Source organism: Pezoporus flaviventris, unplaced genomic scaffold (assembly GCF_033815535.1).
Source record: "Pezoporus flaviventris isolate CSIRO_AGI_PZ_B2104156 unplaced genomic scaffold, CSIRO_AGI_Pfla_v1 ptg000040l, whole genome shotgun sequence".
Classification (NCBI taxonomy): domain Eukaryota; kingdom Metazoa; phylum Chordata; class Aves; order Psittaciformes; family Psittacidae; genus Pezoporus; species Pezoporus flaviventris.
This window is the reverse complement of record NW_026892588.1, coordinates 6,518,211-6,590,299: the sequence shown is the minus strand read 5'-3', so window position 1 is coordinate 6,590,299 and position 72,089 is coordinate 6,518,211. Positions and strand designations below refer to the sequence as shown.

The 72,089-nt window shown below is 38.0% G+C and overlaps 1 long non-coding RNA gene across 2 annotated transcripts; it reads right to left on the bottom strand.

Annotated features, from left to right (window-relative positions):
- Positions 1-33,664: 33,664 nt before the first annotated feature.
- Positions 33,665-63,602, bottom strand: LOC133275413 (uncharacterized). 2 transcript variants are annotated; one of them, XR_009745504.1, is made up of 5 exons: positions 62,225-63,602; positions 60,389-60,634; positions 59,940-60,135; positions 56,834-57,846; positions 33,665-33,755 (listed from the first exon to the last, which is right to left on the bottom strand). It is a non-coding gene; the product is annotated as an uncharacterized LOC133275413 (long non-coding RNA). The 2 variants fall into 2 exon arrangements; XR_009745503.1 differs by having other exon boundaries at positions 56,834-57,000.
- Between the last annotated feature and the right edge of the window lie 8,487 nt (positions 63,603-72,089).

Below are 72,089 nucleotides of genomic sequence, written 5' to 3'. Positions count from 1 at the left end.
TTTTTTTTTTTCTACAGAGAGCTCCAATGCTCACTAATGTCAGGTTTTCTTCAACAGTGATTTCTAACTTACATGTTCTAGAAAAAATATTACAATTATCTGAAGGAAAAACTCATTCCTCTATAGGTAAAACTATAATTTGACAAAAAGTTGCTAGGGAGTTCTTAAACTACAGGTGTCAAGTGAGGAGCTGAGTGATAGAAATACCAGTTTGTTTCAGGCAAGGACACAGAGTTGGGTTCAAGCCTGTTACACTGGAATAAAGGAGTTTCAAGGCCATTAAGTTATATTGGCTTGAGTGTTATAGGAAAGAATTAGTGCCCTCCAGACTCATTTTTTCAGACTGCTAAGCCACTATGGAGATTTTTTTAAATGGCTTGTGGGGTCTCCTTGTTCTTCAGGACCTGGTCTCAAATCCGTCTTTCAGGATGTAGCCCATTAAGTGACAGGACTAAGAGCTCTACACTGTCACATGCTGAACATCTGCTGTCCTTAAATTCCTTCAATATTAGTCACCTCTATAGGGGCTGTCAGAAGCTGAGAAGCTCAGGCTGCTGTTGTCCTGTGCTATTTAGCCCTACATCTCCCTGTTCCTGTCCAGAGCCCCCATGTAAGAGCATCATGGTTTTCTTCAAGCCAGGCCCTGGATCATAGGCTTGGCATTCAGAAACACAGGCTTAGGCAAAGGTGGGAACCCCATGCTGATAAAACCTGTGTTTTGGTTAAACGAGTGGCTAGTTACAGAGTGGCAACCTGCTTAAGAAGTGGAGTAGAATGCAATGACATTGATATATGACATCATTATGTATTTTCAGGATGTTACAACAACATAAACTTGCTTTAAATATGACATCATCCTTTTACCTCTTATTGTGCCATGCCTTTTACCTCTTATTTTATGACATGAGATGGGGTCTTGGTGATAACAGTCCTCTGCTCTATTGCAGAAACCTAGTCAGCCTCCAGAACAGTGTCCTGCCTGGTCACTGAGTGAGGAAAAGCTGTGGGGGGAGTTCATGTTGTTGCTAGCAGCATCCAAATACATAAGCTCAAAAGAAGTATAATTAAATTGTGTGGATAAACTTCTCTTACTACTTTGTGCTGGAAGTTTTATTTGTAGGGTTCCTTTTTTCATTCAGAACATGCTTTTGTGATACAATTGCATGTTAAGAATCTTCCTAGCGTCACTCAGATAAATGCTACTGCAAGTTCATGAATTCCATTTAGGAATGATTTAGTTCTGTTTAGTATTTTGATATATGTTTTCTTTTCAGATGAAGTGTTGCCTGTTTTGCATTGCTTACTTAAAATCTACCATTGGGATTAATCTGGTTAGTTACTCTAAATAATGGAAATAAGTCAAAGGGGAAATGTTTTTCACACTGAGCAGGCACCATGCTCTTCTGGTATGAGTGTTCTTTTCCTTTGTTTTTGAAACAAACTTTTGATTTCTTGGGCTTTCTTTTCATGACATTTAGGAGAAAAGGAAGCTGCTGTTGAATACGGGATGCCTGGGATTTCTGTTTTATATTATAGTTTTAAAATATTTAAACTCTGTTTCAGGATGGAGCAAATTAGAGCTGAAATTACAGGGTGGGTAAGGAGTCTTAAGGTTTCCTTATTTGATATTTTCCAAGGTCTATATTTACCCTTCTCCTTTTTATATCGTGAAGTGCCCTTTCAGCTCACTCCAAACTTTTTTTTTTTACTGGTAGCAGGCTTCTAACTTGTGCAGCAGCTGTCAGTCTTCTTCATTACAATCTTTTTATATCTTTATATCTTGATTTCATCTTTAAAAAAAAAAAAACCCAAACTCTTGAAACAAGAGTTTTTCCGATCCTTAGGTAAGGAGCAGGTGAATTAAATGTCTGTGTGTTGTAATTTTGTTCAGTGGGACACATGCATTGGTGGCACTAGAAGCTGGTTCCTTCCCTGTGTCCCAGCTAGGCTCCACTGAGAAACAAGTTGATATACTTGTGACAAGGTGATTTATAATCTTCTTGTTGTTGTGCTGGGCATATTTGCTGTATGCTAGAAACCTGAGAAAGATTCACTTCTTCAATAGAAGAGCAAGTGAGAGGAAACTCATTTCCTATTATTTTATCTATGGCAGCAGTTTGGTTGTTCTTGTATACAGTAAACAATAAAATTAGTTAAAAGATCATTAACTCCTATGAAGTTATATCAATGCAATAAAAATATCTAACCAATACAGAACACCTTGCATCATGGAGTCCTTTTATCAGTCTTTTCCTTGGGTGCATTCAGACTAGTCACTATAAATCTACCAGCTATCTAGCACCACGTTTCCTCTTTTGCTTTGACTTCTTGGGCCACCATGGACTGAGAGCTAAAATCTCGCAATACTCACTATGGTGTGCCAAGCAGCTGTTCAAAGCTAGGGAAATGCTTTGAACAAGGCAGAGAGAAGTTCTGATTTTAAACTTCCATATTAAAGTGGTAATGAACTGTATTTTTGTATATAGCTTTGAAAATTCCCACTGTGGAATCATGCTCTATCAAGGGTCATTTTAATAACATTGATTGTAAAAGACACAGCTCCTAGTGTAAAACCAGAACTCATTAGGATTCAGGATAAAGCTGATTATAGACGAAAGTGTAAAATCGAATATTAAGAAGATTAAAAAGAGCTGGGTATCATTGCTATATTCCAAAGGGAAATCCATCATGTGCATACTGTCCCAATCAGTGGTACCCAAAGGCAATGTGTACCTCTGTGAGTGTACCCTACTGGAGAGGGAACTCGGAGTTTGGCTAAGGGTAACTATAAATATTAAAACCTTTATTATCAATGTTTGATAGAAACATAAAAAATTTATTGTTGTGTACAAATTTTCTTTACCAGAGGAGACTCATGAGATTTTATGATGCCATTCTTAAGTCACTGTTACTTATTTTCTTCTTTCAGACATAATCTAATTATTTCTGCCCAAATGTATTTAATTTTTTTTTTCCTTTCACAGAAGTAACATATTCTGAAAGAAGTAAAGTAGAATGAATAGTCAAAGCTTTCTATATAGTTAAATAGTAGATTCTGTATCAAGGTCATTCAGATAGGCTGCTGTGCTATGTTTTCTTTCTTTTTTTTCTTAATTTCCAACCCCCTAGCCTCTCTACCTCATTTTGCTATTCAGTAAGTGTTTGTCACAGACTCTCTCTTACTTAGAAACAAATGCATTCAGATATCTTTGATACTTACAAAAGCAGTCTCAAATTGCAACAATCATTAACATAACAGTAACACACAGGAGTTATCCAGCATAGTGAAAAAAACTGTGAATATTTCAATGCACTCTGTAACTGTGTGAGACAGAAATGAAAGGTGAATATCTACATAAATGTGAATTTCCACATCCCATAACATGCAAATGGAATTACTTTCCACATTGTTCAGAAGGTTGATTAAATGGATGTCGAATTTTAACAATGAGAACTACCTTGTTTTGTAGTGGGAAGCTATATAAGATCTGGCAACATTTATGTATTTAAAATTATTATCAAAATGGAAATGTAGAATCCTGCACTATTTATGATAATGGAACAATGGATACAAGCCTCCTGAAAAATACAAGGTGCCGAGAAACTAGCTTAGAAGAGGATACAGTCATTAACTGCATCTGTATCATTGCAGAAGTTTGTTTTAGACTTCTGTTGTGAAGTACACAAAATCAGATAGGTCATGTCATCTTCACACTTTCTACTGTTTTCTGCCTTCTCAGTTGTTGAGTATTCAGTGGAAAATGAGACAGTACTCACCAGGACCCTTTCTCCTAGGCAGCATCAACCTTAGTGAGGCCCCCAACTCTGCTGTGTCTCTGTGGTACTCTGCAACAAATAATTTCTTCAGTTTCTCTTATGCCCTGTGCAAGTCTATTAATGTTGTTGCAGAAGCACTTGAGAGAGACTGAGGGGGAAGAAAAAAAGAAACCAGACATTTAAAGTATGCTCCTAGGCTTCTTGTCCTACCATGTAATGTGTACTGCTGTGCTGCCATGGCCCCACTGATGTTAGTGGGCCTGCAGAAAATATGAATTCTTTTGGCTTTCAAGCAAGTGTGGCCAGCACCATGTATACAACTGTGTGGATTTTCCTACATTTTCAGCAAAATGCACTGCCCCTGCCTCCCCCCCCCCCCCCCCCCCAATTTAGCAGTAGCACTACATTTATGGTGGCACTGCTATAGCACTTGTTTTTTTAATACAATAACTGAAGTTATAATGTTCAGTTTAGTTATACCGCTTTAAGTTTGTTTAATTTAGATTAACAAAAGCCATCATAATATTAAGATAACCAAAACTGTATGAATAGCTGAAGTTTTGTTTGTAAAAATCTTTTTTGAACAGATAAAGACTATAATACACTTTGCTGTGTGGACAAAGTACTGTGCATTGTAAAGTAAAAGTCCGTGGACCTTCTCAGCTGTAAATGAATGTTTTTGAATAACACCAGTAATCTGAAGGTAATTAAAGTAGTTTATGCAAGGTGCAATAAAGAACCATTGTTGTGTCTACAGAACATTACTTTATGCTACTGTGAAGATGATGTCTTTTTAGCCTCCTGGCTGTTTCAGAAATAAAAAAATTCTGAGGCCACTTGTCTGAAAGAAACAAGGACAAGATAATAGCTAGAGACGCAATTAATCCCTGTGCTTTGGAATAGTACAAATTGTTACAACAATCACAGAGAAAGCTGTACAGAGGTTATAGTAAGGCAACTTAATGCAATGCTTAAAAGGAATAAGAAGAAACAAAGTGTTAGAAAGACCTAAATTACAAGAGCAAAGAAATGAAAACAGAACTTAATAAGAAACAAATGTTGCATGCTGTGTATTAACAGTGGAATGCTTGCAGAAAATATGGAAAAGTCTTTGTTTACTCAACCCTGACTCATGGGCAAAGGTTTACATAAACCGGGCTTCTTTCCTGATCACAAGTATGTGGGAAGTCCTATGGGGATGGGTAGTCAATAGGGCTTCTCAGTCACTTGAAATCAGGCACATATTTGGGTACAGTCATTCAGGGTGAAAACCTGGTCCTGTAATTGTCATAAGCTTCTATTTTGTCACTGGGGCCAGTATCCCAATAATGAACTAGGCTCCAGCTCTGTTGCCAGCACTGGCTTCAATAAGAGCAACGCAGAGTGCTGGCAGTCAGGATCAGTCACTCTATCTCAACCCTCTTTCCTGTAGCTCAGCACACATTGCCATGTGTCTTACCAAACTGCTTCTGGTGCTCACTTTCACTTATTGGCAGGAATGAGCTTTTGTCTTATGTGCAAAGAGGGAAACAGTAGCAATAAAAGTCCTTCTTAATGGACATACAGAGCAGATCCTGCTTTCAGTCATGCCCTGCAACTCCACTGAGCTCAAGGCTAGCTTGTCCTTTTTTGCCAGGACTCTCTCAAGCCCGTCTTGCCTGTAGAAATCCAGACAGCCTTTGGGAGGCTAAGCTCCAGGACCAAGGAAGTGGAGGTTTATGTAGTGAGACATCAGAATGGGAAGGGAAAATGCACCTAGAAAGGAACGCAGCCTGTGATGTAAACCCTTATTTTAGTCTATAGTAATTAAATGAAAGCAAGTCAGAATAAATAAATACCTAACTCAGAACCAAGACGAAGCTTACCTAGCCTGAATGGGAACTAAATTGCAGTTGACTTTTTGCATCACTAAATTATCAAATGGAAGGGACGCAAGTTACATAACTTTTTCTGTTTTACAAAAAGTTTTAATAAATCAAGAAAATGTCTAATGTTGGTAAATATGCATGGTTAAGTACTTGATGGATTGAATTCATTCCCCTCTTTGTGTGCTGACATCCTACTCGCTGCATAGGGAGATTTTACAGATGTACAGAAATGCTGCACAGGATGGGAGTTTCTTTATGGCATTTCCGTGTGCCTTAAATCTCTTCAGATTTCTGTGTATGTGTGTTTTATATTGAGTCATTAAGTACAAAAAACAAACTTATTCACAAACCAGCCTTGATCTAGGTTTCCTGTGATTTATCTCTGCTGTCTATAGCATGCACTGAAATCCTACCTGATTGTTATTAGCTCCCTAAATATTTATATCACTCCAGATAATCAATGCTTATCACAGTCAATACAGGCGTTACAAGTTCCTCAAAGAAAGGCACTGTCAGCATAATAGCATTTTAATTATTGCAGCATATGTTTTCAAATGAGGCTTTTGTTTACAGTATCAGTTAAGCAGAGTAACCATATATATCTAACTAATAGCTGGTGTTAAAAACATTATACGTGTAAATTACAACTTCTCCCACTAAATATATGAAGCAATAATGCAATGTCTTGTAGGTATTAATGTTCACTTAATTTAAATCGTGTTGCTAGGGCTGTTTTCTGTTTTCATTCCCTTGTGCTTGCACTCTCTACAGGATGTTTTTCATCCAAGTGCTGTGTAAAACAAATTTGCTTGTGGGGGTTTGGTGATATAAAATATCTGACTGGCACCACTACATTTGTTATTCTACACATAACTGAAAACATAATGTAATATTTGGAGAAGTAGTAGAGATAGCAACATCTACTGGTTAGAAAGATGCAGACGACAGGCTTTTTGTTATCAAGTATGCTGTAAGTTCATGGGAGAGTTCAGTGGAGAACATGATGAGCCCTCTTGTCCCTTAGCTTCCCGACTTTGTCTATGTTCTTACTCCCTGCACCATTTTTGAGTTTTCAAAAAGTGGAATGTTTCTTTCTTAGAAAAAGAAAAAAATCAGGAAAGTGCTGTATTATCTGCTTTGTAAGAAAGACTTAACATTCATTGATCTCTGAACAGAACTTAGTGTAGGACAATCACAAGAATATTTCTGTAGGCAGCACAGTCATGTTTTGTCTCTCTTTTTTTTTTAATGTACTTGGTCATGCAGGGTATCAGGTAGCCAGTTCTGAATGAGAATATCGCATCTTTCTTCTGAATAGACACAAAGCAGAACACAGATATAATACTAATCAGAGCGAGGATTTTTCATGCTTTAACTACATAAATTTAAACTATTTACTTACAAAAGAAGTTTTAGGCAAGTGGTACATTTTGTAAAGTTTTTTCTTTCCTAGCACCTGAAAGAAACCTTCTCTCAATCGAAAAATATCTTTGGGAAAACCTAAAACACTTACTGAGAAAATAATAAGCACAGCTCGCTTTTCAGGGATTAATTCCTTCTCTATTTTTCGTATCCTTTTTATCAGGCACTTGATAGCCTGGGGGTTTGAAACACAAACACAGAGAAGACAAGCTTTAGTGTATAAGAAGCATTTCTCAGTTACAAAGAAAAGTGACTATAAAAATAGTTTAAAACCATGAGACAGTTAAACTAGTAAAGGTTCTTACTATAAGATTCTTGAAGAGCTCTGGATATTGCCCCCTTTATACATTTTTGAATCTTTGTATTGACAGGAATACAAGAATTGACATATTTACTTATTTCAGTAGTCTGACCTTCAGTAGTGACCTCATCTTGAGTTTTAATACAAGTCTTGTGTACCATACGTGTCTTATTTACTCACTATGGCTAATGTCCTGGAGCACTGGATTCTGATGCCAGACATTTTTAGCTTAACCTATGAAATCTACCAAAAAAAAAAAGTGCTTAAAGCGTATGTGTATGTGTTAAATGTTTATTTCTTCGTCTTTGGATTCACTTTTCACTATATTAAAATTGAAAATATTTTTAAATGGTTGAACATATTGCTTTTATTACTTATCTATGAATCTACAATCTTTTGGCTCTGATGTGCACAGATATACACAGAAGCAGATATATCTATGTCTGCTGAAATTCTTGGTACTTCCAGCTTGCAATGTTTACAATAATCCAAGTTTTCTTGACAACCTTTGCTCCTGGGGTCACTTGATTAGTTCAAAACTTCAGCTTCTGTTCAAAACACAGGCTTCCTGGAACCCCAAACCACCTAGTAGATCTGAATCTTGCAGTCTAGATTCAAAAAGTATGTAACATTAATAAGTTATTTGTGTTTAGAGGAGAGAATAATTTGAATAAACTCTTGAAAGTTTTTAATCCAGCTGGATGCTGGGTGAGTTGTCTTCTGCTATATTTTGCAGCATTACAGGCTAGGCATTTTATAAGTAGTGCTGTGTAATCATTGTATCTCCAAAGGCTGTTTCTGTTTTTCATTGTTGCCTACTTAGAATCATAGAATTATTTAGGTTGTGGTTTTTTTTTTGTTGTGGGTTTTTGTTTTTGTTTGTTTGGTTTTTTTTGTCTCAAGCTCACTTAGATGGTGTCATGTGATCATTGACCATCATCACATGACTATTTAAAGATGCAAACTAAAATGTAGGCTAAGGTTGAATTGACTTAATTCAGGATCAAATGTCAAATCTTGTTCCTAGAAAATGCTTTCACTGATGTAGACATTTTTTGGTGCAGTGGGTAAAATCTATATAATTTTGCCATTCATTTGATTGCTTTTCGTACAATTGCTGAAGGACTCTGTCAGGTGTGATAATCATGCTCTGTGAAACATATCAAGTCCCATCCATGTACAAAGTATACCAATTCAGGTTAATGCTCAGTGTAATGCCTTCATATTAACTGTCCAGATGCATGAGTTTGAATAAAGCACAAGCTGTTGACCTGGAAATGTAAATACGAAAGTAAATTGGGGAAAAAAGGACCATGCTGGTAATGCAAATTCCGTTTTAAAGTTAAGGAAATACTCACAGGAAATAGTTGTAGTTAAGCATACTTTTCTCTTTAGGTTTTGATTTGATACACACCCTAATTGTCTCCTTTACACCATTAAAATATAGAGAAAGGGTTTTAAAGCAGATAGCTAGATTCATGGTAACAACCCTTATTCTAATGTGCAGAGGTGTACTTGTGAGCTGTATCCTCAGTGAGCAGGTCAGTTGCATTGATCTCTGAGGACATGAACATTAGGAGATCCAATCCTGCTGAACTAGCATGCACTGGAAAGGCAGTAGATTAAAAGCTGATCCACTGTTTTTCTTCAGCATAGATTCAAATAAAGTTTCAGGTCACTTCTGGGGCATCATCACAGGTAAATGAGCACTGTTTTTATTAGCCTCTGTGTTAGATAAGAAAGTTTCTGTTTTAGTGAATGCAAGATCAAATATTTGACAAAAAGTGAAAAGCAAAGACTGGAGGTACATATCCTAAAGTGAAAAAGGGAGGAGAATAATGAGTTTGAAAAGAGTAAAACACATTGTTTAGTGGGAAAGAATGCTACAAAGGTCTCTGTGAATCTTCTGCTCCAGGAGTTTCTGCCAATTTCTTTTATTACTATTTCAAGTAACCAGGTACATATGGCATGTTTGTAAGTAAAGCAGTCAATGAAGTTAGTTACACCTCTGCATTTATGACCTTACCCCTGAGTATTATTAACTTTTACATTCCCCATAAAATATAATTTATCACTTAAATAATTTGCTTTGTGTCAGGGTTCAGTGTGCTCCAGTGCTTTCCTGCTCATTAAATGAGATATTTTTACTTAATGAGCCCAGAATGTCCTTTGCATTTAACATAAGAATTGATTTCAAACACTTCATTTTCTATCATATTTGCGTGTAATTTCAGAATGTGGACTTCATCCCACAATCTTACACTGAAGAAAAAAAGAGCTACAAAGAATAATGATCCATGAATTCTAGAGAGGGACCCAGTTAATATGGATGAATAGCTTTTTAAAGAAAAACCCAAACTGTTTTCTACCTGCACTTTGCGTTCTTTCATCTAGTTTGAAAGTTTGACTTCCTATTTAAGCCTGATGCTGCAGTTACTATAAACATAATGCTCCATTAGGAAAGTGCCTTTTGAAGGGACAGCAAGATATTGATTTCCATGAAATTGACAAAATAAAAATATAATCATGTTCCTAGATGCATGCATGTGATATGCTGTTTCACGTAACAGGTAACTTTTCAAAGGTATGCAATTCACATATAGAATATATATCTAGAGGATAAATTAATATTGTGGAACTCTAGCAATGTGCACCTTATGGGGATCTAGTTCATCTCTTTGCAATTGTGAATAATCACTTTGCAGTTAATTAATAAAATCTGAGCATAGAAACCCTCTGTTGTGCAGTAAATACTTTGCTCATAATGGTGACTGGAATGAAAAAAGCAGCCCAAATGCCGGAGCTACTTCAGCAATTCTGGAATAAACACTGTACCACTGTGCTTTACATGGAATTTGGTCAACAGCTGCATCTCGGAGAGTTAGTATATTATGGATTCATGACTGAGTATAAATTTGATTCTGTTATAACAAATACAACAATCTGTGCATCAGCTGTATACCATGCAGGGTACTAGTCTGATCAGTCAGGTGCTCATGATCCATTGCAATGAATGTGGCAAGGAACAATCAATAAAGGAAATTTAATCTCATAAGAAATGCTAATATTGTAATATAGGTATTTTCTGTTTCTGAAAACAGAAAGCAAAAATAAATCATTCATATATTTAACTGAAAAGTTTAATGCTTAGGCTCTTTTAGCCATCCTTAAACCTCACGTATATTTTTCCACGGTTGCAATGTCTTGCCTGATTAACAGCTTGGGCCTCTCTTTGTTCCTCTGGACCAGGTTTCTCCAGGTCTCCTTTTGTGCAGTCATCTGAGTGCTAGGAGTCTACTGAATGTGGTGGAGGTGTGTAGTATGGAATGTGCCATGCTTACCATAGCATAGAGTAAGCAGAAGAGCTCAAGAATGAGGGAGTATAGGTGCCCTAACTCCTACCTGCAGGTAGGCAGTCTGTGCCTAAGGGTTGCAGTTCAGTAGCCTTCCTCAACACATTGTCATGTTTCCAAGGGACATCTCCAAATTTGTAGTAGACTGGCAGTACTATATTACTTGAAAAAAGTTCTTAAAATAAGGAAGTAATACAACACGAAACTGTATCGTGCCTTACAGATCAAGGAGAAAAGGAACGTTTCTCTAGTTGTGATGAGTAACATAGTAGTGTAATTAGCTATACAAGCAAGCTAAATGTGAAGTCTTTATCTCTGTTATGTATGGAGAGAAAAACAAAAATACAATTTATATAGAATCAACTGTCAATTGCAATTTAGTGAAGGGTGAGCACACCCAGGTTACTTATTAACACTGTCTTATAATTAAACAGGCTATTAATAACACAGCTCTGATATGGATTGGGGAAACAATGTCATCAGATGTGTAAAGTGTAAGGGAACCTGCACTCTTCTTTTTGTGCTACCATCAGGGAGTGCATCATATCCCCCAGGAAATTAGTTCATTTTGCTTTTCTTACTGTTCTTCATATTTTTCCCTTTAAGCTACAGATAGTCAAGGCTGGTACATTCAAGCAATCTGAATTAAGAATTCACAATATTTTATTTTTCAAATTTTTTCACTGTAAAATGAAAAGAAAGAGGTGAGTGTGTTTTGGTTGTTTTTTTTTTTTTTTCTTTCATAAATTAATACTACAGCTTGCTCCAGAGAAATACTGAAATATCACTTGAGATACTTATTCAAGTCTGTAACATTGTAGTGTGTTCATATAGACTAATGAGACCTAAAAGGATAAGAGGTTTGTTTTTTTTTTTTTTCTGATTGTGTACTAAAAATAAAGTGCCCTTCATTTCATTACATTATTAAGAAGTGATACAAGATTTTAAATTGAGTTCCTTATCAGTAGATATAATTGGCTCTGGTCTTTCAAACTCTAATGTAAAGGAATTTATTTTTTAAATGAAAAGTAAGTGCTTTTAGTAAAACATCTAACAAAAATCCATTAAAAAAATAGTTAACCTCTTGCACTTTGGGTGGACAGTAATTTGGTTGCTCTGGGAGGGTAGTAGTTTGGTTCCCAGAGAATAGAAGTTCTGGGGATGACTTCATGCATGCAGAAGGGAAAATGTGGTGACTGCACCTACTTGAGAAATTACTATGGTTGGTCATCAAGACACTTGGGGGGGGGGGGGTCTGGGTATGTTGCTGAGTGAGAATCAAGACTGGACCTATAGCTGCTGTACAACAGGAGCTTTTCTCCCCTTTAGCCTGTACTAGTCTTACAGGTTAATACACATTTTAAGAAAGTGCAGGGTATTGTTAATGGTCACCCCATCTATTTCTATGACTGATAGTTTCCATTTTATTACTATATATACAGTTGATCCTGATACAGGCATTAAGATACAAATTTCCCTACCAGAGAACTACCAAGGCTGAATTTTGGTTGCTGCTGCTGTTTCAGTTGATTGTGTGAGCTTAAGACTGGGAAAAGTACAGTGGGGGAAGGTCTCTGGCAGACTAGGCAAAAGCTGCAGCAAACCACTTACACATGAGGTGTTGCAGAGCTGTCGTTGCCACTAATAACTGCCCTGCAGCCTAATTGGAGGATCTTCATAAGGGGCGTCTTGCCCAAATGAGTAGCACAGCAACTTTAAGTAGTAGTAAATTGCTCCACTGGGCTTGTATCAAAGACTTCAGTTTATGCATCTATAGGCAACAGATTTCACGGGGATTTATATTTGGTTTGTAAATCAACCATTTGTAGTTGAGAAATAATCTATGCGGTTTCAGGAGAGGACGAGATAAAGGTGCTTATCAGATTCCTTTTGGGGATAGCAGTAAGTAGTTTATAGCCAGTTTCAGTTAACATAAGCTTTCCATAAATAAGATACATAATTTTTTATACATGTAGACTAAGGCCAAAGGCTCCCTTCACTCTTTTAGAGCACTGACATTAAATTTTTTATTAGTACCCATGATGAATAATGCACTTCAGTTTTGACTGTGCTATTGAGAGAATCTACTACGTATTTTCTGGAGATGTCCATAAATAGCCAACTTTAATGCTGAAGAAAAGTTTATTTTCTTTTAAATTAGTTACTTCTGCTGAATTTAAGATGTTTACCTCCTGCTGTGTGCGGGTTTTCTTGCAGCACTGGTATCCCTCGTGCTGCCATTGAATGTTTTGTGTTGTCATGGCTGGCTTTCAGGCTATCATTTCTCGATGTCCCAGGGCTACATGGTATACTTTTACAAAGGAGTCCCAAGTCTAATATTGCCACTGCTATTTGCTTTTCCAATGCTGTGTATGCTTGCAGAGAATTGTGAATTGCTGTTCTTAAATCTTCTAAACATTAGGGATTGTTTTCATTCATGCTATCTGCTGCTGCACATGGATTCATCTGGAGGTATTTGTGCAGTCCTCTGCTTTTACAGCTCGGATTGTTCACGCTTTTCTATTTGAGTCTTGTAGTGCTTTGACTTTTCTGTTATGTTTGGGATGCTCCTATATTGGTTTCAATTTGGCTGGAATAGCTTCCCTTGCTTGCAATATTCCAGGCTTCATTTTAGGTCTTCCATACACTGAGTGCTTTATATCAAATCCCAAACATCTGGCTTTTTACCAGGAAGCTAACCCTTCCTTCCAGAGTGTGAGATCAGTTGTAGTTCAGACTGAGATCAATTAAAGACACCTCTCTGTTTTTTCTCTCTTTGTAGTGCTTGCTTGAAACTGAACTTCTTAGATCTTTTTGCGTTGGGAGCATACTGCATATAAACTGATTCAAATCTCTTTCTAACCACTGCAAGTCTTACATGAACTTTCAAGTAGATATTTGCTGAAAGTTGTGAGTGATACAGGGCAGAATTTTTTAGCATCCTGTGTTCTTGGGAAGTTGAACTGCAGGGAGAAATGCTAAGCAGCCTAGAACTCTGACCTGAATTTTCTGAACTGTGATGTGAAAATTGTAATTTAATAAAAGAAAATAAGACTTAGTAAAAGTAGCTGTTTCTGATGTTCATGAATCTTAAAACTTTGCCAGTCTGCAACAATTTCCTTCTTTTACATGTTCAGTGTACAATGCCTCCATGAGGAAATGGGCTTGATTTTCATTAGATGTTGTACTATATTAAAGGCACTGGTTCACTCATATTTTATTCATTAAATAATATTTGACAATGTGTTTTTCTATTTTAAGCCCTTACTGTAAAAGAGAGCATTATCACCTCAAAGCATTTGGTTCCTAGAGTGACTGCCAATACTATTCAGTCACGCCATATTCTCCTAATTATGCTGAGGGTTTCTTTCCTAACAGCATTTATTTTAGGGTGTCAACAATACTTCAGTTAAATGTAGTGTAAAGTGCACTTATTTAGCAAACTTGTCCTTCAGAAAAAGGGTTTTTTGTCTTTAAAACACCCACTAGATTGTTTCTTTCTGTCAGTGCATGATACAGTAGAAATCTTTAATCAATAACACTTTTTATTCCTATGCAATTGATGCATAACATCCTTCTTCACACAGAGGTTTAATGTGTTGTAAATTAATTACCTGGAATGAGTACAGGGTCAATGGACCTTGGTAAGACTGGGATGTAATGTTAAAGTGTTCCATTTCCTACCAGCTCTCCTCAGCTCTCTTGCTGACTTTTACATGTGTCAGTTATGCCATCTTCTGCAGTTTGTTCCCTTAAGTGTTGTTAGTGCCCCTCTAGGGCTTGGTCAATAGGAAAAATTTGCTTTACCATAAATTTGTCCAACAATTTTCTTCTGAAGACGGAATATCTTGATTAACTGTAGTTGTATAATGTTTCTTAGTAAAGTATACTTACTCTTACCAAAGCTTAAAATAATAGCCTTATTTTAAATCACAATGAAATTACAAAGATTCTATGTAAGCAGATACAGACCTAATTTTTTTGCTTTCAGGTGCCTAAAAATGAATCAGCTATGCTTGAAGATTCTGACAGAAGAAGTTTTGCTTTACTGTATCTACAAAGCAAACCACATAGATGAATAAAAACGTTATTAGCTGTGAAAAAATGCTGAGGGAGAGATCCTTGACCATGAGCAGTGCAATTAAAACAGGCATTCACTGGGCTTAGAGTAGCAATTTCCTTTAAAAAATCAGAGAAGCCACCTCTATTACTTTTTTTGAAGCCAGCTTGGCAATTAGTTGCTAGGGTAACAAGAGCCAAGATAGTGAATAAGTCTTGTCTAGGCAGCACAGTGTTATGGGGGTCTAAGATAAGAAAGAAATGCTGTCAGGAACATTAAATTCTAGGTTGTTTACCTTTTTACTGCAAGAAGGATGGTCAAAATATGTATACGTTAATAACTATAAAAAGGTGCTGATACCACAGAATTTTAGTTGTTTTCTCTCAGTAACAGATGACACTACTTAAGCAGCAAACACTTCAAATATCTCTGAAAAAAAGAAAAAAAAAAGATGCTACTTAAAGCTCATGACATCTTGGTGGGATCAATTTAATGTACTGTGCTGTGTCAATGTCACTTTCATAAACTTTTGCTGAAGTGCTTTTCCTACTGTATGTTGAATGATGTTGTCAGGACTGTGAGTCGGGGGTACGGTGGATTTGAGTCTACTTTACTTCCCTTGATGAAAAGGTCACTGCCACTTGTAAATCTGTTTTACTCCCTGCACAGCTGTTAGTGTCAAAGTCTGTCAGCTATGTGGGATGTTAAAATTATACAACTGTGGTAGGAACGGGGATCACAAATTCCCAAGTGGTACATCCCAAGAAAAAGTCTCTGATCTTTGTGTAAAAGTTCTGTAGAAAGTTTTTCCTTCAGGATTTTCAGCTCACTTTGGCTTGATTGCAGAAGTAAACAAAAATTCTATTTCATGTCTCCCATCTGGTGGGCTTTCCCCAGTGATAGCTCATCGCATGGCCACTTATTATGTCTGTAGCCCACAGTTGCAAGTGAAACAATCCCCTCTGCCTTATTTTTTTAAGGCTGCAAGGGCTCCAATTAGAGCACAATTAAAACTTAGCCTGTGTTGTGTTATGTGATTATGTTTTGACAAATCATCACAATAGATCAGCCTCACAAGGCCTCACAATTATTCATAAATTGTTTGGAAAATACAAGAAATAAACAAGAAATAGAACCACTGACCAATGGTGGGGGAAGAGAACAAACTGCCAAACCAACCATTCAAGCACTGAAAGTAATTCAGATGATAAAACCCACAAAAAATAAAAGCTCTTTTATTCCCTTACTCATAGCATCATCTGAACTGTTTTGTGTACATGCAAAGACAGTTTTTCATTCAGCAGTTTTCCCATATAAGTCATCATACTTCACTAGTTACCTGCAGCAAAAGCAATGAGAGCGAAACCAGCTGGAGTGTGGATGTGTGTCCTGCTGAGTTTGATTGATTACTACATAGTTTTTGAAGTTTTATGCTCTGACTGTACAGGGGATGGACACAAAGTTTTTTGTGTGTGAAGTATGGTCAAAGATTTTAGGTGGTCAATTGCCTGCTTAATCCAAAGGCCTCCGTTAAGACAGAGTCAAGATTTTCATGCTGTGAGGTATTTCCATATGACCTTGCAACTAAATTGATTTTTGATCTGAGTGGAGTAGTTTGCTGCTGAGGAGACAGAACAGGACCTGAAGGGGGCAAACACTGAATCTTTTTGGCTTGACTTTCAGTCAAGGTAACTCACTGGGGTCCTGAAGGTGATGCAAGTAAACATCTGCCAAGTGAATCTTTGTGTCAAGGCAGCCATTGTGGGCGAACTAGGGTAGGCAGCTGTGGATGCACGTATATCAGTGTGCCAAGTTACCATCAGTATGAGAGGAGGGGGAGGAGGACAAGATCCTTGTTTCATTTTGCCTTATTTCTGACTGGAAAATGCTCTTCATGTGCGCCTGGATATGACCTAGAAGCATCTCAGTTGTATCATTTCAATGATATGAATGCAGAATCTTTAATATGAAATTTTTCTTACTGTCTGTAAATTATTTGAATTAGAGATAAGCAAACAAAATGAACAAAATCAAACTGAACTGTTAATAATTCTGAGGGAAAGTTCACTGCCATCTCTATTAATTGCTACCTTGCTTTTATAGATATCTTTCCAAATGTTAATCAATTCACCTTGAAGATCACAAACACTTCTGGGTAATTCTCATTCCCTGTCTTCTGAGACAATTACAATATAAAAATTCACCTTTTCCTATCAGATCCATTTGTACTGTTTGAAATTGCTAAAATCCAAATTGTGGGTATTTGCACTTACGTAATCGGAAAGCTGCATAGATGCCTGTCATATCAGTGCTTGTTTGCTGAAGACTCACAATGTTAGGCAGAGGGCATGTCTGAGGAATGTGAATGAACATCCACCTTATCAGGACTTTTACCACTGAGAAATAGAAAAGAACACTTTTCCCTACTCTCTTCTCTTCATTATTCCTCCAGTTCTCTACATTTTGCTCAATCTTTATGCGTTTTCCAATTTCCAGCTTTTTCTAGGCCCAGATAAATGAAGAACAACTGAGGACTGTGGGAATGATTCACCTAAGCAGGAAGAGTGGTTCTGTGCATTCAGGTCTGTATATGTCCACATGACGGGTACCTGGTACATTTTTCAACTCTGAAACATAATTAAGGAATGTGTATATGCTAATGTGTCTACATACATATTGGGGACATTTTAATCATTTATAAACCCAGATTTTCATAAAACAAATATTATGTTACCTATTTTAGATAATAGATAAATCTTAAATTTAATTTTGGCTAATCATCTACGTATGTTTCTAGGCAAAAAGAAAAGAGAGTTTAAGGCAAAGACTCTGCCAGTATTTAGAGAGCGTTGGAAAAGTTACTTATTGGTCAAACCTCTTGACTAAATACTTGATATGACTCATGACAAAATGTGTAGGGTATTTTGTGGGACTTGCCTGGGTGTACAAATACCCATTAAAAATTACTTTACCTTTCCCTTAATCAGTTTGAAATACTGAATTTTAAACTTACTGTACAGCAGTGTGGTCCTTGTGATAAATGAGAAAATACTTTAGTATTCCTTGTCTTTGAGTCTCACTTAGCCATTATGATCTTCATAAAGATAATCAAACTGCCTTGTCAGACACCTGCACAGTAGTATCTCCCAGGTATTGCTGATGGTTGTTGCTTACATTTAGCCCTTGCCTTTCTTCAATTTTTCAGTCATATCCTTATGTTTCCTTTCATGGCAGACATAATTACACTCCTTTGGACTTTCTAAATGTCTTTTTTCTATATGTCAGCCTACAGAGCTCTGGCTATTTTCTCAGAGCCAGAGGTTATTATTGTGCATCCCCTCTGCTGTATTTTTGATAAAGCTTTCAGCTTTTCTTTTTTAAATGCACTAAAACATTTTTTCACGTTTATCATGGTTTTCCAGCTCTCTTGTCTGCCTGCAGTCTGTGCTGTCCAAGTTGCAGCATCTTCTCTTTTTTTTTACTCCATGAAGGCATGGGCTCTTTTTAATTTCTGTCCTTTCCTTTTTGTCTTGGCTTACATGGTCAATAGTCAGATGCACTAGCAAACATGAGAATTTTATTCCGTAGATACAGTGACATGCTGGCAGGCCACGGAGTAGCACTATTAGGTACTGCTGTTGTCCCAGCTCTGTGTAGGTGGAGGGACTCTCAAGTTACTTCCTTGTTATCCTGGGGAGAGATGTAAATTTTTGCCTGCTTGTTATGGTCTAGTCCCCAGAATGCATGCTGTTTTGGCAGAGTGAAATCATTCCTAATTTCTCCTCAGCTAATGTATATTTTTGTGTTGAGAATCAAGTCATTTGATACACATGAGGTGAACCAGACCAGGTATGAAGTTCCTTGGTGTGTCCAACCCTACCCTGTAAACCTACTTACCAGCCTTAGCACATGAATTTGTATGGATTCCCTTGTGTGAATTCTTACTGTGGCAGCTCCAAAACCCCTTTATGTGCATATCCAAGACTAAAAGACTTGATAGAGACATTAAAATTTGTAGTAAAGGTTTGAAATATATGGTATGAAGCATCAGCGTGTTGATGTTGCTAGGCTAGGCGCTGCATTTTTGAAAGGGATGTGTGAAATCTGCACGTTACCAGTGGTTATGGAGAACTGGGTGGGTAATGTTTTCTGAAAAAGCTTAATTGCAAAAATGTGTCTTGGAGGCTGAAACCAAGGCCTTTGCTCAGCTGAGATGGGAAGTTATATTGGGAAAGGAGTGAATAAATACTCACTCATGCCAAATCCTCAGCTGCTCTAATTCATAATGTAAAGTCCTTCATAAGTGATCATTTCTAAACAGTGGATCTCAGTGGCAAGAGTAATTCAGGTTGGGAGTGAGAAGAGCGATGTTGATCAAACTATGCTAAAAAGGAGAAAGTTTATAAATGTCTCAATTTGTGACAAAATTTTTACTCTGAAAAACAGAATTTATACTAATACTTATATTTGCAGGAGCATAATGTCCTTAAAAAATAAGTTGCAAAACCCTATACACTTAAACCAGACTCACTGAATCACTTTTCTGCAGATATTTTGAAGGAAAAACAATTAAGAGCAGACAGTGCATGCATACATGCTAAGTATTTGAAACATTCTCAACCACCGCCATATGACACTGATCCTGTCCCTCAGGTCAGGCTGTTCACTGTTCATTTCAATGTAAGGAATCTCCAGGCTAGTGAACCTGCTGGGGAAAAGCTGGTTTCCCTTCATTCCAGGATATACTGTGCTTCTATATGTGTTCAGTCAAAATTATGTGCAACAAACTTGGCACATGAATGTCGTATTAAGAAACAGAGCAGAATATATTTTTGATCTGCTTCTTTTGGAATCATACTTCTAATCACTTCAAGCAATCTTTCTAGTGTTTCAACTGTAAGCTTCATGTATGGCCCCACGTGTGCAGTGGCATTCTGCATTATTTATACCTAGCATTTTGAGGTATCATTTTAAATGAAAAGAATCAGTGTCACATGTGGGCTCATTTATATAGTTGAAACAAAGAAAAAAAAAAAGAAAACAACCCTACATCATTTCCATACATTTATCCTACGTGTACAGTTATGATCTAGGTTGTCACTATTGTTGCTTAATGTATGAATAACAGCATGCGTTTGCAACCTGCAATCAGGTTTTACTGCAGGAATAAGGCAAGGTCAAAGCAATATTTATGTTTAGACAGGATGCTAATAGTCTCCCCATCAGCAGACTATTATTAAATAATAGTAACGAATTAGCATTAAAATCTCTCCACAACAAGATGTGCTAAAATCATACTGGGTGGTCAGTGACCTGTGCAAAGAAAAGAAAATGTAATGCACTGCTTTGTAGTGCTCCCAGCCCCAGCTGCTACGGTGTCAATTATGTCACTGCAGCTTTTCAGAGGTGGAACCAGCATAACTAAAGAAAATAGCAAAACAAGAAAAAGAGAAGGGGAAAAAAAAACCACCCAAAACAAACCCACCTCTGGATGCAAGAAGTATGAGCGTTGCGAGAAGAGAATATTTTGCTCCAGCATTAAGTTTGAAGGGCTGTTCTCTTTAGCACAAGGGGAGCCAGCTTCCCTGCTGTGTTCTCTGAAGTGGCTCATTGCAGAGCAGTAATATTATATCTTAATAAGCATAACACTGTGAACTGAAGCATATTTTTAAGTCAGACACATGGGAGGGAAACATATCAGAGCCGAGCTGTGTTATTTTTAATGGAGCATGTGTTTGTCTTGTAAGTGTGTCAGAAGAAAAGGAACAGGTCTCAGGTTTCTTCTCACCATGTCTAATGTAGGATGGGCACTCCAACTGCCTCTCTAAGTGACATTAGTGGTCTTTGATATTACAAATTACATAGGATGGTCTGGACTACACTTGCACCTCACATTCTTTTCTTCTATTTGTGTACATCAGTGCTCATTTGAAGCTATTCTTAAGATGAAGCTCTTTAAAATCCACAAAGATTAAGGTAGTTTTCCGTAGGAAAACAAGATTACAATGAGAGTCTCTGCCTTCTTCCCAGATTTAGACTAATATATGGTACAGATGATGGGGGTAGGGCTCTGCAGGAAAGCGTATTTCTTTTTACATTCAACTGGGATCTTGCAATGTGGAATTGATAGCTGCCATGTGTACCATACTGCAGCCCAGGCCACTCACCTCTCATTCATAAGATCAAAACGAATATTAGAGTAAAAATGCTTGCAATGAAATTCCAAAGGATATTTTAAATTTCAATTAGTATCAATAATGGGTTTTTTAATAAGTTGTGGGTCAAGATGTATCGTAAAACTGTTTTGCACAGTGCAAACATAATATATTCTTGTTCTGCCTTTGAGATATGACTGGATCTAGTCTTACATCCAGCAGCCAGCTGAGGCTGCTTGTCTATTATAGTCTCTTCCACCATTCCTAACAAATGAACAAATAACTAGATGCCCTGTGAAACATTTTAAATAGAACTGTCTCCTGGAAAAGCTGTTACTGACAGAGACAGGTTTGATCCAGATCAGGGGAACCTGCTTTAGGATAGAGAGGATCAATACAGGTCACTGTTTTTTTTTATTTCTGATTTTTTTTTTAATTTTATTTTTTTAACTAAACAGAGGTAAGGATTATGGTGAATAAAGTAAAGCAAGAAACAAGCCATTTGTGAACTGAAGTGCATCCTTCTTATTAAACCTTATTGTGCTCTTAAAGCAGTAGCAGAAGCTGTTGCTATGAACTCTATCATGCAAGAAGCTTTCAAAAAAGCATTTAAAAGTATATATTAGTTAGAAACCACTTTCTCAACAAATTCTGAAAGAGCTGAAAGTAGCTTTTGAAAAGGAACCAATACATTTCATAGCAGAGTAAATTAGCTGCTATTTTTTACTTTTGAAGTGTTTGATCAAAATCCAGTGCTGAGCACAAGTGTCTTAAATTAATTCTATTTAGAGTGCTTTTCTGTTGGTTACAACCTGGATCCTATAGTAGTAACTGCCCCCCTTTCCTGTTGTGTTCTTTGGCGTATGCCTGAGAATTGCGTGTCTCCAACACCAGCTGGAGGCACTGAGGCCACATTCTTATGTTTGGAAACAATGCATGAGCTTGTGTGAGCTGGACAGATCAAAACTAAGATTATTTTTATTTGTTCTGTTTAAATAGTGTCATCTACTCAGATTTTACTAAATAATGAAAATGCCAATTAGAAAGAATAGCCACTAAGACTGATCATCCCAGTGATGGAAAACTATAAAACAGCATTCGACAGGTCTTAGGAAGCAATGCTAGCATTATAACGACAGTATTCTTCTTAGCCTTTGGCTACAAAGTCCAGGAATTCAGCCTACTATATAATCAATCCTCTACAATCCACAAGCATTAAATTCATCATTAAAATGTTATTCTCCCTTTCCCAAACCTTCCATGTAACAAGCATCTCACTAAGATGAAAGGCATTTGTTATGGAGAACAGCCTTAAGGAAAGCAAAAAGAGCAAATCTGGAAAACATATTCCTATTTTTCTGGAAATGGGTAGTATTCATAAAACATTTAGCGAGTTCAAGGTCAACTTGTTCTCCTGTATATTACTCATAACAGGCCTTTGACAACTCACTGACAGTCAATCTAGCAGCTGAACTGAATATGTTGGGCCATCCAGTTTAAATAAAAGATAAATCTTCATTGTGGAAAGACCACTACTAAAACAAGAACAGCAAAAGGCTTTTCTGTTTCTGAAATTTCAATTAAAAATCAAGAAATACATTAACAAAAGAGAGGAAATAGATCTAATTTTGGAAAAAGGGGGTTACTTGAGCAGGTGTATACATAAATGGTGAGAGATTGTAGTCCTTCACCGTGGGTTTTGTCTGCTCGTTTAAGTGAAACTTTGTAATCCTGAGCATTCCAGAGATTGCCACCCTCCCCTACCCCCAGCACACCATGTCTGATAAAACGATTGATGACCAATAAGACATTCAAATTTTTCAGTTACAATTAATCTGGACTTACCTTGTCTTTTCACTCCCTATGCAAGACCACCCTGAAGCTTTTTCCCTATATTGACTGTTTCTCAGTATGCTATGTCATTGAGTAATAGGTATTCCCTAGTTGCTCTTGTCTACTGAAAAATGAGATTACACTTATTGGATTGGAATAATGAAATTTTCATCTGATTTCAAAGCTGGTGAAAATAGCAGCTCAGGGAGACAGACATATATGTTTTGGAAATCCAAAATACCAAATTTTGTATCCATGCAAATTCTGAAGTTAGGTCCATTTGTAATTCAAGTACTTTTTCTTGTTGTAGTTACTGTCACCATGAATCTTGAAGAAGTTGTCTGTCCATGCATGTCCTAAGTGATATGGATATACATGTCATATACCCACCTTTTATAAAAGACGTCCTCCTAACTGCATAAAAAACAGTCTTATATGGTGTATGTTGAAGACAGATGGTCCTAAAGAACCAGCTCATGCCTTCCCTCCACCACTTCCAAATTGCACAGCTATTTCTAACATAGTGAAAGTACATTGCATCACCAATAGCCTTCTCTGTTTCAGCAAGATATAAATTGAGTAACAACAAGCAATTGTTTTGTGGGTCGGTTCACGGATTAAAGATCAACTATAAATTGAGAGGAGTATCAAGTTCACAGTATACTTTGTTCCCTTTTGGAAACCACTACCCGATTTTGTTTTTAAAGCTGCCACAAGTTTTCAACAGGATTCTTACTCTACGACCTCCATATCTTTCATCAGGTAGCACCCACTGAATGACTACTGTAGATGTCAGTGTCAAATTCTTCTGCAGATATCCAGCTGGACTCTCTACAGGGATTTAGCTGGAAGGATTTGCTGGAGGAATGATATTACTAACAGTTCCACCTCTCCCACTCTGTAACTTTGAAATATCACCTATAAATATTTTGAATATGCTCATTATTTAAAATTTAAGATCTCTTTTCCAACTTTGTAATGTATTATAGAAATGGCTTTCTGCCTATAGTTATAATGTATGTCAGTAGTCCCGGAAGACAGCTGACGAGCACAGTGAATCGGTCTATATTTGGAAACATCTGCTGGTTTATTTCCATGATGCACAGTGACGTGCTATTCTAAGAGGAAGAACAAGTCTGGCACAGGAGACATTAGCTTCTGGTTATTATAGTATGATACTGAAGTTGGGATTCCTCTACTCTAATTTCTCTTAATCAGCCTCTGGTGGTACTTCTCCATTGACTAAAGGATACCAAAATTGTTGCTTAATGGTCCTCTGACTGTCAGACTGTTTGCTGAGCAAATAACTCCCACCACTAGAGAGGCAGCGTTTCAGGTATCAACAATCAGCTTCCTGCATATCATTTTGTCATTCCTGAAAGAGAAGCATATAGAAAATGCAATTGTGACATGGAGGTGAAATTGAAATTGACTTGGGAGTGGCTTTGGTTTGAGGTGTCTCTAGATTCAAGATGAGGCAGTAAAGATCTAGGAGAAGATTTGCTTTACCATTCATTCTATAAAGCAGTCACACAAAAACCTCCGTAGTATCATCAAACTTATAAAAACCCAGATGCGTATTCAGGAGAATACCCATTGGTGAGTCAGGAAAATATTGCAAAATATTGTTCATGATAGTGCAGGGGAAATAGTGCTTTTAATTATCTGTAAAATAATTGGAGAAGAAAAAAGATGTGTGAATAATCTTAGCAATGTTGTATGGGTGGGGTAAGGCAAATTACTGTCTTTGGTGCTAGGGGTGGTTTGGACTCTGATTTTCAACTGCCCAAATTTTAAAGGCGTTTTCGTAAGTATTTCCATGGTGGTCAACTGTCTATCACTTTTGAATAGACATGGACATTGAGCTAGCTCCCTCTGTGGTCTTACCCATCACCATTATGCCTATGGACTTTTGTTCCAGTGAAAAGGCAGGAGTTAAACCTTGCATAGGTTCAGAATCAGACCATGGCTTTTGTTTTTCTCAATGATTATCAATGGTAAATTTAAATTAGAGCTAGAAGAGAGCATGGGGGCTTAGGAGACCTGAGACAGCACATTTACAAAGTGTTGTTAATATGGTATTGTTTGAGGTTTGGATGTTTTCCGACTGTGTCTGTCTTCAATCACACTGCTAAGTGTACTGACAGAAATTTTGGAGAATGTTGAAGAATTGTTATTTTGAGGAGCATTCGCACAAAACCGTATTTAAAATTCCCTTGAGCAGTCAGTATGTAGAAACTTCACAATATATATATTGCTTCTAGAGCAACATAATTCTGCTGGCCAGTGATTCTTAGCTTTAGGAGGCTGCCCCAATTTAGACATCAATGGAGTTTTTGTTCAGCAAAGCTTAGGAGGAGTACATTCTGATCTGTCGGATTCAATTTGATTTGTCAAAATTCTGAAACTCTGCTCTCAAAACTGCAAAAAGTAAACTATCCATCAGCTAACCTGAAAGTAAGACAATAGTCTAATATAGCTCCAATATTTTGTCCTAAATGTTATGTCAAGGCTGTCTATCATTAATTCAGCTCTTATATAAAATATTCTTGTAAATAAAATACTGTACTTCATGGACAGATGAGCCACACAGTTATATTTTCACAATTATGTTTTCAAAGAATAGCAATCTCACTGTTTACACCAGTAAAGAGTGAAAGAAACCCGAGGGTGAAAAATAAAACAGTACAAAGTTTTGTGAAATATGTGGGCTTAGAATGAAAACTCATGAACACTTGGAACAGTTGGACTTTTAGCATGGAATACATCTTAATAATTTTAATGCTTTTTTCTAATGTATTAAATCAACTTTCAACAGATAAAAAGTGCCAAAAGAATCTTAATGCCAAAATACTTTAAAGTTTGTAAGAAATGTAAAATAAGTGCAGCGTGTAATGATGAAATGGGCTGTTCCAAAGGAATGCACTCCAAACCCAAGAGCTAGGGATGAAAAAAATAAAAAGAATTATTACTTAAATCTCATTTAAGAGATACAAAAGAATCAATACCTTGAAAAAACAAAATCTATGAATTTGCCCTGAGGTGAAATGCTATGGTGATATGAAAAGCTTTTATTATGAGTCTGCAAAATCCTTGCATATCATAAAAGAATGTTTCATGATCTTTTTTCTTTATAGGTTGTTTCATGCTTGCTTATGTTATTCAGAAACATTTTACATCTTTACCTTCTAAATAGGCTGAAACAGCATTGTTCAGCTAGCCATAAAAGAAAGGAGTGACTGATTATACCAGTGATTTTTAAGAGGTGTTTTTGGTTTTGGAGTTATAAAAGTTATGTCCCAACACTTGCGATGTTGCCATCCCACACATGAATAAAATATGATTTAAGCATCTAGAAATCATGAGATTGGCTTCAAAGCCATGAGTTTGAAGTGAGTACATTTGGCATGTCTGGCCTTCCGGGTCTTGTGGTTTTAGAAGTCAATTCCTAATTTTTCCCCACAATCATGAATAGAGGTTTTTAATTTTTTTTTTTTTAAATGAGCACTGGATGATTTTACACAGCCATGTGACTCTAGAAGCTGATGCTTAAGTATGACAGAAGGAATTCAGATGCCACAATAACTAGTGGCCAGTGTATTGTTTGCTAATGCAGATTTTAAATGCCACCCTGAGAGAAGGTTAAAAAGACCCAAAGTCTTTCTGCCAAGGCTGCTTTTGTTTCTTACAGAGATCAGCTGTATCAGATTGAAATCTTCCCCCAGGCTCTTTTTCTCTTGTTTTTCACAGCCAGATCCCTGTAACCATCAGCTCTGGCAGTTAAATTTCTTTTTCACATCTGTACGAGGAGCAGTGAAGCTGAAACCTCCTGGAGAACCTAGCAAAGCTGTGCTGTCAGCTTGCAGAGTCATTCTGGTGGGGTTCTGCTGCTGGTCCTTCCACAGCTGGGGAAACGGAAATTGATCCTGGTTCCTGGACACCACTGCTGATACTGTCTTTTTATCGAGACTCACTTGTTTCTCTAGATAAAATTGGCTCTATTGAGAGATTACAGTCTCCAAGGGCCTCATCAAACCTTCCCGATGAACAGGATTGGTCTGGATTCAAGGGCAGCTGTCTTGCTTCCTCTCATTCAGATTACCCTGTGGCTCCCGTGTGTCTTGCAGCCAGTAGAGTCGTAGCATCTGAGGTAGGCTTCAAGCTACATGTGGTTGCATATCTGAAAGTGATGTACATGCCTATGATCACAAAATATACAGTATTTCTTCAGGGAACTGCACACTAATATTTGAGTGTATTCTAACCTGGCAATACAATCTTATGGTTAGAATAGGTCTATGACATCTATTGGATTATCAAGTTTGATTTGATAGTTAGTAAAGCCCTGTAAAAAACCTATAATGATGTGATGCTAGTGGGAGCTATGAAAGCTGTATCAACTATATTAACCCAGTTGCCTCATGAGCCACAGTGCAAATAATCCCAGCACAGGATTGTTCCTCTGAAAGGAAATAATCAGTGTATCAATGAAAATACGTGGGCCAAATGTACCATTGTGTTCCAATCCCCCCTCCCCCTTCTTATTCCAAATAAGAGCAGTATATTTTCTGATTTATGGTGTTGCTAGTTTTCTTCTCATGATCCATCACTTTACTCTTACCCTCTCCTACCCTTTCAGGGTGGCAGACAATATAACTTTGTAAGATGTATTGGTGTGGGTATGATGCTGAGATGGGATTTTTGTTTTTTCATTCTTTTGGTAAGGGAAGCTGAACGGACTCATGTAGATAGATGAGTGAAGTGAAGTAGAATATTACTGAATAATCTTCAACCTTGAATAAGGAAAATGAAATACGGGATGCCTAATGTTTCATTGATATCCATGAAAATAGACATGAAAATATCTAAACCTCTCTTGGGAAGAAAATTACGGGGACCACATGCTAACCCATGGGTCCTGTGAGAAGAATGGCCTTGACAGCCAGTGGAACAACAGGGATCCCATGCACCTCTCCTTGTGTGACCCTAGGGAAGAGGCTGTGTGTAGCGTATGAAGGAGAATCAAAGCGTGTTTGGTGACTTCTCAATGCAATGCCTTCCTCTTATTTCTGTGCAGAAGCTAATACTGACTTAAAAGAAAACTCAAGTTTTGTGTAAAATGAGTAAAATACAACTGCATGTTTCTTAATTTCTGTAGTAATTTCATGATTATGTTTCTAAAAGAAAGGATGCATTTTTGTTTTCATAATTAACAGGAAATACATGTTATACATTAAATGTGACACAAGAGAGATGAATTATGCAGTAAACTCTGTGTGCTGATCAGCACAAAGCCCAAGGCACATTCAGCAGAGTTTCTATGAAGATCTGTAATGAGTTTCAAGTACATAATTTCCTGATGGAGGATAAGAAAACATCCATCAATGCTAATTTTCCCACAGTTTTTAGCTTTTTATGAATACTTTACAGCTTGCAAAAAAGATGAATTTCTAAAGTGCAACTTGAGGAAACTCTTAGTAATTAGAGTATTCCTAGCCAAAACTAATGAGATCTGAACCTTAAACATGGGGATGGTTCAAAGTCAACAGCCCCAGCCTCTAATTTCTTCCAAAAATGTTAAAGTAATTCCCCAAATCTGGACACAAATATCTTGCTGAACTCTAAACCAGAGTTGTCATTGTGCCTTCAGAAAGGCAGAATTTAAGTGTTAGGCTCATTTGTGATTTGGTAGTATTTTTACACAGCATTAGAGATTAAATGGTCTAAAAAAGCAAACTCAAATGATATTGGAGCTTCTGAATACCAAGCTTGAGCTCTCTGTGAAGCTATGCTGACTTTGCAGTGGAGCATATGATCATATATACTGGTTTATTCTTCTCTAAGGCTTCTGTCAAGCTGTTGCAACAAAGACATCTTGATGTTTTAGGAGTGAGAAAGTGGATTTCAGATACTGGCAGGGAGGCAGTGGCAACTTTTCTCATTAGGCAGTTGTCCATTTTATTTTGAGATCTATTTGATCTGTTTCAGGCTGCAAAGTATTATTTTTGCTAGTGTGTGTTGCTTATTTAATGAGGAAACGCTATATTGCATGTTTATATAATTTCTATATGTATTTTTATATAATGTATATTTACACATTTATATAATTTACATTTATTGACATATATTAATATATATTAAATGTGTAGTGTAAATATAAACATAAATATATTAAATATAAATATTAGACCTGTTATAACAAGGTAATTGACTCCTTAAAATTCTAGTGATTTTGGAGAATTTAGAGGCTGTCAAGCCAAGAGTTGTAAAGATCTTTCAAAGACAAATGTTAAATCAGTGTGTGTGGAGGGTAAAACTCCCACACTGGAAGAATCAGGGTATTATTTATTATTTAACTATATCTGTCTCCTGCTTATGTCCCTCAGTTATGTTAAATGAAACCTCTCCCAGAGGAAATCACTACTCTTATTCAGCCACAATTTAAGATACTTCTTTAAAGGTAGAATTTAAAATTAATGTTCAGGTTTCTTAACACAGATTTATTTCCAGCACCTCTTACTTGAATCAAAAGGCTTTTTTATATCTATAAATCATATTTGATTTGATGAATTACAGAATTAAAAGCCATGACTTACTGAATGGTCTGCAAGTTTGAGATTCAACAGCAACAAAAAAGTAACTTCATATATGTTGAATATATGTGAATAAATTGAAAATTATAGAACTTAAGGACACTTGAATTCTGCAAGACAATCCTCACTCTTCAATTATGGTTCAGTTCCAAGGCAGAGCTAGTTTCAACCATGTCAGTTTTTGTCTGTATTTGCAGACATTCAGGAACAGGGTTTTGTTCGCAGAAGTGTTTTAAGACTGTGCCTTGTATAAGTACAGGCATGAGGAACAATACTGCAGAGACACCATATATCTTTCTCTTTTAAACTTTTCAGCTATTCAGACACAGACTCAGTTCCATGGGACTGGGTAACCAAGTTAGGAAAAGTAAATAATCAACTCCATATTACTTTGGATTTCTATGAAGAGATTATATCCTGATTTTTTTTCACCCCATCTACCCAGTGTTCAATATAGTTATGCAGAGAAAATAGGATAGGATGTTTCATGCTTTGCTATTGGGAAGAAAGGTGAATTTATTCTTGATTAAGGTAGGCAAAAGTAAGTTGTTGAGCTCTGGTGATAAGAAAAATATTATTTTGTGATACAATAAAGAATAGGAATATAACACCAAATATTATTTGCTTATCTTTGATGAAAGCAAAATTTCTGTAGCCTGATACTACATTCATTTCCCTGTTCAGTATTTGGTATGTCAAGTGTTCATACTGGATCTTAAAAGGTGCTCAAAAGCTCAAGAGTATATCAATATTTGCAGCATAAAACTGTTTTCTCTTTGATCATTCAAGCTTTCCATCACTCTAGGTGGTCCTAACTAATAAGGCACTGTGATCTTCTTCACTACTTGATTCCAGTAGCCATGCAACAGACCACATGCAATTAGTGCTTGCCATTATTGTTTTAGTCAAATACCAGCACTTACCTACAAATTTATGATCCTGTTAGTGAATCAGTTCCTTTTAATTACATATTTATAAATCATGTCATATATGGGGACCAAAATTTCTCTTTTAAGAATTTAAACATTCTGTGTCTTTTTCTTTAGGATCTGTTTCCCTTCAAGGCAAAAACCTGTGTGAATATTTAAATATATTTAATACCGAGCTGGAGTGCTGCTCTGATGTTCCATAAAAGCATGTACTATGAAAACCGGAAATCTTCCTTCTTCTCACGGTTTCTGTATGAAGTTGTATAAGCATCTAGTTTATCAGTTTGACATGCCTTTGCAATGCCCATATAGTCAGCATTAAATTGCATATACCTGCTTCAGCGGCCCTTGTCTGCCTAGTTATGGATGTTGGGCACTAACAGCCTTACTCACTTTATTGTATTTTATTGAGAAAGCTGAAAAACGTATATGCAGAAAAGGAATTGGCATCCTCAGAATTAAATACCTAGTTCTGGTTGTTTTTCCCAGGCAGCTATTTGTAATTATCTTTGAATCTTTGAATAAAGATGATTGCACAGAGGACACAGGTTAAGGTGTCCTGTCCTAATCAAGGGGAAATTGCGGCCATAGCATAACAGTCACACTGAGCAGATGTCCAGGTGTAGAACAGAGAGATATGTATATTTTATTTCAATATTAGAGTCTAATGATAAATGAAGAAGGGTTAATGAAAAAATTTGCATGATGACAGTTTATTCTGAAAGGAGCTTCAACCAGGAAGTCCCCTCACAAATGTCCTGTATTTGAAAAAGTTCTGCTGATTTTGAGATTACTGAGAATCAAGTTGCAAGGGAAAACTAAGGAATGGCTTACGGGTACAAACCTGATCTCTATAGAAACCTTAGGCCCTCTCTTATTTTGATTTTAGTTTGATTTGATTTGCTGGTCTCACAATCTTGAAAGTGTATGCTTGTGATGAGATCGTGGTAAGGTATATAAGTTCAAGAAAGCCCTTTCGATGCATAAGCAATTCCTGCCTCTGAGTTTTTTGATAGTAACCCCCTGTCCCCAAATTTTATGTAGGCAGCAATTTGTGTCATGGTCTCTCCAGTACATACATAATTTGCGACTTAGAGATACAGGATAGTCATTGGTTCCTGCTGTAATGGCTATTTTAACCTTACTCCCAGACCAGTTACTTGACTGGGATACTTGATTAGGCTGGATTATTTTACAGTAAGACTTTCTGGTGCTCTGAATGTCCCATGCACAGCCCCAGTAATCTGAAGCACTGAGCACAAATTTTCAGCCCTACTCAGCTGAAGAAAAAAAAAAGAATTAAAATTTAACCTTTATCATTTCATTGCCATACAGTCCCTTAGTTCCACATAGTCCTTAGATTTAGGGTTAAAAAACCCTGGTAGTTAAATGCTAGTGGAACATACAGATTTGAGACTTTATTTTCATCCATTTTAACATACAGGTGTATATTCTAAATAATTCTGAAAGAAATTGTTTAATTAAACTCAAAAGAGGGGAGATGTCTGCCCCAAGAGAGGACTGACAAGATGGATTTGCTCTGAACTGCCTGGGATCATTTAAAACCAATGAATTAAAAATCAGATAGTCAGTGAGGGCTATAATTTACACTACAGATGTGGTAAAGCCTTTTGTGTTCATACTTACAGAGAAAGCATTAAACTACAGTGATTTTTGATTTTTTTTTTTTTTTTTTCTTCCCACCAGGGAGAAATGTGAAACTCAATTTTAACCCTGATTGGCAAGGTGCTAATTTGTCTGACAAGTTGTTGGAATCTCAGCATGTTTGAGGTATCCTTGATGTATCAACACCTTCATGCTGAATGAAGGATGCCTTTAATGTGTAAATGTTTAGTACGTATCCTATATCTCATTAGCCAAGAACAATACAAACCACACACAGGCAAGAAGGGTCAGAAGCAAGCTCCAGTCAGAGAAAAATGTTTTATGTTCTAATTAAATGAGCAAACATTTGCAGTACATCTCATTTGCAAATAGCTTATCAAAAATTGCACTTGAAAGTTGCAGCTGAATTTCTGTCCTAAAGGCCTCATGAATCTAATATCATATGGGCACCCTGAACTCTAGTGCCATGTTGAAGTACTGATACCTTATTAGTGCATGCAATATCACCAAATATTAAGAATAGTGGAAGAAAAACAGCTGTTAAATCCTCCCACAGTTCCAAACTCTAGTCTAAGCTATAAGGTAACTTAAAAATTATGTTTATATGTAACTTAAAAAATTTAACTGTCTGACTCGTATGTTAAAATGAAAACATTTCTAGGGCAAATTAAACCACTTTCTAGGGAAATACCATCTCCATTTGAATGAAAGGTAGAAGAATCTGGAGTTTGATTTCATGCTGTAAGTATACCAACACCAAAAGGAAGCCAAGCCAGTGAAAACCAGGTTCTTTGTTCTAGCTGTTCCCATTACCCTTCCTATCTCCACTGCCCTTCAGCAGTCAAATAGCAGTGGCAAGCTGCTCAGGAACACCCAGACCTCACTTGGGCACTTCTGTCTGCTGTCACTATTCTCCCTTCCTGGCGAAGCCTCAACAGGGCTGGTGGGCTTGTTACTAACTCCCTTATGCATTCCACTCTGGCTCTGGTTTAGGTGGTGCCTCTTGCTCTGTCTAGACTGAAGCATAAGGTGGGCATAGGCTCATGGGGAGGACCATGGAACTTCTGCTCCATTTGGAACCCCTTTAGGGGAACACCTGTCTCATCCAGCCCTTGCTGTGGTCCTCACCAGCATGCCCTTCTCTGCAAGGCCATGTGGGCCACTGGTGTGCTGCAGACCTCTGGCTAGCTACATTTCAATGCTGCATAGAAGAGGTCCGAGGACCTCTTTTTATTACTATTTATCTACAGTACACAAAATCAGCTTAATATAATTTGTTATTTCAGTTGCAATTGCTCCCTCATAGAAAGTTAGGGTTGGAAAGGACCTCAAGATCATCAAGTTCCAACCCCCCTGACATGGGCAGGGATGCCTCACACTAAACCATATCACCCAAGGCCTCGTCCAACCTGGTCTTGAACACTGCCAGGGATGGAGCATTCACAACCTCCCTGGGCAACCTATTCCAGTGCCTCGCCACCCTAACAGGAAAGAATTTCCTCCTTATATCCAATTTAAACTTCCCCTGTTTAAGTTTTAACCCGTTACCCCTTGTCCTATCACTACAGTCCCTAATGAAGACTCCCTCCCCAGCACCCCTATAGGCCCCCTTCAGATACTGGAAGGCTGCTATGAGGTCTCCACGCAGCCTTCTCTTCTCCAGGCTGAACAGCTCCAACTTTCTCAGCCTGTCTTCATACGGGAGGTGCTCCAGTCCCCTGATCATCCTTGTGGCCCTTCTCTGGACCTGTGTATGGGTTTATTCCTTCTTTCTGCCTTTCTTTTCCAGAGGTTGATCCCTTTGAACTGCTGAAACCTGATGTCTCACAATCAATAGTCTGTAAAAACAATAAGATCAACAGTGAAAAGATTCAGATTTTCTGCCTATAAATTAAGATTGCTGGGCCACTGTGATGAGTCTGACTTAAACTTATTGCTTGATAGAGGAGCAGGGTGAGAGGAAAGAGATTGGAGACAATGGGGAGCTGTTAGTACAGTATTGATCCACTTCATATAGATAGCTGAGGGAAATATGGATGTGTAAACTTATAATAGATATGACTGACAGATGTCATTTTCTGCTTAAATGCTAAATCACTGATAGACCCTGTGACTAGAATTCTAAGACCCATATATGCTATATTGAAACCTTGCAATATGATCAGGAATACTTGCCTGGTCATAAGATCAGGTTTTCCAACGAAGGTGAAACAGAAGTCTAGTTTCTGGTTTTCTGTATTTAATTTTTTTTTTCTTGGGGTGTGTGTCTTTTTTGAATACCGGTGAGATCATATTTAGTTGTTGTGGGCAAATAGGAATATGCAAGACTTGAGCAGAAGTGCTGTAGTGTGACATGCTTTGGTATGAATGCAAGTGTAGAAACGATTCCTAAGATGAATTTGCCTAATATGTGAATAAGGCTGGGATAACAGTACCACATTGATGGAGTAGCAGCAAGAGCATGGGGTCAGTGGGTGAGTGGCAGACCTGTGTGTATATGGTTACATGGGGCTGCCTCATGGCACTGCCTCAGCCTGTTGGTTAGAAGGCAGGGTGTCATAGCCAAGAACTTGTATTAAGCACTTAGCTCTTACAAAAAAGAAAAGAAAGCAAGTTCTTTTTCATGAAAGGATTGAAGATTCTTTTATGGCTTCAGGCTATCTCATGAACAGTCTGTCCAATAAGTTATTGCTAAAGTGATTACAAAAGTGTTGTGGCAAGTATTCCAAGTTCACAAGTTAAACCCTAAGTGAACTGACCGCAGCAGCTGGGTAACCTGTTTCTGTACTTGAATTAGCCAGTCAGGCACAGATTAGTTAGCTGTGTAAATGCTCATGATCATGAAGTTGTAGGCTTTACATAAGTTCACATCTCAAATTCATGTTCCTACTACTAAGACAGTTTATTAAGTACTGTTAAATATTTCCCTTTTACTACTGTCTGGAACTGAAATCAGAAAAGCTACAAGAATTATTTAGGTCTTACAATGTTCAATTTCTTTCTGAAAATTAAATTAGCTGGCATCTATTTGAAGAAAATGAGGTTTTCCTCATCGAGATGGGACTGAAACAGGTAATTGGAAGAAGCACAATAAGGAAAGAAAGAAAAGCCAGGCAGATAGAGCAGGTATGTGACCATACTTTTCATGGACATTTTGACTTTCTTCTTATGTTCATTTACTTTGTCATACAGCTTCATGACATACAGTTTCATGTCACAGTAGCAATAATCTTAACAGAAAACAAAATTGTCTGTAATCTAATACAACAGAGACAAGTATTTATATATTTAACTTCAATTTCGGTGCTTGTGCTGAAATCAGTGGGAGTTAGAGGAACCTAAATATACTTACAGATGTTGTGACAGCTCTATTCAAGCACAGGTTTTCAAGTCCACATATAGAGTTATGGTTTTGTTAGGGTAATGATCATAGAGCATTTGTCTATTCCTAATTGATACAAGTAAATATTAATTTCCAATTTGAATCCAGCCTTCAAATACCTAGACATTTATTGTTGCTGATGTTGAAAATGCTGCTGCTGAGAGCTGGATGAGCTTTCTAGCTGCTCTGAGGAAACCTCTCAGAGCTGTTTCTTCTGCCAGGTTCCTGGCAACCTCTTTGGGTACATTGGGATGTCTGCATGGCACTGGGCCCACTGTACTGCTGAGACTCTAAGCAAAACAGCAGTAGCCATAGGTTTGTCTCTAGGTATATTTACTTGGCTCCTTGCTCTTTCCAGCTGGCAGACACTGGAATACAAAACTGTTTTTCCTCTCTAGACTCCTTCCTTTCATGTCATATAAGGGCATGCATATATTTAACATATAAAATCATAGTCTGTCAGCCTTGATACTACTATTCTCTTTTCCCAGATTAAAAAAAGCTTATTTATGGTTAACTAAAGCTTCAGCTGATTTAGAGCACTGCAATTCATTGACTCAGCAGCAGTGTCAAGAATATGGCCACTTCTAGTTTTTTCTCCACAAAAGTTTGCAGGGCACTGAGTGTCATTTTCAAGGCTTGTGTCTATCTAAGGCATTTGAAGGTCAAACCCAAGTGGTCTGTGGTCATACTCTGAAATCAAGTTCTTCCAAAACTGGTATCTCCTGATAAGGAAACAATATGCTGGATGCAGAGATAACAGATTTCTGACTGAAAGGCCTACTTCTCTAGGGTTTGCCCATGGGAGTAAGCATGGTGACCTTTGCACTCCTGGATAGTGGGTCCCAGCCACAACCTTTTTACCGAAGAAATCACAATCAACCAAAAAAGAACCCCAAACTTCCTCTCAACATAAAATAAGGTATCCCAGCAACTCAGGCAGAGCCAAAAAAATGTTGAACAGATCCTTATGAAGTTTCAGTTTGAACTGAATTCAGTTTATGTGTATTAACAGTACTCAAAGTACGGGCTTTTGGTGTTTGTTTTTTTTTTTTCTAAGGGAAAACCTGAACAGAGCTTAGGAGGTAAACCAGAACTTGACAGCTGGGTACTGGTGCAAGATTTGTACTAGGTGTTAGCTCTTCCTTAGGCACCCAAATGAAATAAGAGACAGCTAAAGGCTTCTACCACCCAGAGCTCCTCATGATGTTTATGGACACACTTTGAAATCTCTAAAATGTTGCCAATGGGTTTTGAAACCCAAATGGGACCTGGGCAACACAGCCTGAGAGTTGTGTACAGCTCCTGTTTTGTGCTGGTGCCCCCAGCACAGAGGATCCACTCTGGTTTCTCAGGGACAGCATTTGGTTGTTAAATTTATTCCCCATGGGGCTTTCCCCTCTTTTCCAGTCTACTTCAAAAATGACAGGCAGAACCAAAATCCCATTGGATTAAAAGAAAGTGAAAAAGAGAGATGGAACTCTAAGCAAACAAACCAAAACAGTTTGAAATTTTTACTTCAAAAACACCGCAGTATTTTACCAGCAGTATTTTAGCAAGGACTGAATTCATTAGCACTGCCTTATTCATGCTGCTATCATTAAGAGTTCTACTGTTCAAAGACATTTTAAAGAGGCAACTCTTTTACTGCTTTGAAATATCTCTGCCCAGGAGTGAATCTTTGCATTCATTTTCAAAATAATCAGTCTTCCACGTGGAAGCTGTGTGAGTTTATGTAAGACCATCAGTCTTAAAAGACAAATAAAAAATAACAGGCTTCCTTATTCTACCCACTTTCCTTTTCACCATCTCCTTCCACATTTCCTTTTCTTCTTTGTTATCCAGTAGCAGGTACTACAGTCATGTGGTGGGGTAACACGTGCATGCGTGCACTTGTGCACACTAAAGTGTGTCAAGGCTCAAAAAATGAAGACTAGAACCTCTCAAATAATTTCTTGTTTCTTCTTCCTTCCTTTTCCCTTTCCTTTATATGTTCTCTGCTAGCATTTTGTAACGCTGTTAATTGCTGTGATACTGTGAATCCATGGTTAACTGTGATCCTAAACTGTTATCATTTCCAGTGCATCTTGACGCCGAGCAGTGGCGAGGTGTTTTTGTGGTGCCAGAGGCAAAGGTAGAAGCCTGCGACCTCTGTTAAGTTACTCTTAAGTCATTCTGACCCATTTAGGTCCAACATTAGGTTGTTGTTATAGTTTATTCTTTCTATGGCAACTGAGCTCTAATTGAGAACATGAAAAATGTGCTGGATGTGGGAGATAGAGTAAAAAGCATGCTTTTGTTCTGAAACTGGGAATCCCAGCAGCGCAGACTGCTGCAGAAACACGACTTGAGCTTAGCCACCTCAGTGCCTCTGACAGGCACTGAAGTCAGCTACTTAGTTCAGTAGTGTGAACGGACAGGAAGTCAGAAACATGAATGCAATGTCGGCAGCAAAGTTAACATCACTTCCTTGATAAACACTGTGTACACTGACAAGCTGACAAACACATCCATCTCATTAGGGCAATCCTGCCCTACGTGTTTCTCTAGCTGTCAGATACGCTATTGTACAGTTGCGCTCCTTATGCTGAAGCAAGCTGCAAAATTATTGAAGTACTTTCTCAGGATTAAAATAAAGCACAGAGATACAATGAATGTGGAATTCCTAAATGCGGACGGAGATGTCAGCACGGCCGACGCAGCGGATTTTGCAGGCTCCTGCTTCTGGATGTGGTGATAAGAAGATGACCTTTTGGTAAGTAGCCATACACATGGGTGGCAAAGGCTCAAGTCAAAAGATTTTCTGATTTTTTTCAGGATGATTGTGTGATAGCAGGTAATGTTTTCAACTGAAGATAATAAATAGCAAGTTCTGAGGGAAGGGTTTCCCTTTGCTGGTAGACCAAGGGAACCAAGGAGCAGGGTCTGTTACTGTTCATTGCGCGAGTTTCGGAGGCTATGAGACTTCATAGCAGGGGGGAGAAGGGGGAGGTTTGGTGGAAGCGGACTACAACTCCTCCTGGCTCCGGCCTCGACACCGGCACGGGCGCTGCTGGTGCGGGAGGGCCCGGGGGGTGCTGCCATGACAGCGCCGCGCCGCCACCTAGCGGCCGCCTGCGGGGAGCAGCGGGGCCGGGTCGAGTCGGGTTGAGCTGCCGGGCTCCGGGACCCGTACCTGGGCTGTGTGTTTGCTCCTGCACAGAGGAGGGAGCACAGTTGTGAATACAGCATCTGTGATGCGTACAGGTGAGGCCAGGTGGCCTTTAAGAGTGACTTTTTAACTGGAAAAGCCCACTGCTGTATGTCACCTCTTTTCCATCAGCTGGTTTTCCCTTTAATATCTGTATTTGATGTAAAACTCTGTTGTTTTTTTTTTCCATCCGGAATGCCCAATCAAGTCCTCTGTCTGGGATATCTTGATTAACTGCACAATTCGAGGAACAGGATTGGGCCCCAAGGTAAAAAACAAGTAAACAAAAACTATCCAAAACTGTTGCTCAACTGTTGCTCATTTTCATTTTACCTGCATTTCCTGCAGTCACATCGTTTATGTTATTAAGGCCTTGATACTCTGTCATACAGAAAGACAAAATTAAAAGCATTATCTTTTAATACCTTATCACTCACCTGTCTTGTATCAGCCTGCTAAAGATACTGGCAGAGGGAGAGCGTATGCATTTCTAAGGACAAGCTCTATAACTTCAAGACTATAGTTTCCTGAAATGTATAGAGCTGATCTATAGAAAAGTAAAATAACAAGCAAACTACACTGTGTCTCAGTTAAAGTGCTGCTGTCAGTCAGTGTAATTCCCACTAGCTAACAATAAAATTGTTTTGACATGCAATCTTGTGCACACTTCAATAATAGTTACCTAACAGGGATTTTCACCCATGAAAACATCTTTTTTTCCACTCACTTAGTATCACGAAAATTTTGATGTGATACAAGTCCTGTTGTAAAGGGCACCCTGTCAATGACAGCATCACCAGAGCCACCCTGTAAATTGCACTGTAAAGAACAGTCATGTACAGTGCATCTGTTATATTTCATAATAAACCCTATCTTATCGCCAGGGACAGATGCTTCAGTTTCTTACAAAAAAATACTGTCAGACCAGATCTGCAGTGCTTGTAATTGGAAATTTAGGGTCTCCCAGTTGTCTTTGCCTACTTGAGCTGCAGTCAGGCTCCTGCCTGAGCAGAGGTGGAGACTTACTTTGGGTAATTACAGAGCTAAAGAGTGCCCAGCTTGCGCTTACTCCCACAAACATTGCCAGCATCCAGCACAAGCAGGGTCTGATGCAGCGATTACAAGACAACTCCTCTGTTCCCAGCTCCTGAATGCAGCTGAGACTGCAGCAGCCTCTGCAGCCACTCCAGCTGTGTTTGCAAAACAGCTGGACTAAGCACAGGAGTCTGCTGATCCCGGCTCTCCACCACGCTCCTGCTTTGAAAAGTCATGCAGGGATGTGGTTTTGCTTCCAAGTGGAAGAGATCTGTAAATGATTTGAAGGTTCAGAGTTCAGGGGTGGCTTGGAAAAACACCCGTCAGGCTGCAATGCCCGTGGGGGACCTGTCTGGTTAGCTGGGGTGTCTCTGGGTATTTCTGGCATTTCACCTCCTGACTGAAGTCAGGAAAACTCAAAGAAAAAATATGGAAAAAATGCATCCAGACACTTCCAAACTTGGAAACCAGTTTCCTACTGTTTAGTCAAAGGCAGGAGTCAGTTCTTGTGTTACCCACGCACCCCTCTTTGAACTAGAAAATAGTCACAGAAGTTTCCTTAAAAATACCAGATAAGCAGCATAAATAGCTGCCCAAGAATCGGAGATATTACTAATTCCTATTCATTAGACATGTGCAATATAAATAACTACTTGTTTCACTACTCATTAATTACAGTGAGATGCCTCCAGCCCTGTCACAGGCGTCCAGGTCTGCTTCCACACTGTCTCCTTTGAATAAATCCATGTCGTCATTCTGCAGGCTTGTACTTCCAATGAAAGGAAATGGGAAAGGCTGTGCACCACGGGCATCCTCCTCTACCTCTGCAGCTCTGGTTCCTGGGGATTTAAGAAGAGAAGATGGGCTCCAGGGGGTAAGATACAGCCACTAATTTTGTTACTGGCATAATATCTTGTGTCTGAGGTACAATTCCCAGATGGCTTTCTTAAGGCATCTTATTGCAAATGCTTCTGGGGAGTTTTGTAATTCATCTCAGCAGTATATGTAAACACTACTTAATGGATGCCTTTAATGCTGTCTTCTTGCTTCCAGGATTTTCACTGGGTCACTGCATCGGTGTTGAAGCTTTCTCTGGGGCTGCGCACCCATTGCCACACAGCTGAGGGCAGGGAAAACCGTGCCATTTCAGCTCAACTTGATTACAGGTTTTTGACTGAAACATGCTTTTTTAAATTTATTTTTGTTATAAAGAAAACCCTGAGTCACAAAAACTTACCTTGTAAATGGATTGATTTTGAGGAAAATATATAGAGAAAAATACATATAGGGGAAAAAAAAGGAATTCTTCAGTTATTAGGACAATTGCATGTGGGAGCCCTGTAGTCAGCAAAGCACAGTGAGTTGTGGCATAGTAGTCAGTGAGCCTGAGAGGCAATCAAGCAGGGCAAGGACTAGTATCCCTGGTCTCAGTATATCCCACTAGTGCCAATTTGCATTGTAGAGTTAATTTAAAATTCAGTAAGTCAAGGAGAAAGTGCCCATCAGCCAGCAGGTACAGCATCTGGTGAGACAGGGACCTGTCACACTTAGACCCTTGATTCAAGGTGATCAGGGAAAGACTTGTGCACGGGAGGCAAACTCAAATGCCCCAACTCTTTTTTTGTGTGATGCAGATTTCCTTGTTTGTACTGACTCCAATGTAATGGAGATGAATAGAATAAAAAATTGGGCCACCTATTTATACTCTCATTTTCTTTCCTACATCTCTTCTGCTTGTAAATGCTCCATGATTGCCCTCCACTAATTTTGTTTAACTTCAAAACTAGGGCTGGTGGGAACTGAGGACTCCCCAAAATTAATTGTATTAACAGAAAGTGGTGATGCGAGGTCAAGGGGAAGTGCAGGACCAGAGTGCTCAAAATACCATCAGCTATGTCAGGAAAACAGATGTGCTATTACTCCTTTCTGCATATGGGAAATAGTCTCAAAATCACGGTCTACTCTGAATAGCTTAAGAAAAGTTTTTATTCCATTCTTCTACTTTCTGCTTTTGAGAAGGGATTCTAGCTTTTTTCCACACATTCCCCCCCTCTTCCTCCCTCCCTCTGCCCATCCCCCCCCCCCCACTTGTTTTTTTGGTCACTGTGAAAAACCTTCAGAAATTTATCTACAGAAATTCTTTCTGGTTAAAAAAACCCGACCAAACAACAAAACACAAAACCCAAACAAAACAAAGGAGCACCAGGGGTAGGGACGTCTCCGGGGCTCCTACTTGCAGTAGTCCATCTGCTGGACTCTGTGGGTGGCTCAGTGCGCATCACAGGGGAAGCTAAGACCAGCCTTTAGCAATAAATTTAAGTTACGCTGTTGTAGGCTTGTGCCAGAGCTTAATGCTATGCTAATGAACACTGTAGAGGGTGTATGCACACCTTAACTTGATTTACTAGGAAATCAAAAGGTAATGCACATTTGTAGCTGATAATCAAAAATGCAACTGATTTATCTGTTGACAGGAAAGCGCAACACAAGACTAGAACTTCATAAGGATCCTGCCTCCAGAAACCCAGCTCCAGGCGCTCTTTTGATTCTGAAGTTATGCCCTGCCTAACTCACTGCGACCTTAGTGAGACAGTGCACATTGCCCAGCAGCCATGCTTCTGTGTTGACTTGAAACAACAGGACCTACTGCTGTTGTGCTGACCTTTGTTCCACAGAGGTAGGCTCACTATTTAAACCATATGTTGAATTATAACCTTGTAAGTAGGAGGAAAACTAAAGCATATTTCACTGGGTTCTACAAAAGCACAGAATGGGTGCCATTTTTATCAAGGTTTTATGTGCGCTATCTAAACACCAAACCGTTGTGCTGTACAATGAAATTTAAGGTGAGCTGTTGTATTACATGTCTAGAGGTGACTGCATCAGTAGTAGTCCGCAGTTTGTAGCCCTTGTCTCAGGATTCAAGGCTGATGCTTACAGATGAGTTTTTAGGTGGTGAAGAAGGACTGCTAAGATTAGAGCTGGACATTTGATTTTCAGAGGTATGATGGGCTATTTCCTAGGGTGTTTTAAAGCTGCTCAGGATGAGCCCTTGATATTTGGGTAGTTGAAACACAAAGTGCTCCTATGTTTTTCTGATGCATCCAAAGGTAATGTGAGTTTTGCAAGCTGGTCTTGCTGTTGGGGTTAGGGCTGACATTCTCCAAAACTGACTGTTTGAAACTGTACCTGTCTTCTGTTAATTAGGATTAGGTGGGGTTCATGGCTAGAAACCTGAGCTAAGCAGAATGTTAAATGTGGTGGGTTAGTCCTGGGCTGGAGTGCAAAGGATGTCTCTGCTTGGCTTGCAGCTGCGATGCTATACCTGGCCTTGGTTACATTACTGAAACTCTTTGGGACATAGCTTTCTTGTGGAAGATTGGAATAAGTGGTATTTTTCCTACCACAGAGCAATGGGCTAGTAGCATAAATGGATTGTATATGTTAAAATGTATTAACGTGCTCAGCAAGCTCCATTAGCTAATTAAATGTTTTTTGGACCTGAGTTTATCTAGCACCACTAACTAAATTCCACAGTAATGCTCGCAGTGAATCCATTCTGTGGCCCTTTAACTTTTCAAGTCTGTGAAAAGAAACTTTTTTTTCTAATATATGTTGCAAGCTTGGCAGTACTTTCACCAGGAAAGGAACTGAACGGTCAGGATTTCTGCCAATTTGGGCTGAAATATATGTGGAAGAGATGGTGAGAGTTTTTCTGTCTTCAGAAATTCAGCTTAGCCTAAGTTTGTACTTGAACCTGATTTTAATTTGCATCTTAGCTTCACATATTGCATTTTTGACTTTTCTTAATTTAAAAAAAGATACAGGTAAAGCAACACCGAAAAGCCTAGTCTAGTTTGCAGCAAAAAAGTGCTCTAATCCTAAAGAAGTGAGAGTTAGTGGCAAGCTAGCTCATGGTGTTCATTCTTGCTTAGATACAGTGAAGGCAGATTAAGGATAAATTACTGTGAGCAAATGTCTTGTTTTCTGTATGACTCCACCTCTTTCTGGCATCCTGCCCTGTCCCCACCCCTTGCACTTGTCTGCATGTCTTAATGGCAGTATTCATGCAGCTGGTAATTTATGTGTCTGAGAGAGAAGATTTACACAGAGCCTTCCCTTCAGTTATTCAGAAAATTTTAGATACAGTATTTATGTGATTTGTTAGGTCCCAAATTCCGACTTAAAAATCACAGTTTTAAGGGCTAAGCTCGAGTGAGAAAAATTTTAAGAGAAATGATTTAAACTAGAAGTGAATTGTTAGGTTGCCGCTTTACACCTGGTTACAAAAGTTTTTCTTCAAAAATAAATACAATGCCTACTGTAACATTAGCACACAGCCACTCGGCTTTGACCGAGGCAGTTTGATGTTCTGCTCTGAAGACAGACAAAGCTGATCCAGTTACTGAAACCTACTTGATTCAGTTGGTGTCTCATGTCATAAACATGAATTGTTAATTTCATATTACTCATAACAGGCGCACTGTGAATGTTTGCAGAGTTTATAAGATATCAGTTACAAATGTGATTATACCAGCCATTCCTCAGGACTGACACCAGTTTCAAATTAGAAGCTGACAGGCCTCACCTGCTCCTGAGTTCACTGATAGGTCACCTTCTTGTCATTTTGGCATCCCCCCATCAAAATGACATCTGTGTTCATGAAGGGACAGCGAGGGACTTGAAGTTGTTAGAGTTGTTGAAGAATAAGAATAAGGTGTCATCTACTCCAGTAATGTACTGCTCAACTTTGGCCTTTCAGATGGCTTGATGCTTGTAACACCTGACAATGTTTCCAGATATAAGAATAGCTGGATTGGAGGGTCAGCAGTTGTTCCCTCTTCTACCCATGGATGCTAAGCATTCAGCTCAGCCCTAGCCACAGGGTGTAGACAATCCTAGAGACTTGAGCAAAGAGTTTGTAAAATGCCTTTACTTTTCTACATACGGGAAGAGGAGATTAAGATAAATAAACATTCTTTTCAGAGGCCCTCGTTACACATCCATACTTTTAAGCAAACAATGTGTGAAAGACAAAAGGTTAATATTGTGCAGCAAACAACTGAATACAAAAGTTTTAAACTTTTTCAAGTTGTTGGACATTTCCATTAATTTCTTTACATGCTATTCATGTAGATGCAAACCGTGATTTTATTTGGAAATATCCTGACTCTTGAAAACCTGTTTCTTCTTAATAGAAGATTCTTCACAGTCACTCAATTTAATAGAGTTTAGTTAGGTCAGTCCAATTCCTCCTACATCTTAAAAGCTAATCCCAAAGTCTGTATTTGATTTCTGCTATTAAACATGTAAATGCCAGATCCAAGCAATGTCAGACTTTGCAGGTTAAAGATTTGGGCTCCTTAGATTTCAAAGGAGTTAGAGTTATCTAATGCAGGTGTACCATCTATGGAACAGTTGTACAGCTTTCTTTTTAAGGCTTGGATTTTACCTGATGTTAAGTAAATGTGTGCAAAGAATCTCATTCAAGTTGCCTGGCCCATTACTATACAGAGGAAGGTCTCTGAGTGATGGGATGTTACAAGTTCATGTGCACTAGGCTGGTGGGAAAAGAGAACAGACATGTTTGTGAGAGGGTAGGCAAGGATAAATAAGATGTTGAATTACGCTTTGCCAAATGAAGGGCTCAGAGCAGCCAAGGAAAATATTTTTGTTTTCTCCTCACAAATTAGACCTTTATTTTTGTCTTAGGCACTGTGGCTAGCAGAGCTGTAAGGACATTCAGTTATCATAGTTGCCATCATTCTCTGAAATCTGTCCTTGACTTTATTTTCTGCTCCAGGAAATGTTATAGTATTGTTATTTCATCTATACTAAATAAACCTAGTGCCAGATTCCTTATGGTGTAAACAAGCATGACTTCAGGAAAGCAATGCTGATTCATGCTATCCAAGTGTCTGATTCTTAATATAAAAGGGAACATGTTACAAGAGAGTAAACAAACAGAAGCAAAATGTTGTAAGAACTCATGTCATCAACACAGAATTCCCCCCACAGAGTTCAGAAAGAGAAACAAAAAATAGCTAAGGTAGACTTGCAGAAGGCACCACATTTTTTATTTTCTTTTTAATGATTTGGATATTGATCATTTTTAATCTTCTTCTCAGAACAACCAAGAGATCTATTATAGCTTGAGCCAGCCATGAAAAGCAGGTCTGTTCTTTAACCTGCCCCAATTCACTTGGACATATTTTATATCTCCAGGGATTCAGCCACGAAGTCCATTAGAGCATCAGATGCAGTGAGGTCAAATCAATTGTCCATACTGCAGAGAAGGTAACCATCACTTACTGTAATTCTCCCCCGTCATGGTAGAGGAGAGGAAAGGTTAAAAGCTGTATTACCATGAGGCTGTCTCATCTATCTTTCTGTATATTGGTAATACCTAAACATTGCTTAAAGAACTGAATCTTAAATCTGTGTTAAACTGGATTTAACGGTTAGATTGCCAGACCAACACATTTGCTAATGACTTTTTTTTCCTTCAAGGAGGAGCATTAAAAAAAATACCTTTTTTAAAACATAAAGCAAAAATTTTTATATTGTCACGTCCAAAGCTATACTGAATGTTCATCTCAGGATGACCGGAATGACTGATATTTATCCTTCTCCCTGTACATAGATATATTTACCTATGAAGTAATTTGCTGTCATCTCTTTAAGCTGGAGATGCTGAGACAGTCCAAATACAAAAGAGGAAGTAAATTCAGGATGTATATTTTGCACTGTAAATCAAGTCCTTATGTGTTTGCACTCTAGGATGGGCAATAATAATTGACTGAAGCAATCACTGCTGTGGGAAAACAAACGTCCTGGCAGTGTTGCATCTGAAGGTCAAGCCTGATGACATAGTAAGCACCTGAACTCTCACTGACTCCTGGGGAGGCAGAGGGTGCTGAGCACCTCCCGAAGCTGGCCTGGCAGGGACAGATTTACGCAGCTGCTGGGGCTGGGGGCGAGAATGCTTTTTCTCTCCCATCTCCTTCCACTGGGGCTGCAAAGTCATTTATTTCCATTACAGGGCTGTGGCATCTCTCTGACTCCTGCGCTCCATGTGTTAACTGCATGAAACTAGAGAGAAAATGCAGTTCTGTGCCAGGGACTGACTGTGTATTCCTCCTCCTCTGAACATTTGCACTGTGGCCCTGATTAATGTCTCATGAGATGATGTGCATGCAGGGGAACTATGCCCACCCCTGCCATGGGTATGAGAGCTATGGCACTCTGGCCTGGTTCTTGTAGGACCCACTGTTGAAGTGGGAAGCAATAATGAAGCTCAGATTTATTCAACTGTTTGTCTTTTCTAGGTTAATCTTTTCTTTTCCTTAGAGTTTCTTTAATCCTGAGCTGTTTTCATTAAGAAAGTGATTGAATGAAGGGGATATCAAGATTTTCCGTATTCCAGAAATCTAACATCTGTAGAAATCAGTAAATTTTTGTGTGTGTGTGTTTGTTTCAGAAGCTCAGCTGCCAAGCAAACACACCCGTGTATTTAAAATAGAACCAAAGTAGTAAAAAATAGAAGATAGTTAGGTACTGTTCTTCTAGTAAAAGTGTATAAAATGTGTTTCTGGGGCTGCCATATATTCATGATATTCTTCTTGGGAGACAGTGGGCTGAATTTAGCAGAAGTGCAAGAGTTGGTGATAGATTACAGATTAATAAGTATTTTTATTATGAAACCTATTTTTAAGGTTTTAATTAGGGTTTAATGCTTGGCACAGTAAATTCTAACTTCAGATAATGTGGGTATTCAGTAACCATAAAAAGAAACTGCTAAAAGTTTTGTGTGTGCTGAAGGAGAGATAAATGTGCTTTAGATTAGGTATTACATACCAATCGCTTAACTGCTTTTACTCTTCTGTTTTCTTTTTAGGATTTGCCTTAACAGAGACTCTGTGGCTCCTTTTCCTCAGTTTGTGTTACCTACATCTCTGAATTCATCCCTATGAATGTGTATTTGCAGGTCCTTTGCTAGTCCTTACAACAGTGCAGTTTAGCATTGTCTCGCTGAATAAACAGAAGCACTATAAATATATACTGGTTGACAGCTCCTTACAAAATTAAGCACTAAAACAGCTAAAGCTTTTTCATTTTAATATAAAAATTCTGAAGTAAATAAGGAGAATGTAAATCTAAGAAATAAATTCATCCAAGTCTGGAAAGAAACGAAAGCTTAAAAAGATGCTTTCCTTCATAATAGCACAAAATTAGGACTGCATGTCTCTTGCATGGTCTGTTGCTTCTTTGTTCTGGAGTACCTCTCGGATAGCTCACAGCTTAGTAGTACCCTCTCTGCTAGTACATGTTCTGCAATGCTAATTGAGAGAATGGCCCGCTGGGTTATTTAACTGAAACCGGAGTCTCAAAGATCAGACAAGCTTTGCTGTTCCTCAGCTTCAATGGATATCACAGCCCTGACTGAAAGAGCACTGAACTTAATAGAAAGGCTTTGGATCTGGAAAACTGCTTACTGAAATCAATGAGGGAAAGAGCTTTAACTCCAACAGTTAACACTTCATTCTGGCCCTTTTCTCAATAGATACAAACATTGGCTCTGTGATGCCTAGTCATTTTTTTAAGATCAATAAGGCAAACCTAAATTGTGCAGCAAATGTGCATTTACTGTCTGCTGTGTTAGCATTACAAGTCAGATCAGACTTTTGAAAAATAAGTGTTTGATTTTACAATAATTCTACCCTCTGCAGAAAACAAATGCATTTTTAAGGAAATCTCTTTATCACTAAGGAATTCCTCAAGAGTTGTAGATAGCTCTTAGTTGACAGACTTCCTTAAAGAACTCCTTTTTCTATGTCTACAATAATTAAAATAAAAGTTGTCCTTTGAGTATTTGACATTGGCAAGATGTATTTAGTTTAATTTTCTCCAAATGCTAAAGAGGTTGCTACAGTTATGTGGAAATAGTTAGGTCTCATGAAAATGAGAGCGATTCAGATTATCTGAATTTGCCATAAAGTAATATATTCAGATGGACTTTTCTGATTCTCCTGGTCATTCTAAGGCAGCGTAGTAATTGCCTGCTTGTCACATCAGGAGTCGGTGGCATTTCAGAGAATATCAGTGTAGGGCTTTGGGGATAAAATTCTCTCCTAAGTAACCAAAAAAAAAGGCAGTCCTGATTACAAAAAGTGGTGACATTAAACAGAACTGTTCTGAAAACATGCATCAAAAAAGCAGAAGAGAAGTGCAGTTATGAGCAAGTCTTAACCTGTGTGCAGCTTGGGTTGTGTCATAACATGACTGTTTCATATTAAAGATGAAACACTAAAGCACTAGCAGGAAGTTACCATCATAATATTTTCTTTTGAAAAGTATTTGCTCTGTTAAAATGTAAGATGTCTTTAATTAATAAGTATTTAGATCTATATAAAAATACTTCCTACACTGCTATAGGCCACCAGTCTTTTTTTTTTTTTAAACGGCAATAAATAGGGTCAAAATTAGTCACTGCAGATTGCCTGGAGTCTCTTGACATTTACTGAAAATTTCAAACTAATGTGGAAAGTTCTGGAGATTCTTTTTATGGAAGTATGCACCTTCCAGAATGCATTTTTAGTGATTAATTTTTGCCTTGTGCTCAAGTCCCCCCCCTTCTTGCCCCAGTCTACGGTATGGCATCTTTCAATACTGGGAAGTCTTATTTGTAGCAGATTACCCTGACTTGGTGCTCTCTGATGTCCAAGCTGTGTGAATTACAGAAGAAAGTTGGGGTCCTTATGCTTTCATGAGGCTATTTAAGTCTTTTGAGTCTGAAATAATAGAGGAAAAATATGAAAAATTCAAAATGGATAAAAAGTTTTAATTTTTGCTAAATTCTTGATGTTCAAAACCTGAAAAAGGCACTGGTATTTGTGACCAGATGGAAATAAACTAGCTTAAAAGGAACTCATAGAAACCAAACCCAAGTGATTAAGTAAATCGTTTGATATTTGCTTTAGGATTAGATTTTGTGCTGAAATTTCTTGTAAAAGTTCTTTAGAGGCTGAGGTTGCACAGCAATTAATGAGGGACGGTTCTTGCTTTATGCAGATCCATCTGCCTAGCTTTATAAGTTTGTTATTAACTGCCTATAATTCTATGATTAAAAGATCAATGTGTACTTGTCCAAAGCAAAGTGGACACACAAGGTGAGAAAATGTATCAAAATAAAACATTATCCAGAAGGATCTTCTTTTTTATTACAAGTTTATTTTAAACTAATTTGTCAGATCAATTCAAGCACAGAGTTAGCAAGATTTTGAAAAAGTAAATAGTAGAAGAAATATTTCCATCAATCAGAAAAAAAAACCCAACTACTTTGTCCTCAGTGTCCTCACTTCCAGCTCGGAGTTCAGTGTTTTATGTAATCTGCTGCTGAAGGGAAAGCTGAATGAGAAATCTGCTTTAAACAAAAGTGAATTTAACTAATTTATTTTCATTACTGAAGCTGAGGAAAATGCAGGCTATGTGACAAGAAGAAGTTATATTATTAGAACAGGAAACATATATGTAAAAAAAATGCAAAACATAGGAAAACCCAAGGAAATGAGATGGTTTTAAATACATATTTTTCAACCATGCAAAATATCCCTTTCAGCACAGCATAGGATATAACATTAATCTTATTCGTCTGTGAGTTAAATTCTGTATATATTTCCTCGTAGTCAGGACTGCTACATTACCTCATTTTTACCAACAGAAGCCAAACTGCTAGATTTTTGGAGACTGCTAGCAATAATTTTTTTCTATGACAATTAGTTCATTACTAATCTTGACCATCTTTCCAATGAACTCATGAAAAACTCTAATACTGAAAAGCACCTCATAAATCATTCACAATAAATCTGCAGGAGTATTGAGCATTTGTAAATATGACCTCCCTTTGCAGGGTTTGTCTCTCTCTTAACTTTTCTTCCTGAATCTTTCTTTGCTACAATTATCTTGAAATCTCTATGAAGGAAACCAAAGGAATGGGAGCTCAGGTTAGTTGTAATATTAGTCATCTTTCTAATGGATATTCTATAGCTTGTCCTTTTTTCCACTTCCTCTTACCTGGTCCTTTCATAACTCAGTCAGACAGACTCTTATATACCCTTTGGTTGGAGCCAATGGGTCTTACAAATGTAATTTATACAGTAGTTGATGATTTAAATGGCAAACCCCCAAAATCTTGTGCTTTAAAAAAATGTAAATCTGTCTGGATCTCATTAACAAAGGTTCTTGACTACAGGAGAAACTCTCGTTTTTGGAAAACCATTCATTCATTCATCCATGAGTTTAAGTACTTAAGAAAATACTTTGGAGTCATGGTTTTATTTGTTTTTTTTGTCCAGTGGCCTGCGCTGAATCCTTGCCAGTGGTGACAAGTAGGATGCAGTCAGTGGGGAGGCTTTGCTACATTGATGACTACATTGTGAAGACAAACAGCACAGCAGTGTGCAAGGCAGGAATTTCAAGAAATAGTGGCTTTATCTTAACTCTGAGACTGAAAACCTTCTATCTTCTAAAAAAAAAAAAAAAAGGTTAAAAAGGGCAGCTGCATATTAAAGCCAAACCTCTGCACATAAATATTATGCTACTTTGTTATATGTAATAAATAATACATAATTATATAGTAATACGTATTATGTATTATATTTTATATATACAACTATATACAATGTCATATATAATATATAGTATTATATATTATATAATATTATAGAGTGTATTTGTTATATGTACACATATATGTGATATATACATATGTTATATATCAATAGTCTATTTTATATATAATATAAACTATTTTTATTAGGAACTATTAATACATATGTAAATACATATTATATTTAATAGAAATAAAAGAGATTCTAATATGTTAGTATATAATAGAATATAGTATAATAGAAGTCTAGTCTATAATTATAGTATGTTATAGCATACTAGGATCCAATAGAATCAAATCGAACCCAAGGAAATCTATAACATTTTATATAAACATAATATATAATATAATCTAATAGAATATACTAGAATCCAATAGAAATCTATTATATGTTATATAAATATACTACATAGTATAATCTAATAGAATATACTAGAATCCAAGGAAATATACTAGAATCTGAGAGAGTATACTAGAATATACTTGAATGTAATAGAATACAATAGAATCTAAGGAAATTATACTAGAATATGATAGAATATACTAGAATCCAATAGAAATCTATAATATTTTATACAAGTACAATAGGTAATATAATCTAATTGTGAATATACTAGAATCTAAGGGAATACACTAGAATCTGATAGAATGTACTAGAATAAAATCCAATAAAATCCAATAGACATCTATTTTATACTAGAATGTGATACAATATACTAGAAACCAATAGAATCTAAGGAAATATACTAGAATCCAATAGAAATCTATGATATTTTATACAATATGTACTATAATCTAATTGAATATACTAGAATCTAAGGAAATATACTAGAATCTACTAGAATCCAATAGGATCCAATAGAATGTAAGGAAATATACTAGAATCCAATAGAAATCTATAATATGTTATACAAATACAATGTGTAATATAATCTAATTGAATATACTAGAACTTAAGAAAATACACTAGAATATTTTAGAATCCAATAGAATCTAGGGAAATATATTAGAATCTGATAGAACAAACTAGAATATACTAGAATCTAATAGAATCCAACAGAAACCTATTATATATTATATAAATATACTATATCGTATATGCTAACCGAATATACTAGAATCTAAGGAAATATATTAGAATTCAATAGAAATCTATCATATTTTATGTATTATATATAATTGAATTTACTAAAATCTAATAGAATTTTATTACAATCTACTACAGGAATATAGTATATTCTAGAATATATCAGAATATAATAGAATAGACTAGAATCTAACAGAATCTAATAGACTTCTATTATAGTCTGTATAAGTATAATAATCTAATAGAATACACTTGAATACACTAAATTCTAATGTAATCTAATAGACATCTATTATATATAGGTATAGAATCCAGTAGACTCTAGTAGAATATACTAGAATTCTATTACTTTCTATATAAGCATAATACAGAATATAATGTAATATACTACAACCTAATAGAATCTAATAATATAGTAGAATCTAATAAAATTCAATTACATTTGCTATATACTATAGAATCTACTAGAATCTGATAGAGTCTAATAGGATATACTAGAATCCAATAGAATTCTGTTATATCATATATAAATATAATATAGCATCTATTAGAATCTAACAGGATTGAATAGAATTATATTACTATCTAAATATATTATAGGATATACTAGAATATACATCTGATGAAATCGGATAGACTTCTAGTTTATTCTAGATAAACATATATTACATTTATATACTCTGATAGAATTTACCAGAATCTGATAGAATCTAATAGGATCTAATAGTATAGAATATAATAGAATCTAACAATATCGTAGAATCTAATAAAGTTCCATTACATTCACTACATAATATAGAATCTACTAGAATCCGATAGAATATACTAGCATCTGATAGAATCTACTAGAATTCTGTTACATTCTATACAAATATAATATAGAATTTACTAATATATACTAGAATATAATGGAATCTATCAGAGTTCTATTATATTCCATACATAGTATCATATTATAGTATAGTATAATACAACATAAGATATAATATGATCTAATGCAATACAATATAGAATAGATTTTAATATACCATTGAATATATATGTTTATAATATATATTATAGTAGATATAAGATAAATGGTATATAAGATAAATAAGTAAAGAATAATTAATATATGTATACATTTTTGTATAAATATATATTTTGTATTTTTTAATATATATCCCCAATGAAAGATACAAAATTGTACTGACAGAAGAATTTTTCTATCTCCATCTCTTATTTGCTCTTATTTTCATCTTAAGCACCTGTGGAAGGTAAGATATAAATCAGATATCTCATAAGCCAGAATCCTATGTAGCCTGATCACTTTTGAGGTAAAGTTTAACTAGACTGCCTAAAAATCCTTATTGGCCTCAATAGATTTGTGTTGAATTTATTTAATACAAAGCTTAATATAAAAAGTCCTCGCTGTAGTTAATTGGCCTTCAGGTTATTGCAGGCCCCAAGGCATTGTGTTTGAGTTGTCACTGCTACTTGCAAAGATCAGCAGTATTAATTCTCGTGTTGCAGAAAGTGATTACATGTGTTTATCTGGTTAGCGTTAATTCATTGTTTCTAGGTTCTAATTTAATTTATAATTTTCTTAGCTGTTAAAGATGGTGCTAAACATTAGGAACTTTGCTGAAATCAGATGTGTTACTGAGATAGTACCTGTTTAAATTACAGCAGAACTAAACCTGAAGGCTCCTCCAGAATTATGCTATTGTAGCTGGGGGCAATATCTGTTTCTGTTACATGATAAACCTAAAACAAACAGTGCTCATTCAGTTTGTCTCCTTTGGGATAGAGTGGACCTAAGCTTATTAATTATTCCTGTTTTCTAAGGAGAAAACATCAGCTTTACTTCTCTTGATAACCCTGTTTTCTCAGAAAACACACGTGTTCAAATACCCAGTGAGCAGGGGCAGGAATTCTTTAGTGGTTAGAGAAGTGGCAGAAGGTTAAATCATCTGACTTGGCTGAGACATTGACTGTTTACCCTTAGTGTACAGTAACATCTTAAAAAGAAACTTTGAGCAAAGTGGGGTGTATTCATTACTGGACAAACATGTCTGACAAGTTAAAGAATATGTGACTGGTTTCAGCTGAGACCAAAGTGCTTCATTTATAATGGAGATTACGGTAAGAAACAAATGAAGTTGTCTAAGGGAAAATGATGTCTCCTGAGCCTTTATTCTGGTTTGGCCACAAGTTAATAACACAACCAGCACTTAACAACAAAATGCAAGACTGTATTATCTTTTAGAAAATGCCAGTCATGTGCAATCCAAGCAGGTCAATTACTAGCAAATCTCCAAAGATCTCCTGAAACCTCAGAAGATTTAGAGATGCCAAGAAAATGTCTGGATGCACAGAGACACAGGAACAGAAATAGGGCACAAACCAATTTGCAGAAATGGAACTTAACCCTTAGAGGGAAGAACCCAGCCTGCTACATATTCATTTCCATTTCATTAAATATTTATGGAGACATAGGCATGTAATGTGATTCTAAATCATGGAAAAAGCACAAACAACATCTGCACTGTTTTAGTCATGCTTAATCTATTTTTTTTTTCAACCTTTCTGTTTCTTGCAGGTGTAATGGATGTGTTGGTTGTTTTTTTTCTCTGCAGCTAACGTGTTAGACATTTGAAAATTAACATGTTCTCTTGAATAATTCTAAATCGGCACACACACAAAATAGTGTAGAGGCCAGTGAGAGCCTATTCTTCAGCTCAATATGCATGTCTATAACCTATTAATATTAATGAAACCTGCACATAAGCATGTGGGGATAATTGACCCCATTAAATTCCATTTACTCATGAACTACTATGTAAAGTTTGCCCCTTAGTTATTGTAGTTTTTATCAAGGATGAAAGCTGGAACAGCATATATGCCAATAGAAGTTTGTTTCAAAAGTAGCTTTGTAAAAGAAGCAAAAAGGTGCGGGAGGGAAGGGGTTGGAAGAAAAGAATATATTGCAAGGAAACGTTCTGTTCAAACTTTCAACAGCTAATGAAAATGAAGTCATCTATCTTCCTCATGTTCAGGTGGAACTTTAGTTTATGCACATGGACAATGTATGACTCACTTTTATATCTTTTATCAAGTAAGTGATATATTCTCCCTGGCCAGAAATGGCTCATCTCTTTCAGCTGATTTTTCTTTAAAAGAATCAGCCTGTGATATACAACTGTTATTGCAAAGTTACGAGCAACCATAATCTAACCCACCCACCCACAAAGAAGGGAATAATAGTGTTAGAACTAACATTGGTATTGCTGTAGTTAGTGCTGTGTAATATATACTACTCAAGTAATTTTCCTGACATTAATTTTACATACTTTCTTGGTAACAATCCAAAAATAAATAAAAATCTCTGGAACAAATCTGACAAACATAGAGGTAAAATCTTTTCCAAAAGGAGCACTCGGACTGCATGAGCTGTTGAACTCCTTGTTCTTTGTACATAATACAGAAAATCAGTATTTTTACAGTCTTAGCGTGCCTTCCAGGGCACCTGAAGAAAGGCTCAGAATCACACTTGCTGTCCACAGGCCTGTCCTAGGTGTGCACAAGAGCAATGTCTCCATCAGCTTCAGCCTGACACAATGGTAGTTACACCAGATCAGAATGAATAATCTCCAGACATGAGTTATTGGCACAATTAAAGCAAGATCAGAGCTGACTGACATACCGAACAAAAGAGCTTTGGCAAAGCTTACAGTGGAAAAGCATATAGAGGAAATTCACTCTTGGCGTCAAATGCACCAGAGTAAAAGCAGGACAAACTGCTTATTAACAGGCTTAGGCGCTGCAAACCAAATACCAAAGGATGAACAATGGCAATAACATCCTGCTATGTCTCTCTACAGCACGCATGCAATTCATCATTAAGTTATATTCCATAGGCAGCTCCAGCAGCACATTTTCAGTCTAATTGATACATGAGACATTTGGCTTGCAGCTTTCAAAAAGAGTAAGAAGTACAGAGAGTTCTGCTCCATCCAACAAGAAAACCAAAGCCCTGTAATATTAGTTATAACTGCAACAGATTTTTATGCCTCTAACACAGCTAGTTCACTCAGTAAGGTCAACAGTATGCAGTTGTGCCTCGGGGGGGGGCACATTTTACTGGGCTGTTGGGGTTTCCTCATAAGGCACAACACGTGGGTCCCTCCACCGAGCTCTAGTAGGTTTGGGAGGCATATGACAGTGTGCTGCAAAAGGACCCCTCTCTGACGGCCATATTTTTCCCCATGTTAACTAATGTGATTCTTTTTACAACTTCTACCAGTTTGTTTGATACAACAGTCAGGTTTACTAGAATCCCTGAGGACTGTCCTAGCTTCTCCTTTGTTTACTTCACCTTGCCATTTTAAGGTAAATTGCTGCAAAGCTTGATAATTTTTACTTGTCTTTCTGTGAGGAGTTGAATGTGAGTATGGGGATGTTTGTTAGTACATAATTCTTTCCCTATACCTAGAAAGTTAGCAGCTTAGCTTTCCTGGATGTATTTGAACACTAAACAATACTGGTATCCAGGTATCTTAGTCTATGTCTTACCTCAGCTCTTACTCCTCAGGTAAGCTGTTGGACCATCACTCCAGAGATAAATGGTACAGCTGCTCACAGCTGTGGCACACAACACCCTCCTCCCCTTGGGTTAGACCATCATCAGGTGAGGTGCTGTGCACATATGCTAGGGGAGGCACATTTACCAGCTGAAGAAGCTGATGACAAAAATATAAGCTTGAGTTTCCAACTTTTCGAGTCCTGTGAGAGAAAATACTGTTAATATAGTCCTTGGGTGAGATGCAACCTGCTAGGAGAGGTCTTCTGAGCCGAGTGCCTTCATATCACACTTGACCTGCCAGCTGAGTAACACAGTATGGCATTATCTGATTTCTGCAGTGCTTACAGAAAAAATGATTTCATAATAAAAGCATTCACATTCACTTATACAACTTCAGATTTTGCAAGACTGTTATGTTTCTAATCATGAAAAACATGGCTTTATTTAGATGATAGAGTAGCCATAAATAAAGAGCTCACAGGAGCTGGCTGACAAACTTTTTATGTTAGCTATGTACAGTGAGGTAGTTTGTGGTGACAGCACATTGCTCAGAGGAGCAGGCCTTATGCTGCTTCCTATTATACCAATGTCAACCCAGGGAATTTCCATTGTCTATATTTCAACCAGTTCAACTAAGATAAAGATCTCTACACATGATTTCATAGCCTTTTTGCCACTGTATAGTATTATTAAAAAGGAAAGTACTGTAGGGGTCAAATTACTTTCAATATTGTTTCTGCTAATAAATGCACTACAAATGGTTTAGTCTCACTCACTAATCATAACAAAATCATAAAAAAAAAAAAAAAAGGGCTGAAATAGATTTCAGTAAGGTAGCAACCCCATCTCCTACACTGTTATGAAGTTCAGGCACGTGGCACAGGCCAGAGCAGGTTCACTTACCTGGTACACCAGAGCAGGTAAACTGAATTGAAAGTGCACAGAGGCAGAGCACAGAAGCAGGGCAACATCCACACGCAAATGATGAGCAGCTTAACTTACACTAATGGGAAAAGGGATTTGAATAGCTAAAACCTGGTACATTGAACTGAGGAAAAAAATATAACTCTAAGTATGTATTTCTGGGCTGTAACAGGACCGGTAGAGAGGAGAAATTATAGCTATCTCGGAGGATTTCCCTTCTTCCCCCCATTTTTAAATAATACACAGAAATGATATTTTCAGTTTAAATTATTCATTTTTTGTGTGTGTGTAAACTCAAGAACAATTAGAAATCTGGTTCCGGGTTCAGCTGTGAGAAGTATATATGTACATTCATGTATGAACAGCTTTTCACACAAGCATATGTATACTTACGTCACCTGCCCCCATATTTGTGCCTCCAAATATATGTGCTTCATTATGCATTCTCACAGGAAATGATGACAATTACACAGAAAAAAATATTCCCCACCCCTTCAAATCAATCAAACCAGTTATAGGCTGTTTCTAACAGATAAATATAAAGTAGATATTGCATTTCTAATTCTCAATTAGTCAAATATTGCACATGGAAAGGCAAAGGACAGATTTTATTCAATTTTTTTAGCCATGTAAAAAAACTCAGGAAAAAAACCCCAAAGCTGCCACATTTTTACAATGGAACAGCATGGAAAAATAAAACTTTGGATTTCAAGAGTCTGTTTCTATATGAGCATTTTAATTTCACAACCAAATTAGATTAGCTCCACCATCCTCACTGGAGTGAAAGTCATGAAGGTGCATTTTTGTTTTTATGGATGAAACTATTTAAGAAGAAACACTGTGACTTGCCTGATGAAAAAGAATATTGTCTGAAGAAGAAATGGGATCCAGGTCTGTGGCCATTTAGTTGGGTGCGTTAACATCTAGGCTTTCCAGCTGTGGGATGCATACCAGAAAATGAATTTCTCACCTTAAACATGTGTATGGTTAATTTATTTCCTCTGGGGTAAATTCTGCCTGTGCTTTCCAGTGCACAATTTAAACTGCCAATCAGTAGCCGTTCTCTGGGTATGGCTGTCTGGACTGGCAGAGTGATGAAGGACATTGAAAGAGAAAAATACAGGTTTACCTGCTCACTTGGTGAAATGAAGGTGTACCAAATCCCTTTCTCCTATTTCCAGCTTCCCATGAGGGCTCTTCTGAGTATCAGCACTATTTGCAAAAGACGTTTAGTCCTTCTTCATTTCTTTGTTTGAGCTGTGGCAAAGCTGGTGGAAACTCCTATTATCCTTGGAGAAAATAAAGGATCTCCTGGGAAATGCAGAACTTAACTTTACTATTCTACTTGTTTTTTACACATTGACTAAAAAGTTGTGCTAAAATGCAGATAAACCCTCTCTCTAAACAGTCAGTGACACGAAGTTACATGTGGTCCGGGGCAAAGAACACATTTCATACGATTTCCCTTCTCTTTTTGGCACAGCATGTACATATGCTAGAACCAAACAATAGTTTTGACAGCTGTGGGGGAAGGGTGGTAGGCATCGTGGCTGAACTCCTCACCCGTGCCCATGGGGGAGAGGGTGCCTTGCAACTAGACAGATGGCTCTTGTAGAAGGTCAGCAGAAATGTTCATGCATACCCTACTTATTTTTGCACGGTGTTCATTGATTCAAACTGCCTCTGAGCCTCTCTTCCCCCTTTCAAATAGGATTTTTATCATGTTTTTAAATCTTTGCCAATTTCAAAGGCTGATTTAATTTCACACAAGAAAGTGTGGGAGCAGCAGTCTTGGGTCCCCTGGATAAACACTGGACTACATGCTACTTGTGTTTGACTATGTCAGCTGTGAGCTCTCCAAGTATGAAGTCCTGCCAGGCAAGACATAAATCTTTTGTCAATGAAAGGGGTACATTATCTGATTCTCAGCTGTTTCTTTTCTAAACAGCTACCTGAGGTTTAAGATAAATATTCAACATAGCTTTTTAAAAGAAAAAAAAGAAAAAAACAGAACACTTTCTCTCATGCATTGAGCATTAACGAAGAACCATAGAGAGCAGGGATCAGTCCTCATGGCACGTCCCAGGTCAGTCCAGAAATGCAGTAGTGCAGTGAAAGAATTCTAAAGAGGCAAAGAGTTTAATAGTACTTTGGCTGTAATGTGCTTCATACCTTCTGAATCGGTTCCTTGCAGTGAAGCTGCCAAATTAACTCCTGAAGCAACTGGGTGCAACTCTACTGGGTTAACAAAGCTGTGCCCTGCTTCCCAGGAATGCAGTCAGTCCAAGCATGGGGTTGTGAAGAGGGTTACGTTGAACTGGAATCCTTATTCTCGGCCAATGTCTTGCTGTCCTTAAGTACCTTCATACTGAAAAGTGCGAAGAAATTAAACAAATTAGTAACCAAATACTAATACCTTAAAGGCTCATGGATTTAGCAGCTCTCCATGAATCCAGTCAATCTCTGCTCCATTTTCCACTCGTGTAGCTGCTGAATCTGATTTTTGGTATTTGTGATACCATTTCAGGGTGATCTCAGCCTCACGTGGGTAAGCTGATACTGTTACCTGGTACTGTTGGCCGCACACTATCCCAACTCCCCAAAACATCCCCAGGGCTCACCTTCACGTTTCTTGTGAATTTTGGTTGTTTCTCACATAACTCCTCCTTAACCACCTGTGAATTCCTCACAGTACTCTCTGTAAAGCTGCCAGCTTCTCACTCTGTGATCTTTCAGGTCCAGCAGTTTCTTGTGCCATGTCCAGTAGTTTCTCACATCTTGCTCTGTGCACCCCAGGCCAGGGCACAGGCAGTGGTCCCACTGCCTGCAGCAGCCTTGGTAGTCAGCATCACTACCTCAGCCTGCTGCTATGGGAGAGAAACAGTCTGCTAGGACTAAACAATAGAAACTATGGCATATAAAAAGTAAAAATAATGAGGTTTATAGATTAAACATGATACCTTTTTCTCATGTTGCTTAGTTCCTGATCACTTATGAAAAGAGTTATTAAGTGAGAGAAGAGAATGTACCACCCTGTCTCATACAAACGTAAAGCCTTCAGTAAATAAGAGCTTGGCAGGGACAAAGATATTTGTGACCAGCCCAAGGAACTGGAAGCCACTGTGGGAAGCTGCTTTAGTGGATGATGGGCTCAGGTCTGACAAAACAGAACTTGGAATCGAGAAAATTACAGTTTAGGAGAAATGTCTTTGAATGAGGAGGAATGGAAAACTAAATAAAACCACAATGATTGCAGGAGCAGAAGATAAGATTATACGTATGAGTTTTAGATAGGTCCTTAGAGGAAAATAAAAACATCTCGGTGTAAAAAAATTGGCTACAATAGCAAAGCAGATAGGCTTGCAAGTGTATAGGTCTTTTTACAAGCAATTTTGGAAAACCAAGCTATGCATATATAATTTGTGGCATTTTTGTTGTAGACGGTTTTATCCCATTTTTATGATTTTAGGATTAATAAACATTATCCAAGTCAAACATAAAATAAGCAGCACCTCATTCAGCACATTCATTGGAATTTCCAGTGTATTTATCTTTTTCTGCTGGGAGCATGGTTTAGCAATGATTAGAAAACAATATGGCAGGAAACTCCCGATGTTAAACATTTGAGTTATGTATCACAGATTGTCTCAAATTCTTTGACTTTTTAAGATTTAAATCTCTTCAAAGTTTTCCTGAAGTTTTTGGCACATTTTCTACAAAATTTGTACAAGAAAGAAGATTCATGGAAGACTCTAGCCGTCTGTTATTGTTTAAAAACTGATGTTTAAGGTTTAAATTTACAGGGAACAAATCATTCTACATCAAAACTAAGGTGTTGCATGTTTATTTACAGACCAAGCTCCCGTAGTAATGTGTATTTGTCATGGAAACTGATTTGAATTTAATTCTAAACCCTGTTTTGCACCAGGAAAATGTGAGTTTCATTTTACTTGTCTCTGTTTTCAATTATAATTTGACAAAAGAAATAACCGCATTACCTATTTGATTTGCCAGAACTTTATCCCAGCACCACCTGTTGAGCCCTCGGCACTCGAATCCTGACATATAGCAGAGAACAAAATTATGCAGTTGGCATACTAACCAGCAAGGATGCCAACAAAAGCATAATATAGCCTTTGTACTCAAAGTACAACCAAATATATATTAAGCTACCAACTGCAAAGGTTTAAGCAAGCCACATTTAATTATACATGAACATATCTTTCCAACAAATAACTCAGTAGAAAAATGGAAGTTAGAAAGGACCCTTTTTGTACATCTTGCTTTGGTAAATATTGCAAGCTTAAAATAAATAAAGTTTCACAATACCATAGTAGATTTACATTAGAAATGGCAAGAGGATAGCCAGCTAGCTTATACAAATAGATGAGTTCAACACTATCAGCTTCCCAGTTTAAACAAGATGCCCCATGTTCATTTCTGGCAGGGGAACTGACCTGGCACAGCACTGGTCTCCCAGGAAGGTGGAAGAAGAGGCTCCCACCAGGAGTTCAGGCCAAACCCTGTCTTCTGCAACTAGCTGAGACCAAAGTAGCAGCAGACAACTATGTCTCTGGCATGTGTTTCTTGAAGCACTGCTTTGCCATAGAAGTAATCTCAACAGCTTTCCTGGCTCTTCTGACCTTCTGATCTTCCGAGATCTGCACAGCAGAGGAGACAGAAGATGAAGAGAGACAGGACACATCAGGGGGGATGAGGCAAAACCTCTGCTCCCCAGTTCTACAGAGGTCAGTGAAGTCTTCATGGGGCTGTGAACCCACATGGGATTTACACACTGAGAAGGGCTACCAGTGGTTCTAGCAATGATGCTAGATTTTCCAGAGTTTGTCCAAAGATATGAGTTAAAATCACTGCACCGTTTTAAGGGACTGTTTTTAAATACTGATGACAATGACAATTTACAGATTTTTATCACCTCCCCCAAAAGCCTAAGAGAGAATTAAATCTGCAAAGCTGATTATTGCAGTGACTGTTGGCCACAAAAATGACATTAGATGTAAAACAAGGATCTTGCTCCAAGGTGAGGAGAAGCGAGTCCTTATTCCTGCTCCCCCAGAAATCACCACAGCTGCCCCCAGGCAGATCCAAGGATGAGGACATGGTAAAGCAGAAAGAGCTAATTGACCCACAAGGAAATCCTCCTGATGCATTTGTGAAGGGCTGAGCATACAGGTTCTGACACTGGCTAAGGCTTTTGTCAGTAGTTTCATATGAAGCATAAATGAAAGACCATTAAAAATTTGGATAAAGAAACAAAATGCTGTAGATGAAGTGAAATATCTAAAAAATGCTTCAGAGACGATGAAGTACAGCTTTAAAATAGCTTGAGGGGAAAAATAACTCCAGCCAGTTTTGTAAACAAGGAAACAAACCAGCTGTAAATCATAGAGCAACCAAACATTTTACTTACTGTGCTAACTTTTGCACTCTGAGCTACTTAACTCATTATTATCACTGTAAGCTTGTACAAGACTAAACGGAGCAGGTACCTCTTGGCACCCGTTAGCTGCTACCAGATATCAGACATATGATACCTGAACTGGACATACGCAATCCAGAAAATGGGAAAGGCCTCTGATAAAAAGTGGAACATTCCAAATTGTATCCAGAAAAAAATGGGGAATAATTTTGCATGTGAATTGCTTTCTTACCAGTGCATTGCAGCAATCAGCATTTAATAGAGGTTGCGGAATCTCTGTCTGGATATTTCAACTTGATTGGATGCAACCATGAGGAACCTGATGTAACGATACCTGCTTGGAGAAAGGGCTTGGACTAGAAGACATCCAGAAGTTTCTTCCAGCCTAAACTACCTAGGATTCTAAAACTGACCTAAAGAAATCAGAAATCTTTTCCTTACAGCTGTTCTTATATTACATCTTACAGAAATACCTTCTTTTTTTTTTTTTTCTTGGGTCTTATTTGTTTAAAAGTTGGAATTAGGTATTTACTATTTATAATAGTTTATAAATTATCTTCTTTTAAGTAAATATGTAAATGTAATTCTATTATTTCTTCACTTTTGTTTAAGGGATAAAATAGAAGTAAAACCCATAAATGGTCTGGTAAGTATACGGGTGCCTGTGGTTTAATCCCAGCGAGTGCACTAACTCTTTAAACTCTAAAATGGTGGCTTGAAACTTACCTCAACATCCTAATCTTTTTCTGTGCTGAAAATGTAAAGTAATGATTGTTAATGAAAAAAACTTCTCTTCAAATTTGCAATAGAAACTGTAAAACACTTGCTAAGAGATAGACCACATCTAGGAAAGCTGAATCTAGCTGCTCTCTCCTTTTCAACTGGAAATATCCTTTGTGGTAACCACATTTCATTAAGGAAAATAAGACTAGAGAAAGTACACATATGGCAGATAGTTTGGCATCATCAAATTCTATATTTCTCAGGTGCCTAACAGCCAAGAAAATGTTCCATCATTTTCTTTCAGATAGCTGATCCCATGTAATATTGACTCTAGATGAAGACTTCAGATGAAATATCTGGATAGTGTTTGAATAGGGCATTAAATAAGTCTCCTATAATACAATCCATCATCTTCTAATTTCTCCCTTGTTCAAAATAACTACAAATCCTTAAATTACAGCGTGGAGCTTTGAGTTTTAAAACCATAAACTAGTGACAAAACTCACCCCAGGAATGCACTGCATTGTTTACTGCCTTCCACAATATGTCCAAATATACTCCATAGCTTTACAAAGACGCTGAAAATACCAGCACACTTCCTCGCCCAACAGACATGCAAGGAAGCTGCAGGTAGATTGATTGATAAGTATTTCCGCTTGAAATTGAACTTTTGACATGTAAAACAGCCATGAAAATTATGAAGATTTACAGGTAGATTACAGTGAGCTGTACAAAAGGCAGCACCTCTTTGGGGAATCTTTCAAGTCTTCACTGAGTAACCCAGATGCCTCAAACACTGCTCAGCTCCATTGCTATTCAACAGGTAATTGCTATTAGTCCCTTGTATTATCATATAAAGTGGGATTCACTATCGAATTTTATTCTATTTAAATCTGGACCATTTGGGAAGAATTAACGATTCTGGAATTAAACCTCAGTGGTTCTTACATTACTTTTGTGTTTTGTGTCTGCAGCACTGCTCCAAGGAAGCTGCCCCAATTTGCATCACATTTCTCTGATTATTTCAGTATTCTGATAGCACACATGTATCCTTTAGCAGAAACCAGTGACTCTGGGGATCTTTTCACTTTAAGCTTGAGTTTACCTGTCACAGAAGGTGACTGAGGTCAGCGGGCTTAAAATGACTCATCTATAACCCACGCTCCCTGAAGGGATAAATTAAATCCAAAGAGAGTGCCTCATAAATTCCCAGGGAGATCTTAGTATCATAAAACCAGACTTGACACCACTCCAAAGTTTAGCCTCTGCTGTGACAGAGAGGAAGCAAAATCAGCTTTGGTGCAGATTCTGCACAAGAAATACCTCTCAAAGTACTACTGAGCAGTCTGTGCCCCTTTATGTTGTGGCAACTTGTCACTGATGCCTCTGCCAGCTTTCATGGACAAGGAGGTACTGCAGCTGATTAAAATGGGAGAGAAAAGGAACACATGTTTTCATGGTTCCCCATCTAGTTCTCTGTATCTCCTTCTTTATGTCATTATTTGTGAAGATACTTCTGTAGAACTGGGCTCAGGGGGGTTGATGCAGGGCACAGACAAGTGTTTCTATAGAAAAGTCCTACCATATTGAATAGAATTCTATCAAAACAGCTCTATGAGCTTAATGGATTTGTAGAATTAATCTTGGTATAATATTTTGAACCACCTACTAAAGATCTACATCAAGAACAATATTCACTATTGTGTTCTATGGAGTTTTTTGCTGGAACTTGTCCTGTTCTGCTTCCTGCCCATCATAATCACATCATTCCTGCTGCAACCCGAGCCTTTCACTGTTCTGGAAACTGGTTGAGTTTTACCCAGTACTACTTCCCAACACAAAGTGATTTCCTGTCTCAAATGACTAAACTGCTGCATTGAGAAGGAATTTATTTTCACCGTCACTCTCTGAGCTAGCAAGATGATTCAGCAGTTTGTTTACGCACTGAAGGCTGCCAATGAGGAGCATGCTTTGGTAAGGGGCACTAAAATGGGTGATGATTTCATTTGGCAGCGCCTAATACGGACTGTTTGCATTGGCACCCATTTAGGCAGCTATGTAGACTAGGCAAGTCAAGGAACAGACATGAAATTATTACTATAAATTGTCTTCAAAGAATTGTCTTGATTCATGATTGTCTTAAAATATATAAACACATTTTACCACAATGATTTTACCCATTTCCAGGGACACTCGATACACATGAGATTTTTTCCCTTCATATGGCTGTAAAAACAAAACCACTAAGGCTCTTGCCAAACTTGTTCAAAGTCTACATGGATTTAGTCAGACAAATGTAGTGGAAAATTATATCCAATGATTTGGGTACTGGCCCATGCACCTCCTTACATCTCAACAGTGCTTCTTCCAGATTTTAATGCAGATTTCTAAATTAAGTTCATTTTTGTTTAGATTATAATATTAAAAATATAGACCATATGGAATAGAACATAATTTTGGCTCTGGAAAATGTAGCTCTTCATGATGCTTTTTCGTTTTCCTAATTGGAAATAGTAGCTAGTGATTTCTGCTCTGCTTTTGTTGAATGCTGCTTGTTTAGGGTTATCTGTTGCCTTCAGGAACAACTGCCCCTCACAGGCCTATGAAACAGATCACCTTGTGATGGAACTAGAGATGACACAATGCTCTACTGAAGGTATCTGGTACAGTGACAAAGGCTTGTCCTGTCTTACTACCAACTTCATTCAGTTTCCATGTGCTGGGTAGCTGAGTGGAATCAACAGGGTATTCTGCGGGACTTTTTAATGGGCTATGACATATGTTATTGACAATAATTTCCCTTTTCCCATCTAAGATTAATAATTTCCCATTTCCCTTTATGTTTCAGCAATATACAGGAGAAGAAGGAAAAATAACCTATTTAAAAATCCTAAAAATCCTAAAATTATTCTGAATGAATACGTTATTTTGCATGCCTATGAACTAGTACAATTTCAGATTCTTTGTGTCAATGGCAAAAATCACAACAGAAATATTTTACCAGAGGGAACGTTTGCAGACAACAAGCTAAGATATTTGCTTGGTTGTCTTTGTCACTCCTGGTATTTAAATCTGGGGTTCCAGGACTGTCGATATGTACAGGACTCTTAACGGGAGTTATAAGCAGAGATCAATAGTTATTCCTAGAGCAGGTCATCAGGCACATAACTTACTGAAGTGGAAGGCTCAGTGTGTTTGACCTCTCTTCTACCTCGACATATAAATCTGAGGGTAGAGCAGCCACGTCGCTGGTCTCAGCCTGGGATCCTTCTCGAAATTCCTCCATTAAGTAAAGACCCTTGAGGAAAGAATCAATCCATTTAACACGGCTTGGCCCTACATGTGCATAAGAAGCATAAGCATGGCTTTCACAGCTGCTAATACGTGGCGGCATTCACAGAGAATTTGGGTTTCACTCTGCTTCCTGGGTTACATGTCCAGTCCACTTGTGGGTAAAATCTGGAAGGGAAGGTTTAGTAGGTGTCATCAGTATGGTCTAAAATTCAAAAGAATTACCCTCTGATGGGAGAATTTCCCCTCCTGAAAGCCCCACCTTCCTTTTAATGACCTTTTTGAGGGCCAGGAGACTCTGCTACTCAGTAGCAAAAAGGGAAAGAGGTCATAGGGTTCTTCACCCATAGCGTGAGGCTTCAAATCTCTCTCACCTCGGCTGTAACTGCAGGGGTTTCACCGTTCCTACGTTTCTAACACTTCTGTACAGACGCAGTAGTAATGTGCCTCGACCAGGTGGTATCATTTCAGTTTGGGAACCGACCACTGTAAGCTCAGCTGCGAATCTGTAGCGAAGAGACCCGCAGCACCATCTCACCTTTTGCATGCACGCGGTATCTGTTACACCACCGGCTGCCCTGAAGTAACTCAGGAGCTGACCTGGGCTGCACCCAGCTGCAGGCGTCGCAACCCGCCCGGTGCCGGCTGCGGAGCTGCCGCGTCCCCAGGCGGCTCCTGCGGCCGCTCGCGGGGCTGGCAGCGGCGCCGCAAACCCCGGGTCCTACCGCCCGCCCTCCCGCCCGCCGCCGCCCTATGCCCAGCAGAGGGCGCTGACAGTCCTGCTTCGCCGCGGGCCGGGCCCCGGCGGGCGCTTTCGGTGCGCCCGCGCGGGGTCCTAACGCCCCCCGTGCCGTGGCCGTGGGGCTCCGTTTTCACCGTGTAAACACAAGAAAGGTCGGAATGCGCACGTTATGTTTTCATGTGCAGAATATACATCAGGAGAAATGCGCGCACCCAGAACCTAGTCCCTAACGAGGTAAAAAATACTGAAATCACCATTTAGAAGGGCCTTCAGATACTGATCAGATAAGATGCTATTTGAAATACCTTCCTTGGGCGGACTATCATTACTGGCTTTTATGAAAAAATTATCACCACTCTTGGATTTTGTCCATGCTGGTGACTGAAGGTGGCTGTCCAAAAAGGGTGTTATATTTCAATAGTTTAATCCGTGTGTCTGGGTCGTCCCCGTCCCCCCCATTTGTTTTTCCTTCAGCTGAGAACTTTTATTCTTTCTAAACTCCAGGGACACTCTGGGCAGAAGATATAAACAACTTCCCATCCTTTTTCCTTTTATTTTTCACAGAATCACCTATTTCTTTGTTTTCTGCTGCGGTTTTGGTATTTGGGGGTGGGAAAGAGGGATTATAAAGAAGGACTTCTTGTTTGGGGTTGAACACCCAGAGGTTTTGTGTTATCTGGATTATCAGGAGTCGTGAAAACTACCTTCACACACATCCTCATTCAGTGTCCTGCTTTGACAGCCCTGTGTGTTCTCTGCCACGGCCAACAGCTTCCCCACTGAACGCCTCTGACAAGGGGCCTCCACCTCCCCAGAGGCCTGGGATACAGATACAGATCATACATCCCCTTTCCACATTCTGGGTCATGTCCAAAGCTTGGAACCTAGCAAAGGGATTTCTAAAACCTCTTCCTTAAATACCTCAAATGTCAGAGAGGAAAATAAATCTGGTTTATGACCTGGTGTGTCTTCCTCTATAGATGTGTCTTACTGTGCTTCTCCAGTGCTGCTTTGAACTTTGTTTCACAAATACCGACATATAAAACCGCACAGAAACCTCTGGGTACATTTATACTATTTCTCTGTTCTTTGATTCCTTAATAAGAAATAAACTGAATCAACCATCTAGGTTTGCCTTTCTTTGCTTAAAAAATAATGAAATATGACAGTTTATGGCTTTTCTCCTCTGGATGGCAGTAACTCCTGCTTAAACATTCATGACCCGTGACTGCAATATCCCGCAGCAAGGGATTTCCTTTTCTTCGTCAGTGTGCTATCCAAATGAAACATTTAATTTCATTCATTCTATGTTTTTTCAAATCTAAATTTGAAAGCCAAGTGAGCTTTCAAATAAGGAATCTGTTTAATGTAAAAATCTAATTGCACGAGTTCTATGTATAAAAACAGAACAGGAATCAGAAGAAAGGAATTGATGCTGGGTATTTGTATCTATCCATATCTGATTACACATTTCATAAAAATTAACAAACGTTGCTGAGAAAATCAAGTTTCTTGACATTAAACAATGAAGCAATACAAAAGATACAGAAATGTCCTGACCTGAGAGCGTACCAGAACATCTGCCCATTCAAAATATTCTCATCATAACACAACAACACATCTGGATTTCTTCACTGTTCATTTCAAAGTGAAAATTTAAACCAGAAAACACATCTAGTAAAGGTCATTTACAAACACCCACTGTGCTGCAGCCATGTAAGTTAGTTTAAACAAGAAGTATGAGAGGGAATTAAACCCTCCTCCCTTTTTCAGTAACAAAGGTACATTTACATGTAGGACTCTGGGCTTCTCACCAGCCAGATCTTGCCTTGTTTTATTGCTGGTGAAAATGGTGCAGTTCAGAGCAACAGTTTCTGAAGATGACTGCCCATATTTATACAACTGAATCTGCACTTTGGGGATGACCTAAGTCCCTTGACAGCATTCCCACTGACTCTGGCCAGCTGAGGTCTGTGCTTCAGACCCAGAGAGACCCAGAGCAGCCAGCCTGCTCTCTGGGGTGCTGCGAGGGCAGTGCTCGCCAGCTCAGCACAGCAATTAGTGTCTCTGTTTCCTAGTATATATTACTCTATCAGGGAGAAAGTAACTGATTCTACATGCACATTCAGTTCTTGGTCTATGGGCTGAGACGGTCAGCAGAAATCCAAGAATGGTTTTTGAGAAATGGGTGTTTTTCTACTAAGAGCTTAATGCTACCAACACACTTGCAAACTCTGTATGTTTTCAAACGGAGAAAAATACCTTGGCTCCTAGAACTGATAAAAACATTTCTGCCCACATCTTTTTCAGTGGAAAAAATAAATTTGGCAAAATTGGTAAGCTTACATTAATTTCTCCAGAACCAAGACCATTTACGTTTTCCATTCAAATTGTTAGTGCTGCTCTATATCTACCACTATTGTCCTGATCATGAATAGCATGATAAAGCTCTGCCCATTGGTCTATCCTTCCTGTATCTGAATAAGGGAAGTAAAACAGTTTGTGGTAAATAAGCTTATGCCATAAAAGGTCTTACCTAAGCATCAGAAGTCCTCTGTGGTGATAGAACATCAGCTTAGCACTGGAACTGATGTACTTTGGGAAGCTGGGTGTCTCCTGAGTTTCTTTGAGAGACAGGGGAACAAACTTTGTTCTGTACTCCTAGAAAAAGAGCAGCACCTACTTGCTGACATGAATCCAGCTCCACAGTGCAGAGGGAAACAATCACTGGCATTCTATCTTGACTTCCATGCTTAATTGTCCGGGTAATTTTCTTGAGGAGCATTAGCAGAGGTGCTCAAGCAGCTTTCATGTCTGAAGATATCAGTGGGACATGAACTGTAAATTACTGCAGGCCATGCCTGCCTGCCCTCAGTTTTTTCGGAATGTCAGACAGGAAACCTGAAAAATAAATGTGGGTGTAGGTAAGGTGATACTACAGCTTGCCACAAAGCTGAGTGTTCAGCCTGTCAAAAAGCAAATAGAAGAAGATAAATCACTTGTTGCACTGGTTTTACTGCAGGTTCATACCTTTGAGATTCCCTAATTCATTGCAAAATTTTCTCTGAAGACTTCCTTAAGTTCTGGCCCTGGCACCCATTTGTCAGCAAAAAGATAAAGCCCTTTGAGAAGGTGTCCCAGAAGGTTCCTCCTGAGCACATCTGTGAAGGCACGATACTGCTCATCCTGACTGAACAGCTCAGGGAATATACCTAAAAAAATAAAGGGGGGAAAAAAGACCCCCAAAAGTAAAGAGACAATATGTGACTGGTGGCAGTAGAAGTTCTGTTTTATCCTATTAAACAGGGCGGTCTCTCCCAGCTTCACTGTGTGAGTGCACCCTCTTCATCAAGGGAGCAGGTACAAAAAGGGCAAACATAGTAAAAATTACTAAATGGATTGTCAGCTGCAGATTTTTTTTTTTAATTGTATAGTTTTCTAAGTATAAGCCTTGTCCAGGATGCAGGAGGGAGGCTTCTGCCATGTAACACTGGGATACCAAATACCTTGGCTTTCTCAGGCAGCCCTATGAGCAGCATCCTAATGGTCTCTTTCTGAAAAAGATGTAATTCCTAAACCTCCTGTTTCCCTTAGCTCCAGACAATGTCTGTACCTGTTTCCTAGGTGGTGATATGTACACATGGCAGAGCAGACATACAGACAGAACGCATGCAGCAGTGCATATGCTTAAAAACTCTATTTTTCATCTTGATACACTAAAATGGAGGCTGATAGAAAACAATGATGCTTTCCTGTATGTTGCAGGGTGCCACTGTGACAGCCAAGGTCAGGACACGAGAAGGCATGCAGAACATTTCAGGCTGAGGCCCAAACCAGAGAGATTTCAAGTTTATTGTGAGGACAGAAGAACAGTGTGCACTTGAATTATACTGCCGTTGGCAGTATAAGTGTACACAGTCAGAAGGTTAGGCTATAGCTAGAGCTCAGTTTGAAATGAGATTTCAAACAAGTTAAAAATTCCTGTTCATTACAAGCTCCTAAATTAAGTGAAACTGCCTAAAAGATCAGTTTCTTTCTGAATCCTGAATAATTCTTTAAATTATGATCAGATGATATGGTCATTTTGTGTACTAATTTAGAAACACATGTATGGGATTTGTGCTAG